Source organism: Tigriopus californicus, chromosome 6, assembly GCF_007210705.1.
Source record: "Tigriopus californicus strain San Diego chromosome 6, Tcal_SD_v2.1, whole genome shotgun sequence".
NCBI lineage: Eukaryota > Metazoa > Arthropoda > Copepoda > Harpacticoida > Harpacticidae > Tigriopus > Tigriopus californicus.
In genome coordinates, this window is record NC_081445.1 from 13,897,792 (window position 1) to 13,967,945 (window position 70,154).

A 70,154-nucleotide genomic window follows, 5' to 3' on the forward strand; every position below is an offset into this window, starting at 1 on the left:
CTCCTGATTCATTAGTTTACTGATTCATCTGCTGAAAATTTCTTACTTTAGTGCATCTTAATATGTCCATTCAAGAAAGGCTGCTTTCAATTGGCGAACTTCAGCCACAAACTAATTGGTCGAAACATTTTGGCTCCGTCGGAAATTGGCACGAGAGGCCTGATCCAACAAGCACATTTTGGTCGGCTCAATCAGAGTAAGTTCTCCGGAACATTTCTGTTCGGAATGAAGAGTCCTCTTGTTTGTGGCCTCTGAAGCCTTCGAATCAACAAAGATCTTAAGAGCCAATATTTGTTCTTTAAATTAAGAGGTCAACCAGTCATCGAGGACTTGAGGTCATCGCTCGGACGATATCTGTGTATCCAATACACAACTTCCAAACGATGGCCCTGGGTCGTTCCAATATCATCGTTACTGACAGGACAGAAGTCTTCACAGTTATTGACCTCGACTGAGTGAGTAAGGCGCCGAGTGCCTTACTTTCTCTCTCTTTTTCTTAATCACCGCACCAACCAACCGAGGCCTCCTCCAAGCATCGCATTATTCAAGGCATCCTCATCCTTACTTCCATCACGCCCCTGTTCCCCGCCCCCTTCTCTTGTCTGCCTTCGCTCCCTTGCCTCCTCGCTTGGCTTTAGCCTTCCCAATTGAATGGCCTCCTTCTTCCTCCTCCTCTTCCTCTTCCTCTTTCGCTTGACGCTCCCTCACGCACTTGGATCTTGGTGGTGCTCCATGGGATCTCGTCTCTTGAGCTCTGTTCCTTTTGGTACTGGTGGTGCACTGCTTTTGAGATACATAGAGAGTATGCTTGCGCAGCGAGATTTTCTGAACAGTAGTTGGACCGAAAGAAGCCTCATCATTGTCTTTTATGAGGGTGACTAAATGAGGATGAAATCTCTTGCGTTGGTCTTGGGCTGATGGTCTATTCACCATTTATGTGCACTTTCTTACCACTACTCGGAGTGGCATCTCCAAAAGATCAAGATAAGGTATATATTTAAGGTTACTTATATTCACTATCTGATCTGCCAATGAATCAGAGTTAGGGGATCTGGTTAGCCCTTGTATATAGATTGCTCTTGTATTTTAGTCAGAAACTGGTCCAAGACTGGCTGAAAATATGCTCCATATATACGCTCTACGACTATTTCTTGAAGCAAATTCAACAATGAAGTAGTCTAGTTGGTTTAAGTCTGAGCAAATGTTGCATTTTTTCACACCTTTTCCGGAATTGCTGATGAAATAGTTCTAACGAAAATTTTATCAGATATTTTCTTAAAAATGTGTCGAGATTGAAGGGCACGTGGAATGAAGCTTTTTATTCATAAGCAAAGATTTTTTGAAATGAACAGTTTCGTATAACTTTATGGGGAACATGCTTCAAAGTCATTTCCATTCTGACCTTAAAACGACTAAACCTTGTTTCGAATAAGATGAGTTTGGTCCGACATGGGTCTTCATTTTTAGACAAACTCACAAAACAGACTTTTTCATGGTAAAACATATCACAACTGTAGGAGTATTGAGAGACTGAAATGAGATTAAAATTGATTTTCAATCCGCTTTCCAACCAAGATGAATTACAAATGATTTCTTCTCTTTGCAAAAAGAAAAGTACGTGTAAGAGCAATGTAAATTGATACTTTAAAGACATAAAAGCCCTTGATATGCAAAATAGTTGATTGTGAGTAAACCAGGATAGTAAAATGCTGAGTAGAGCGGAAATTAGCGGAAATCTGATTCACTGAGGCTGAGTTTGCCCAATCCTAGGAAAGAGAACCTCTAATCCTCGGGCAATTCAACATACACTTATCATACGCAAAAGATGCCTTCAACCGTGCAAATAATCTCAAAACATCTGGCAAACAGTCTAAATAATTGAACCAGCGCCCGGTCACCCTGTGTTGACTTGGTGAATGGTTTTCATCGCTTGTGAAGGTCTCCAAAGATGTATGGCCAACTTGAAGAAGCTAGCAATGGGCAAAGGACGGAGACTCGAGCGAGTGCTGGCGGTGCTCTGTATCTATGGATGTGGATGGAAGGAACGAACCAAGCAAGACCCGCTAGCTCGTCGGACACTCTATGTAGTGTACTAGAATGTGTGTGGATATCAAAGTGCCTCTCATCTTCAAAGCCGACGATTGGCGGAGAAAGCCCGCCAGAGACTTCCTCGCTCGCTCAGAGGGAGTCGTGAATAGAAAAGAACAAGGAGAACCCGAAGCAAAAGGAAGGCGACATGAAGCGCTCTCTTCAATGGTTCGTTGGAAGTCCTCTCGAGCGAACGGGTCCAGCTAAGGCACAATATTTACTTACCTTCAGTGCTTGGGTGACATTTGCAAGGATTCTTTATGCCAGCAATAAGAAGTTGTCAATCGGGCAAGGTGTTGTTCAAGTGTTCTTCAGTGACTCTGTCTCCGTTCCAAATTAGGAACAATCATTCAGAACTAGCCATGAAGGTAAGCTTGACACTAGTCAAATTCAAGGTTATTCATCAAGACTCTGAAGTAGGGACAAGCGTGCTCCTTCTCCAGGTTTGTGGGAATAGTGATGCTAACATTGGTTAATCTCCATTCCTGCTTTTCCAAGTGCTTGGGAGGAGGGGGGGGAAGAATTGGGACCAACCAAAGTTGGAACCGCGAGGAGGAGGAGGAGGAGGAGGCTGAAGATCAGGATCCAATCTCAAGGCTGAAGAGGCGTGGGTGATCTATATTCAACGTCGGAAGAAGAACTTTGGCTCGCTTCAGTGCTTGTTCCGCTCCAGTAACGCGACAATTTTCGTGTGCTTGAACTTTAATTGAGATTGGATACCTTGGCATGCTAATGTAGAAAGAGACAGCACGAGAAGTCTCCACGGGAGTCTCTTTCCCATTTACACCTCATCCGGGAGGAGAAATAAAAGCCAATGCGATTCTACTTGTGGCTAGGGGTCATTGGGGGTCGACATTGAGAGCTTGAGAATCGACGAGAGAATGGTCAAGAGGGGATTTGATCGGCCGAGAGAATATCGAGCCGATCTCTGAGCTATTGAGAAGGAAATCGGGCATTTCCTGTGTCTAGATATCTCGCCATTCAAGGCATGTCCAAAGCGACAGAGCTTTTCATATCTTACTCGATGGTTTGAGATCCCAGGGCAACCTTTGACGTTGGGAATGATCAATCAGAACTGGGGAGTGACACCAACAAGGCCAAGTTGGAATTCCAATAACAACTCCCAAAGGCCACTTGGTATCACTTTCTTTGGGAACTGGCATCGCCCATGAAACTTATTTCCTAGTCCTACTTTTTGTGATGACTTATGAAAGTAAAAAAGAAGCTTCAGGCCTGAGAGAGATAAAGACGCGGAGCTGGCTCAGCATTTCCGTGCTCTAATTGCGAGACCAGTCGTCAGAAAGTCGAGTCATTCCCTCATCTCCCCAAACAATCGAACTGGATCCTCGTCAAAGAGTTCTCAGGCCATGTTCCGTCCTTTTACGATGGTTGTGATGACCAAGATTTGTGGTGCATTGCCCTTTTAAGGTCTTCCAATATTGATGAGCCTCAAGGCTCGCATTGCGTGTCGAGCAAATGATAATTGTTTTTAGGGCCTCTGCTCTCAATTTCCTCTTGGAGCGAAAACCCCTGGTTCCAGTGAAGGAAGGTGTTCCCCTTTTTTCTTTCCTTTGTGCCGGTAAATAAAGCAATCTGAAAAGTGGGAAAATGCTGGCGCACCATTATGGAGAGCCATCAATAAACCGACACTTTGGCTGGAATAATGCTAATGGTGAAGATGATGGAGATGAAGCATAATGACCAGAATAAATGTAGCTCAATGAAAAAAACAGAACATGCCATGGAAAGGAACTTCCCTTTAAAGACAGTTCCTTCAATTAGCATTAGAAGAACGCTTCAATATCGAGAAGACTGGCATGACATTTGTACGGAAGCCCCTGTTTCGGGACACGAACTTTTTTCCCATTTCGAGGCCTTTGTTTGCTTTTGGCCTTCATTCTTTATGCAGCAGCAAGGACATTGTGGAAAGTTTGAACGGGAAACTCGAAGGCCAAGAAATTCCATCAAAAAAGACTCAAAGAAGTACGTGAAAATTGACGTGGTCTAATCTTGGGAGAACCAACAGTACAAGTTGCGAACACCTGAGACAGGTAGTAATGAGCCTAAAAGTTCAGGTGTGCGTATCCATTATCATATTGTCCAATTGGGAGAGGAGAACGTTCCGACGAGCAGCCTTTGTTGTGCTCATGTGTGGCGGAAAGTCAAGGAATATGACTGAAATTGAAGCCTTTCAGTTCAAAACAGATGAAGCCCTGGTTTGCCTCGGTTTCTCCGCTGGGGCTTGGCTGGCTCTCCTTTTTAGTCTGGCTGTCTTTCCATCTCGCTTTCCTCCATCCTCTGTCTACACTACATGTGTTAGTGCTCTGAACAATTGAGAGGACCGAGGCTGAACAACTTCAGCAACGGAGGACAGCTGTCCTCTCACAAAATCCTCCCGCTCTCCCAAACACAACTTTTACACTGTACGTAGTAAACTAGTTCATGGTAAAAAAGGAACGAAATTTTAGTGTGCTACCTCTGTCATAGCCCTCTATGAGCTCTGAAAGTAGGAAATGTCCAAGTTGATGTGTCAGCTCTGTCAGCTGGTGCATTTTGTATTGATTGGCAGCCAAAAGCGCCGATAGGTTCTAAACCGGGATGATGTTGTGCGTACCGGGTTGGATGAAAGGCGATCAGAATGAATGCTTTTAGATTGTGGAGTAATGATTCCCATTTTGGAACCCCTATACCCACTGTGTTCCAGTGGATCCGAGGTCCCCTGGTCTACTTCAAAAAGGAAGGGAGCCTCCTCGTTTTATAGGGTTGGCTCAAAGGAAAGACGTCGACGGCCAGAAAGAGGCTGCAGCCTCTGGACGACGCTCACTTTACACGCTCAGTACATGGAGCCCTAGGAATAAATGTGAGTGTACGAAGCACGTCCCCTACCAAGGGAGGGTGGTAGAAGGTTGTGCAGCTGTTGAAGCCAGCTGAAGATCCTGAAGAGATCGCATTGAGTGCTTCGATGTCTGTCCAAGATTCCACAACCCGCGTTGTGTATGTAGCGTTGTTGGAAACCAATTAATAATCGGGCTGATCGTGGCCATGAAGTGCTTTGGGAACGGGTCCAGTGTGCCAGACCCACTCAAGTTCGAGACAGTGGCCAGGATTGATAAACATGGTGAGAAAACAGAGTGGTCAGTTTGGGCCCTTGGGTCAGAACAATGGAGCAATCCCCTCACTTGGGACATTAGAGATGCATAGCTTTCTGTGAGGGTCCTCTCTCATTATCTGATAGGCTCCCAAGCCAAGGTCCCTTGGTCCTCGAGCTAATGTAATCCGAGCTAAGTTGAAGCCAGCCTTGGAAGGCTCTTTTGGTCATGCTCTTGCAGTTTTGAATTATGATCTGCGGGAAGCTTTTACGCTCCATAGAACAACATTGACATATCCAGATGATTTTTTGTGTCAAAATCCTATTGGGGCTCTATCAAGTTTGATTTCGGATTGGTATGAGTGGTTTTTTTTTTCGTTTAGTTTTGGTCTATCTTTAAAAACAGGAGGGGGGAAGTAGCAGGGGCTGAAATAATGTAGGGTTAGGGTTAGTCAAATCAGCATGTTCCCCTCCCACAAAACCCTGGCAAATCTGCGATTAAACTTTAAAAGGAAAGATGAAGCAGACGGCTCTATGGAACGTCCCGGATAAGAAGCTCCTGGTGGGAGACTAAAAGGTTCCATTCGGAGTTAAGGTTTCAAAAAGTGGCTCAAAACAAATGGAACAGATCCCATAACCTCGACGGATTTCTTGCGGTCTCATAATCTTGCAAGCCCAGCATTTTGGTCTCTTATCACGAGAACTCCAGCCAAGAAAAGGAATAGGAACAGTTCCATTTTGTACCACAATTCGTGCTTGCCAAGCTAAATATTTTACCACTTTTTCTTTCCCGTGCACCACATTGAAGCACGAGAGATACGATAATGGTGATCTCTCTCGTTCCATTTGAAAGAAAACGCGGCTTGTTCCATCCCAAAAATTGATCCCTAGTCGCCCAAGGCACTCATTATTAAAGGGCAACTTCGCACCCCATTTCTCTTCGTTGGGCAAGTTTTTGGGTCTTTCTCCTTTCTTTCTACTTGGTTCCATCCACTGGTGGACGTCCCACGTCCCACGTCCCATCAAGTGGAAGATCTCACATGGAACTAGCTCTAAGGAGGGAAAGGCATTGTTTGTGGAACATGGGTAGTACAGCGGTGTAGCAGGAATCGTTTCGGGGTGGCTCTACCTACTATGTAGTATATCTGGAGGGGAGGCAAGGAGGCAGTAAATTCCCCAAGGGGGAATCTCACACGATGAGTTTCTTCAATTCCAACCTTTCGGGGATCTTCGTCCCATTATGAGGCTTAAAGCCCACACAGTTCACCAATGCTCCACTGTCTTGTTCATTTAGCTTTCAGCACAATTCCAACTGATCCGCGAAGTATTAGGGAAAAAAGTCAGACATCGAAAATCGACCCTAAAACGATCAAATTACGAGAATTTTTAGAGAAGTTCTGTCTGTGTGGTTGTTCGACTTCAATGGAACCATAGTCGGTGTTTTGAAATTAGGTTAACAAAAATGAAGGTAGTCCCTCGGCTGGGCTTACAATTCATTCCAAGAATTGTTTTGTAAAAATGCCGAAGATCCAACCTTTCCACAATATTAAACGGATCGAAGAGTTAGTTGAAGGTTCTACGGAAGAGTGTTTTGAATTTTCTCTTACTGTTAAGCTTTTTTTTCTTTCGTTCCTATGGCAGCTCTAAATCCCTTCTCACCGTCTGAGAAAGACCAAAGGTGGGATTTTCTCCAGATGAGCTTCTTCGCCTGTCGAAGGTTTCGGAACAAAAAGCCTCGGTTGGAAAGTTCTCCAACGACAGACTCGGATCGAAGCTTCACTGAACTTCTCCTCGCTTTTGTTCATCGCTCAAAGAGTGAAAAATTCTTTCACATCCCCTTGCAGATTGTCCAAAAAGTCCATAGTGTACTGAAGGTCCTCGCTTCGACAATTTGAGTGTGACTGTCTAGAGAAGTTAGGCTTGGCTGGAGAAGTGAGATTCAATTTGAGAGCGGTGTTTCGTGAAGATTCTTTCTACGGTACATACATAGGAAACGCGATGGAAAGTGGTAGAATGTTACACTGGATTTTGCGAGGAAAGGACGTTTTGGTGGCAATTATCTGCAGAGATCGTGTCATGGGGTTAGTTCTAAAAAGACCAGTATTGAAATGGCTAGGTTTTCATAATGGAAAAGGATTGTCAAGTGCCAAAAATCACTTTCAACTCGTTTCTACGCTTCAGTTTGCTCACATCGAATGATATTTTTCCAGGACCTGAATCAGGTTCCATTCGTTGGGGTGATTTAGGGAACCCTAGAAAGTGGTGTTCATCAACTCCAGTAATATTTTTTCTCACATGTCCTAAGCTTTATTAGCGCTAAACTGAAGGCAAAAGGACAAATCATTTATGACTTTCGGGAACGATCGTGATCCAACTTAATACTGAAGGTCACTCATAGATATTTGGAGTTTACCATGGAGTTTTTCTTTTTGTTCCACACCAATTTTAACTTTTCTGATCCAAAAATAATGATCCTTGGCTATCACAGTCGTTCCAAAAAGTGCATTTGACTTCTTCACCTGATACGGACAACTTTATTACTGCGTCACTTTCCCCAAATGCTCTTTCAAACGTGGCATGAAGTTCCATCAATTTCTTCCAAATCTCCCATGTTGCCATTTTGAAGATAGTTCCAAAACTCGGAAACCTAAACTTGGATAATGTGTGGCTAAGGGAATCCCCAAACGAGACATGGACCACTTGACCTGTCACAAGCAGACCTTGAATATACTTTATGATCCTCTACAGAGGGTTTCGTACAATGGATAGATACAGCTCTAAAGAGGTTAGCAGTAATCTCCTTTGCTTTGGTCCCTGACTTGTTCCGGGAATGCAAATGTTTCTGTTGAACCGAAGTCAAGTTAACGATAGGTACTCGCTCCATCTTCTAACTTCTAGAATAGACCCTCTTACATAGTTTCGACCCTATGGGCCAAAATAGGCACTGTGGAGGGAAAGTCATTCATCACGTTTTTTTGGGTCCCAACCATTCAGTTTCTTTGCCACTTGGGTTATATATTGGCTGTTTTGGGGGGGATACATGAGTGAGCCTTTGACAAGGAAAAACAAAATGAGGGTAGCTTTTCCAGCATGCCCCAGAATGTCAGTTGAGCTGATGTAGTAAAAAAAGAATCATTAGAAAAACCTAAGCGATCAACTTAGTTGTTTTGTGCATGATCATTTCGAAAAGGCTTTTTTAAAGAGTTAGTCATTAACTTATCCAGAAGAGGGCATTTGTTTCGGGCATGTCAAAAAGATTTACCTTAAAATTCCAAATCTGCTAAGAAAATTGATCTAGGTTTTGAAGCAATTACAAATGCTGGTTTATTTCTCTCATAAACGCAACAATCTGTTTGTGCATTCCTGTAATTATTTTACATGCCGCACTCATTTCATCAAGATCCCCGATAATAAAACCGTCCTTTGTGCATCAATGATCAATTTTCATTCAGGAACCAATGTCTCAGATCCCAATGGCTTCAATGTTTCCATAAGTCTAAAACGTTCCACTTGAACGCTCCCTGGCGCCTTTCAACCCATTAACGTAAAAAAAGAGCCTCCATCGCAGAATATTCTGCTTAAATAACCCTCTAAAACTACGAAATGGGTGGAAAACAGACAAAACATTAATTCGGTATTTAGAAAAAAATACGCTAACAATGTAATTAGTGTCTTAGAGTGAGAGAGGTCCTAGGCTCGATTCTTCTCCCCGACCTTCCTTCAAATCGATCCAAAAATGAAGTTCCGAATATTTCATGTTTGGCAAACTACCAAGGTTCAAATATTGACGAGTTTAGTTCTTTTCAATGGTTACAATAGACTTGCCGGTATTTCTGGCCACCCTGTGGAGAGAGCAATAAAAAGAGAGCACCCACTTACAGCATAACCTTAAAGTTTTGAGCCCTTACTATGTTAAATCATTCCTATTTTATATATAAACTAGAGGGGCACTGGTGATCAGAGGAATTTCGCAAATTGAGAGGAGAATAACCAATAATAATGAACGTGAATATCGATGTGCGTGAATGCCACAACCCCTTATTAGATGAATGTATAAATAAATGGTATTTCTTCTATGGGCTCGCAATTGTCCCATCATAGTGTAGTACGGTACTGATTCCATGAAAGAAACCAAGCCTCATCTCGTGTGTTACGATAAAGATAGACGGGAAGGAATTGGGTCACGCACTGGTTTCGCAATCCACGATCGATGGATGGAGCCAGGGATTCCAAATCAAGATGGAAGACTTCTCAGATCATAACGCGATCCCCTTTTCTTGGGAATGATTTGATGGCGTTGGGAAAACTCCTTGATGAACCAGAAATCTTAGGCATGCGAGGGAGCCAGTGAGGATCAATAATCACAGGGTTTGACACTCCCTTGTCCTAGAAGTTCCTACTGGTTGTATGTTTCTAATATTCTCGATCTGAATGGAGGGGAAAGTTGTTGAGTGCACACTTTCTGATTTACCCCTTTTCCCTCCAGGTTTCCCTCCCCTCCTTTTCTCAACAGAAAGTCACAAACTCCAGAGGGAAAAGATGTAGCGATGCATCTTCATCTATTTATTATTTGTAGTCTTTTTTTTATGTACGTGCACGTCCCATGAAGAAGGCCACAACTCCTTGATGGGACACGCAGATGTTAGGGAATGTGGTTTTGGGAGAACTAATCATTGTAAACGAGTTCTTGCTCCAAATAGATGGGATTCGAAGGAAGGGTCCGGAGACCAAACCTCGATTCATTGATATTCCTTGGGAAGCAATCAGACTGGAGACTTGATCCGCATTCAAATGAGGGGTTACGCTTGTCGGAAGATTTTGTTTGAGATTTTATTACTATTGAAAAATCTTTAACCTCGGGAGCGTCATGAACTTGAAGGAAAAACCAGCAATGCAAGTAGGGTGACTTTACACTAGGATGGAAAATCGAGATTGAATCCGGTTTCAGGATTGAAGTATAACTAGTGTTGGGGCGAGTTTTCGGTGTATGAGCTTTTTTGTTCGACTTGAGTACAGTGAAAGACTGGAGTCATCTGCTGGACTCGCCCCAACACTGCTCCAACTCCAACTTCAATCCTCAAACCGGATTCAATCTCGGTTTTCCATCCTAGTGTAAAGCCGCCATTAAATGCGAAGGAGGATCGGGTTGAAAATGAAATGTATAGTACCTGTTATATTCCCTGTTACAGCAAGAAGGACAGACTGATGCTGAAAATAGGCATTCTTATTTTTGATAGTGTGTTTAACAAGAACACGGAACCTGTTGTTAATAGATTGAAAAATCATTCTCCGTTTTTCTGACCTTTGAAGAGGACTATTGTTTTATGAATAGTTCGAATAAGTAAGTCATGTAACGAGCAAGACACAATGGTATTTCTTTCTCAGTTTTGTGTATCCTTGGATTTGTCATTTTGAAACTGAAATACTTTGTAAGCACATCAGCAGAAAGCATGTGGCCTTCTTTAATCCCATTCTAGGGTCGTCCATTGCTCTAAGGGCCCATTTCCGTGCTCTTTGATTGTAAAATGATAGCCCTTCTGACCAGATGGTCCAGTGGACAAACCAAGACAAAAAGGGTATTTGTACTAGGTCACTGATTCTTGGTTCCCGAGGGAACATTAAGGCCTCCACATCGTGCTTAATCGTGTTCAAAACGCTTAGATAGAGCCTTCCAAAGTGTTGTTGCTATTGACAGGACAAAGATGTTGCATGTCCTTCCATTAAGACAATTAGGGAAGGAACCTGGCGAACTTCTAAATGTAATAACAGCCTGATCCGTTTGTTCCGAAGAACAAATGGAGCCTTTTTTTGTAGCCTGGCCTCTTCAATAAAAGTGCACGGTCTTCGTTCCTTATTGGTATGGAAACGTTCCTTTTGAAATGGGCACCCAAGCCAAGGTGATGTCCCCTCAATGGGGGCAACATGTGGACGCATCATATTTTGTGCTTGGGAATATTATTGACACTAAAGGTTCCCCATCTTTTTTTCCATATAGAACTACCGTGTAAACCTGGATGTTTCCATCTTCTTTTGTGCTGGAAATGGATCTTGGTTCGTCAGTAGACATGCTAGATAAAGATCCATCGCTTGACAAAGCGAAAGGTGGAAAATCAGCTTATCTTCCAGCCTCATTGTACCGTTGATCCTGATCCCGTTTCCCATTTTGGTTAGTTGCTTAGTTGTTATTGCCACATGCCAACCATTTCGAACAATGGGTCGGAAGAGTAGGGAGGGGAACAAGGATCCAAGCGAGGGTTCCAATTTTATTGAGCAAGCCCATATAAAACTGCAAGCGTCATTCCTTTGTCAATTTCAGGTGGACTTCAAATAAATCTTCAACCCTCCTCATCGACTCCCCTAGAGCGGGACAGCTCTCAGGGAAAGACCCACGGACCCATTTCTAGCATGTGGACCCGAGTTCCCAGTCCTCCAGAGGCAAAGATTCCAACCTCTAGGAGCAAGCACGCTTCAATCCTTCACGGACAGTGTCTCTACCTTTTGGGAGGACGTAATGGGAACGTTCCATTGAAGGATTTTTGGCGATATAACATAGGTGAGACTGATTAATGGCTGGTAGATCTCTCTAAAGGGTAAGCAGGACTGATTACCTCATCTTGCCAACCCACTAGCCCATTTTCATTACATCTACCCCAAGCCGACGCCCAGGGAGACACTGGGGGTTGAGGGTAAATTTCCCTTGTGGATGGCAACAGCAATTAGTGGCCGTTTAGAGGAAGAGAAGGGGAGACTCGGGGAAAGTTGAACAAAGCCACCTTAAATGGCACAGGGAAATAAACGCAATGTCAGTTGTGGGCTGGGATATTAAACAAGGATTGTTTTCTTATCCCTTTCAAGTAACTGGCCAGTGACCGACAATTATTGTTGTAGAAATACTGGAATTAAGTAAAATATATTTTTTGTACAATAAAGAATCACAAAAATTCTTTTTTTTAAAGATAGTATGATAACTAGATTTCAGTAGCCATATGTAAGCATAATTTTTATGTCAATATTTTAGATTTTCATAATGACCTCCCAAAATATGATGTGAGGCCATTAGATAGCCCTTTGCTTGAGATGTCTGAAAACTTTTTATTGTAACATTTTTATCGAAACCTCAAGTATTGGGAAGATTTACACTTTTGATAAAGAAATCATCTTGGGCTTGATTTTATTTACGTACTCTGCAAAAATCAAAACGTCTTGTCGAGATCAATTATCGAGGGTTTGACGAAACCTGTCATTGCCTAACGGAACATTTGATCAGTGTCAATCTCCCATTTTGAAGTTGCCATCACTTCTAACCCAACTTCCACATTGATTTTTTGGTTTCAAAAACTTTTTTCTTCCAAATTTTAGCCAAGAACAGCTGGGACCAATTGGTTGGAGATGGCGATTCACCAGGTTGTCTTCAAGAACACACCATCGTTGGCTATCGAGAGACCCTCTACGTGTTCGGTGGCGAAGTTGGTTTCTCCAATGGTGTCGAAACCCCTTTATGGATGTATCACATTAAGGTGAGACGGGAACCCAACTTCTCTCTCTCCCGAGAGAGTCTTTTTGGAACGTGTTATGTTCCCCCTCATTTCCAAGTCAGAGAATCCCAGAGCTAATTGGCAATCCATGTTTGTCAAGCCTGAGTAATTGCACGGAGAGACGAGTCCATTTCGAGTAAAAGTCGATACAAAGAGGGGGAGGGAGCAGGTTTGGAAGGCTCACGAGAGGACGAGATGATGATATTTGATATTTCACGGAACCAGAAATGTTTGATGTCTGCTCAGATACGTAAATATAAATAATCCACTCCTATTCAAGAAATTATGGTGGATGGCATTGATCCGAAATATGAAGGCTTCCAATTTGGGGGAAATGGCAGATCTAGAACCAAGATATCAAAGGCTTATATGCTATTATTGTTTTCTGGACAGGGGCTTGGCTCAATCTAACCATGAAAGACAGACTGGTATCATTGTATCAGACGGATCAAAACGGTTGTGACGCGACCGTTTCATTGTACCTTGGTCTGGCCTCATCCATTTCATTTCTCCTCGTCAGGATAACAAGTGGCGGAAGTTTATTGCTCCCAAGGGCGTGGTCACTCCCAAAGGCCGACGATCCCACACTGCCACGGTGTTCCAGGATTCAATGTATATCTATGGAGGATACCAAGATCTCAGAGGTTCTACATCTGAGTTGTGGGCTTTTCATTTTGGTGAGCAAATCATGTCTTTAATGGTCCTCTTTCTATGGAAATGACGTCCTGTGAAAGAATCTGGACTCTCAAATGATTCTTGATGGAGTCTTGGTAGCATTCGTGTATTCAATGGTGTACTTGATGTCTTCTAGCAAGCGAAACGTGGCATTTGGTGTCCCAAGGGGGGGCTGTGGATGGAGCCCCACCCCGACATCGGCATTCGGCCATTCTCCATGATAACGCGGTCTGGATTTTCGGAGGCATGACCGACCTTCAGGAGAGGTCCGACTTTTGGCGCTTTGACTTTGGTGAGTCTTTCTTAAGGAAATAAATTCCAAATTGAGACTTTCTCCCTGGGGACAAATATGTGGCGAAGTCACCATAGCGCCAATTTGCTCTCAAACAGATCATAAAAGAAAGGCATGGGGGGGGGGGGGAAACTAACATGAAGAAAGTGGGAACATATCAAATTTGGAAAAGATCGACATGAAAGTGGATATTTGTTCAATTTCCTTCCTTTTTGGAAGCTCACATCCAGAAGCCTTCCTTTGCCATTAGAGAGCAAAGTTCAAGATCTTTGGCAACTACAAGGGGAGGGTGGGGCTTTCCTAATCGGATCTGACAAGCCACCAGTTTCTAAATAATTTCCAGTCTCTCGTCGATGGAGGCCCGTCAAGTCAAAGCCCGGCCCTGGTTGTATCCATAGTCATTGTGCTGTGAAATTCCTGAGCGTTATGATAGTATTTGGGGGTGAGCGGGATGGCCAAGTCCTGAACGAGATGTGGAGGTTCCACTTTGGTATGTATTCTTTTTACTGGCCAGTTCCGTTATCCCGGAGTTACCAAAACAGAAGTTATTTCTCTTTTAGCCACGGAGTTTTGGGAAAAGTTGACTTTTGCCTCCAACCAGCCTATGCCTCGGGCCCAAACCACGGCATTCATTTTCTCCCAGTTCCGGACCAGAGGCATGGTCCACTACATGGGGCTTCCAGAGCAAGACTATTTCGGTTCCAAGCCTGAGCCGGCTTACCAAACAACTACGGAAAAAGCTGCGGAACAAGCTGCCAAAAATACCCTCAAAACCTCAACGGACGCGGGCGGAGGTCGAAAATATGTTTTCGCCACGCCGGATTCTTGTGTCGACGACACCACATCCTTGAGCGGCAGGATTGAGCAAGTCAAGGAGCTCCTGCCCAGTATGGGCCGAAAACCATCATCCCAGTTCCAGAGATTTGACAATGCTCGCAACGGCGCACCAGCCAATTTGATGAAAGACTTTGCCAAAATGTCTAACATGAATATTTCAAGACTGTCCAACTACTGCAGTTACTCGATGTTCAGCAATGACTCCACAGAGTCCTTGAACACTGCCAGTTCCACTGCCAGTCCCTGCAGCGTACGGCTCGCCAAGTCGCGAAGCAGCCAGCAACTCCTGAACTTGACCCTTCAAGAACCAGATACATCGCCTCAAAAGTCTTTGTTGGGAAGTCTTCCCCGAGATCCCATGTCTGTGCCAAACTTCAGAAACCTTCAAAAGTCAAATTCCCTGGACTCCGAGGACGGTCCGGAACCAGTTCGGCTCCTCGTTCAAGCCGCTAATGTGCTCAGTGTCAAAGAATTACCCGACCATGAAGACTCAAATTCACACGGAAGGCATGTACCTTTAGAGTCTATGGGTTCGTCTAATGGTTTCATTACCGATATCGACGGGGATTCACTCCGTGCCCCTTGCAGAAGTGATAGCGATTATACCTTTCAAAGTTACGACTGTAGCTCAAGGTCGAGCACGTTGTCCAGTCAGCATTCGTCAGTCAACATTCCCAAATCGTCCTCTATCAACCGGGGCTTCTTTAGCGGAGAGTCTAAACTTGTGGACCTTGAGGAAGAGGAGGCTGCCACATTTTATTCCAGTGACGAGTTTTCCTCCCTATCAGGGTACGAGTCGATCGAGGCTGTGAACAGAGAGGATTGCGAGTCCCGGATGAGCTTTGCCAACCCTCACTATTTGGGCCCAGACGTCCAAGCCATCATTGATCGAAAGCGCATGATTCGTACCAACTGTCTCCTGCGTGATGATTCACATCAGAGCTTCGCCCAAGCTCTCAATAGTCCGGCAGATAGCCTCTATTCGGATTACCAGGACTTTCACGCCCGATTGAACCAAGACTTTGTCGAGATGAACCATATGCCTAGTTACAAAACTGGACCCCTTCAGAATGGGGCCAACGCTGCCAAACCGGCTAGGGTGATCTCAACCTTCAGTCGGAATAACTCCCAGTTTTCTATTGCTTCCAAGAACGCTCTCAACGAGAAACAAAGTGGCGTAACTGCCCCAAGTAGTCGAAGGCCATCCCGCCCAATGTCCGCGGAAATTGTTGGAGCAAACAAGGTCAGCCCATTGAGGACCTTACCATCGTATTCAACTGAACCCGAAGGAGTAGAAAATCAGCTGATGCTTTTAATGTATATCCTAGGGGGGCGTGAGGTTGGCCAGGTTACGGTCTTCAAGCGACCAATCTCGGTTTGGAAACTGGACCTTACCAAGACATTTTAGGCAAACCTATTCCATGTCTCTTTGAAGTCAGTCGTCAATAACTTTAAGTAAGAAATAATAATCCAGGAATGGAACTTCTTATTAGAACATGATCTAACTTGTCCTGAATGGGAAATCTGTTAGAAAAACGCGTAATTGTGATCCTCCCTCTTATTCACATTTAACGAGCCGAATACAACCTAGTGAGAAAACAAACTGTCAGTGGTTGCTTTTAATTTCTGGAACTGAGATGAATGACTTACATGGAGTGTAATGCAAGCCCAAAACTGAGTCACATCTGTGAGGAGATACGTACACCGTTACACCCTGTTTACCGAACATCTGCCGAATTGAAATAGCAATGTAAAAAGGTGACCCGATCGGATAACATTCTGTCACAGAAGTCTTGAATTACCTGGTGCATCAGTTTTTATGCTCATAATTCTGTAGTGCCTAGCAAAAGAGGCCAGAAGAAGTTTCTGCTTATATTGTGTTTGTAATTTAATATCACCTCTAGGCATGATCCCCCTAAACTATGCGTGGTAAAAGTCAACAATAACTTATCATTAGGGGTCGGAAAGATGTTTTTTAGGTTAAATTAAATTTTCAACTATTTTGGTCATATTTGGGAAAAAAAACTTTCTCGCAAATTTTGACCATAAAATAACCTAAAACCGAGGATTTTCGGGGAAATTCAAGGAATTTGGCCCTTTTTAGTGGAAATTTAGGCGAAATATAGGAAGGAAGTGTAGGTCTACCTTGGGTGACAATGTTTGTTTCAGCTCAATGATTCGTTTGACATTGATCCCCCAAGCTTTCATTGAGAGATACTGTTGAGCACATAGGAACATATTACGAGTGATCTAACTAGATATAAAAAGGGATAGTCAGTCCTCTACGTCTAACTTCTATTGTCTAGTGGCGATTGGTTACCCTCCCATCGTTTGTCGCCAAAATAATGTTCGGAAATGTACATAAGCGTTATCTTGAGCTCAGAACCAAAACAAAGGGCAAAGGGCCTGATGAAGACTGATAAGAGGCTGAGGGAGGTGGGTGAGTCCTTCGGTGTCCAACCTCAAACCATTGATGAGTGGAGTATTTCATGCAAAAACAGCAGACCTTTTAACGGCAGACCAGACCAAGGGCGAAGGAAGATCTGGGATCACAAGAGTAGGAGTTAGTCTTCAGATGTCAAAAATGCAGAGGGTTACCAATCTCCATTAGACTAAAACTGGATCATTCACTGTATGGTGTAAGGTTTTTCAATGGACCCCTCTCACAAAAAATTGAGACTCAAAATGATCAAGCAATTCCTTGAGAGCGGGGACGGATTTTCAGGGTTTCATATTCAAAACGAGCTAAAATACCAAGGGAACTGAGAAGGCCTTTCGGTGTCCATCATCAAACCATTGAAGAGTAGAGAACTTTATGCATCCCTTTCCTAGAGACCAGACCAAAGGCAAAGGCAAACTACCTAAGATGTAAAACTGAGATCGAATCCGATTGACTAGTGGTGGGGCGAGTTTGTGGTGGTGCATGAGTCTTTTTGTTCAACTTGAGTACAGTGGAAGACTGGAGAACTAGACTGGAAAGTCTTTTGCAGAGCTCGCCCCCACCACTACTCCAACTTCAATCCTCAAACCGGATTCAATCTCGCTTTTCCATCCTAGTGTAAAGGTGCCCTCGGTCTTTAGATGGTCAAAAGTCAAGAGTTTTTTTTGGCTCTCTCGCGGTTGCCTTATGTGTACGATGGGGATCGGTTTAGAACACATTTTGTTACGGGATTCTCAAAATCATGTTCCGAATTCAGTGATCAAGTGAGTTGATGGCTCGTTCGTCTGCTGTGGTTGAAACTGAGTAACGCAAGAGAAGTAGATCAGGCCGACACCCTGCTGCCCAACTACCAAAACGTATTCAAAGCCAAGTCTCAGGTGGCTTGGTTGGAGTGACTCTTCTCTGACTCCACCGAATTTGGAACCGCGTTATTTTTTGAAGCATAACGGCGAGGATAAAGTACCGCCGTTTTAGCAAAATAACGGTAGCGGTGTAAGTTTTTTTCAGTAATGTTTCAAGGCCTGCTTGGTTGTCTTTGGCTCAAAAATGAAAAAAAAAGAAACCAATCACAACCCCAATTAAACCCATCAAGTAGAAAACACGTCCCACCCGCTCATTTACCCATTTGCCAAACCTGACTAAAAGGCCTATGACTTGTGGTTTTATTGATTATCATCGAAATTCAAAGATCCAGATCCTAATAATAATAAAAATTTGCGAAAACTTGGACTTCTTTGGTTGTAATATATTGTCAGATTTTTTCTTTGTTAATAATATGAACGCTGGTGATTGTCATTAGCTTTGAAGCTCTTCGGACAGAAGCGGTGTGATATTCGATGAATATAAAGGCAGGAGAGAGATTATGCGTTAGGCTTTGGAGGGCTTTCTATGTAGCAAATAGAAGTAGTAGTTTGGTAAATATGCATCAACATTAGTAAATAAGGACGGGGGACTCGAGTATTGACTCTCTCAAAGATTGGGATCGTCCTCAGGGCCATTCTTCATTAGACTTTTCCGAGGTGGGGGAGGATCCCATTTGGGCACATTGCCAATGCCCGTAACGTATTTTCCACAACAACGCAACCTCATGTGGCCATCGTCAGCCACGTGGATGAACCTGGAGCAACCACACATGTACGAACAGGACAAGATCATGATGCCTGGGGAAAATCAGAGGATGGTCGCAATTGCATTCAAGGTTCCACCCAAGTTCTTTGTACTCGTGTTATACACTCACCGAATGGTATGGTCACAAACATGATGAGAAGTACCAACGTGTGGTCGGGATCAAAGTTGACCACGACAAAGTTGGAATCGAAGGGATCGTAGAAACAAGGGTAGACGGCTCGAGCCGTGTAATTACGACCATCTTTCCCATAATTATGGTGAAATGCCATGCATTCCTTGGCAAGCGTGTTCACACATCCTTCAATATTAATCTTCATTCTGTAATGGAAAAATGGGGACCATGATGCCAAGGGTTCTCTCTGCTACCTACTAACTAGGCTGACATACTTGGAGCTGTTATAAATAGTGATGTCCTCCTCGTAAGATATCCCGTCGACCTTGTTCTCGTCCAGTTCTCTCATTTCTGAGTAGGCTTCAGTAAGATATGAGTAGTTGGTGCTGCCGCCATTGAAGTTGTCCTCAAACCATGTTCCATTCACGCAATCTTGACTGATCATGGTCCTGGCTTCTCGGTCTATGGTCACATTGGTACAAGCAATCATCAACGTCTCGGATCGTGTATCCCCTGCGGACCCCCAAAACAATCCACATTAACAGGACATAATCACACCCATCAATGAGGCAAAGTTCCAAATATTACCTTCATCCAATGAAGAAACATTGACCGTGGAACGCTTGGAACACTCAGCCATGATGACCCGCTCTCCTATGAAGAGCATGGAGTTCTTCAACAAAGTTGAGAACATCCTCGAGTCACAACGCCGCTCGCAAACTAGGTCATAAATCTCGGAACAGTAACCGTTGCGGCATTCGTAGTAAACCAGGACAGAGTTCCCGTACTCGTCGGTCCCAATGATGGTTGGATCTTTGCGACTATCCATGTCAAAACATTCCTCGCGTTCATGGCAAATGTCTCGGCAATTGAAGCAGCCCACTTTTGAGCACATTTTCTTCATGGTATCATTTAGCCGATCCGCATCTGGGCCATAGCAAAGGGCCACTTCGGGTAAGCATTCACCAGGATATTTGGCCTTGGTGACGTTGGGACCAAAATGCTTGTTGTTGCACATGGCACAATTACAGTATCCTCGGCCATCATTTTGCTCTATGAGTTCGTCCAATTTGGACGTGTAAGTGCAATCGTAGACCAAGGATACGTTCTTGCAAATGCCAGACATGCAGGATATCACATTATCATTGAATTGGATGCATTTGTCTTTCAAGCCTGGGTTGCCCTCTGAATCTAAAACATCCATGAAAAAGGTGTTATCGACAGTTTCGCTTCTGGAAACAATTATTCAATGGAAAAAGAAGAAGAAAAAGAAACTGACTCACGCAACCTCTTTAGCTTGGCAGGTTGCTAATTTTGAACTTTGTTTGCATGAGTTTACATTGAAGATGTAATCACTAATTAGTGCAATGTTTCATCAAATCTAGTGTTGGAACAAGATCAGAAAGTCCCGGAGAGTACCCAATCACTAAATTACCTTTTTCATAACCATACAGTTTACAGTTCATGGGCTTAATGTCTTCCAGAGTATTACAGACGTGGTCGATGAATCCATCTCCAGTTTCATTGAAGTTGCAACCATCCCAATAGACAGTGGTTCCCAGCTCTCGGACGGCAGCTTTAACATGGCTACAACTTTTGCCAGACTGGAAAAAAAACGAACAAAAACGGCTGTGAAAAAAGGAAGATCAAGTCCATTTGCTTGAATAACCGTTCCACGAAGGGACCAGCCATCTTTGCCTTGGACGTGATCTTTGCCAAATCTCTCTTGATAAAGGGGAAAGACACACATCCACACACTCCTTTATGGTTGATGTTAGAACACTGCACCAAAAATTGAGGTCACGGCCTTTGGCTGTTGAAGCTGAACTCAGTTTACGTACTTAGATGCGCGTGAAACAAGGGTTTCTTTCAAACAGTGACTTTCCCTCAACGGAGGAAGTGGGACTGGAGAGTAATCTTGACTTGATTTATTTCTCATGGAAGCCCACTCAAGTTTGCGGGTCTCTACTCTCTCGAATACCGAAAAGATCTCATGGTTTCAAGTTGTGGAGTGACCAGGTATACATCTCCCTGTTCCATGTTCCAAGAAAACATCAAACAGTCGGAGGTTCATTAACACCACTCCTCCTCCTCTCAAGGACACTCTTTTTCATCTTTGTGCTTGTACTTTTTTCCTTTCAGAGGATGTCTTTCGACCAATGAATGTGTTTCTTTCAAGTATTGTTGCAAACCCGTTCCATTAGCCTTTTAGTGGGAACACTGACCTCTTTTTGGACCCAGGAAAAGCCCCCGGGATTCATGACTGTTGGCTATTGCCTCGGGTGTCAATATCCATCATAGTGGGAGAATGATAATAATGCGAGAAACATACGGTATTAATGACGATGCCTCATAGTTCTGCTCGTTTTGGGAACCTTCGTTTGTTTCAAAGTGGATGGAGCTCTTGCGCTCCAGAGGATTTCCGTTTCAAGGCACAAAGTTGGCAATTGGATTAGAGCAGCCTCACAAGAAAAGTAAGGAAACTTGTGCATGAAGCGGAAATTTCCCATTTAGCAAACGAATCTGTAAGCGGCATCTCATTCGCTGGCTTTTTCCATTTTTTTGATGTCGCAAATATCAATATTTCGTATGCGGCAAAAAGAAAGAATAGCAGCTCTGCAAGGTATTATTCATTTGAACCATGAAATTGAGCGCAAAATTAAATGGTCTCGTTTTTGGGGTTGGAAAAGCCAATTGCCAATGATTTTTGCAAAATCATTTCGCCATTGGAAGCAATGTTGATAACTTTCTTTTGTTTTTACCATATCGAAACTTACAACAGCATTTTTCCAATCTTCTCGTCAAACATACGCGTACATGAATCGGAGCGACTGATTTGGTTTTGAATAATGATATAACGCTGTTTGAAAAGTGCCACCAAAGTTGTGCTGTTGATTTTCAACGATGCCTATGTTGGACATCTAGGAAATATTTGATTAAGGAACGTTACTGTGGAGCATTTACTTTGAAAATGATTGGGGAAAACACTCCTTTCTTATTAAAAAATGGATTTACCTTGATCAAACGAAACTTACAAAAGGAACAAGTCTTGCAGCATTGTGAATTGTGGAAGAGAATGTTAAGAGAACATTAAATCAAATTTATGTCTCAAATATGAAGAATTTTTTTTGCCCTAGCAATTAAAGGGACCCATACCATCAGCTGACTTAACGCAACCTTTCTTGACAGATGCATTGTAGCAAGTAAGAAAAGGAGTGTTGCACTTTTACTGGCTTTAGGGTAACTTTTGATAAAGATTATCAAGCAATTATTGTGGGTTAAATTGAAAAAAAAAAGAATGGCATCATAACAACTCTCCCTATTCCACAAAGCTTCAAATTTTTATAATCTTAGGTACATACCTTGTGGTAAGTAAGTCCCGAGAGACAAATTTCATATTGACATTACTTTGAGAGGAACCAGTTGTGTCATTTTACTGTATGTTGTAAAACAGGAAGCTCAATCAGCGTTTCACGAATCAAAAATGGAAAGGAAATTGTATAGTCCAATGAATAGACAACAATACCGTTGTATGTGGCCTGCCAGAGCAAGCCTTTGGTATTATTTACTATTACCCGTAGGTGCGACTTGAAGAATAGTTGTCAGATATACCTATATGGCCGACGTAAAATCATCTTTGTGATGCTTGTTAACACACAACTGAAATCCATAAGAAATTGGAAGAATAGCAAGCCGCAAAATATGCCATGGATCCTGAAGTGGTTACGCATAATTTGAAATGACTTGCACAACATTGGTTAAGAAATCATTTTCAAGTACATAAACCGCTAGAAGTGTATTGCATGCAACAAAGAATTTGTCTTTTAAGTTTTATCACTTGACTCTGACAAAATATGTTGTTGTCACGTGGCACGTCAAGGAGAAATTGCAGAAGTTTGACGTTGCAGATGTGCAAACGAGCACAACAGAGGCATTGGGAAGAAAACCGGTTAGTGTTACCTTCTCAAATTTCTGCCCGACATACGANTTTCTGCTCGACATACGAGCAATATCACACTTTCTAAAAAAAACCTTCGGGCACTGCAGCACCAAAAACCGAGGTGTTTCCTTCTACCGTATCTGCCATCCCTCAGCAACTCCATCCCCCAAAATCTCCATGATTGACAAAAACAAAGACCAGCTGACCTTGCTAAGGCACCACTCTTCACAAGACCACCATCCATCGCATTCCTCATCGCCACTGAGGTTGCCCTTCAGTTCCAGGGTGGTGCACATTTTGGGGCCCTGAAGGGTTGATCCCAACACATCCAAGGAAGGAATATACACAATCACAATCGAGTAGATGATGGCCACGGCCGAGAGCACGGACAACATCATCGTGCAGAACAGGGTGAGACATAATCGTTTTTCTCCACCCTGCGGCGGATATTGGAGCTTCGCCATGACTGAGCTGACGGAACGTGGAGAAACAAAACGTTCACGTGAAGTGAAGCCAGGTATTCAGGGACACGAGATTACTTTTGAGAGGGAGTAGGAACTAGTATGAAGCAGAACCCCAGGGGATGGGGAGGGTCAACCTACATGATTTGTTTCGGGTTGGAAGTCCCAACCCCAAGGACGGAGGGATCAAGGGAAATGATTTGCTGGAACGGGTCCGTAGTAGGGCGAGGGTGAGTATGTGAATTCTGCTGCTCTGTGGTGTGTACTTAGTGCCATGTGAAGTCCGGTGGCTGGATGTTGGTGGCCTTCGGTTCTAGTTCGTTCCTACTCCAATCGACGCTCACAGCCTTCTGTCGGCCTTTCCAGTCTCGTTCCTCGTTATTATCTCAAGTCTGGGGTTACTACTGCCAGTTGTGAAAGCCTTCTTTAGCTTTGCAGCCTTTTTCGTCCCCGAGCAAACGAAAAGAGAAGGCATGTCTTCAGGGCAGGTACTTGAGTGGCACACTGTCAAATGTCAAAACCAAGGAGGGCAAGGAACATGCTACGCATGTAAGACTCTTTTCAGAACCAAACAGTTTTTTAATGACAACTAAACGTTGGCAATTTAGAGTTAAAGACCAACAGGTGTTGGTTCGCTAACATAATTTAAAAGTCAGGAAGTCGGTCAAATTTGTACAAGGAATTGTTTTAGCTTTGTAAGAGATTGACATAAATACATTTGGCTTGATTATGCTAAAAACAATCCAGGGACCCATAAAGATAAATAGGGTGCCAGTTTGAGTAATATGGTTTATTATTATTCGTGCTCAAGGCACATGAATTGCTTACGCAAATTTTCGATAATATTTTTTTTTTCTAATTTATTATTCTGGAAAGACAACATTTAAATTAGATTGATTTTGCAAAGGCATCTTGATGCCATTTTGTAAGCACAGCATTTCATTGAAGTATTGTTATTTTAAACCTTTTCACCACCACTAGGATTGTTATCTTAAGCAAATACAAAAATATTATAAAAATATTGAACCCACGTCACACAAGGAGACCTTTCATGGCATGTTCACTCTTCTTCCTAGACCAAAAGGCTGCACCAACTCCGGTATTTCCATTATCTGTTCCTGAAACCCGAGTTATCCAAGGTCCCTCTCCTTCTTCGAGGCTCGCTCAGAGGTCCCGCAAGGCAAGTTCCACAGTCCCTTTTCCCCTCTCTTTCTTTCTTTCTTTCCTACTCGCTCCGTGGTTCGTTCGTTCGTTCCTCCGTCCGTCCGTCCGTTGTAGAGGCTTGTCGTTAGTCCATCACTCGAGGCCATCGTGGATCGGTCCTAGTAGTGCAATAGTCTACGAGCACCCACCAAAGAAGAAGCTGACGACCTCGGTAGAGAACACTAGAAGAGGGCAGGGAAAAGCTTGCCACATCTATGTGTGTGGTGTGCGTCGGGGAGTGTATCTCACTCACATTGGTCGCCCGGGCAAAGACTTTACTTTGCGTTGTGTTTCCGAGGCCCCGGTTTTATGCTGGTCCTCGTTTTTTGGCAGTCGTGCTAATGCCTACATTCACGAGCTGAGCGCGTCCCAGGGATTGTGGGTATCCAGCCGACAGGAACAGGATCCCAGGCCAATCTTGGGACCGACCGTAATTGGACCAGATTCGTCACCACAATGAGAATGCATCTTGACAGGCATCCCGAGGAACCTGTCCCTTTCTCTATGAAATCAATCACATCTCCCGAGGGTGGTTCTTGGATTGGAAAAGTGGGTGATCGGCAAGCACGAGGAACTCGGTAATTTATTTAAGAGCGTTGAAAAGTCGGGCAATTACAAAAAGTCGAAAGATTGACATTCCTTAAAACAGAGAGGGTCGAATGATCCAGTCTTGATGATTACGTCTCAACCTGGGATTCAGATTCTGAAGCAGAGTCCGTGTCGACTTCCGATTCCATTTCGAACTCGTCGGGTTCAAAATCAGAGTCCTCCTCATCCTTGTACGATTCCTCTTTGAATGAGCTGTAATACAACGGAATGAAAACGGTTACATTCTCACAACCTTTGGACTGGCAACCATAGTTCCTTGCATAGAAGAAGAGATTACGGGAAAAGGATAAAAAACCTGGCATTTTACTTTTCTTTGGGCTATTTTGGGATAACCTAACTGAAACATCAGTTGGGAAAAAGGTCTTTGGTGTACTTTTACTATTTCAATCTTAATTTCTCACAAAAGCAACCCACAGGGTGCAGTACTTAACGTTCACCCATTTTTTAGGGTGACAACATTTCAGTTCCACACGATGATCTCAAAAATTAGCCAGGCAGCCGAATTGCTCAAGCCACTAAAACGCACTTCTTCAAGTCCTTTTCATTCTAATGACATAGGGTATCACAAAATTCCAAAATTCGAAAGACATCAATTTATTTCTTATTGATAATGTTTTTCTAGTTTTCAATTATCCAAGACCGTTGTTTCACGATAATCTTGGACACGCTATAACTGAAAAAGCTTTTAAATAATTATTGATTACTGCTTAAAAGGAAATTAACAAATTATTCAACAAGAGTGATTCCCGGAAGCAGGCTCGATTAGAAAAATGACCATAATTGTACCCACCCCAAAACCCATTTTTTTAGGGTTAAGCCATGCTTTGGTTTTTTACGCTTTCTTTGGCTGAAACTATACTCCGAAAAAGTTGAGATACAATAGAAGAGTCCTAATAGACTCCTTCCCTGAACTTTTCTGGATAATTGGGAGTTGGGAGTTATAATTTCATTACCGTTTAAATTATCTATTAAGTGACAACGATGGTTTTCACGCTTTAAAAACGTGAATTAAACGTGCATTTTGTGCCATTCTAACAATATCAGTCTTCGGGATTGGAATTGGTACGTAATCTCCAAAACAACCAAATACAGCTTTCTCTTCTTTTCAAACAAATAAACAGCAAAGAAACCCCGAGACTTACAAGATGGATTCGGCCAGTTTGTAGTGTTCGTAGACCACAGCTCCCTCGGGCACCTCTTCAGCAGGAACATCCATTCCTTGGGGATCTTCTTTACCGGGACTCTTCTCCACAACAAACACAGACGCACCTTCGTCAGCATTTACCTCAACCATCTCATCTTCATTCTGAACCCGAATTCAAATATAAAAAAAAAACACTTTCACACTACCAACACATGCAACTCACCTGGTTTAACTTTAAGTGGGCAATCATATCCGCGATATCCTCTTCACGAGCCGTGTCATATTCTTCATCTTCGGATGAGGACGAAGCGTCAAAGTCTTCTTCCACTAATTCAAAGTCGGGGTCCGAATCCGTGTGATGACTAGCATTTTCATCGACATCACTTGAATAATTAACCAACCTTTGATTATGTAATAATTTGATTTCACGAGAGTTCAGACTCACGCCAATTTCGATTTGGTTCGCCACAAGAAAGGAAATCTTAGGGCAGCTTCGTTCCGCATAACCAATGGCACTTCGACATCCTTCAAGCATTCAGAAACTTCTTCCGCATCCACGACGTCCAGTTCCTCATCAGAAGAAGAGGAGTCACTTGGTGTGGCAAAACCCTCGGGCAGGAACGGTTCTAGAGGATCTTGGCCCATGTCGTCCACGAATCCTGGATCCCCTTGGCCGATTTCCTGACCGAAGCCGGCCTTGGCGCTAACCACGTAGTCATCATCGTTCTCGTCGGAACTGAAGAGATCCACTGATGGGACCGGGGCTCGAGAACGGGTCTTGATGCCGGTCTCTCCCCTGTCGAAGCAAGCAAAGCTATACTTACATTTCAAATTCTCCACATAGTGTCATGGCCAGCTTTTAAGGAAATAGATAAAGCCAATGGTCTTTGGTCCTCAACCTTCAAAAGCGTCATGTGATATAATTCTGGTAAGTACTGATGGGATCAAATTAATGTTTCCGGGAGGTTGTGGCTAAGAATGCCAATTTACATTTTCAATGGCATAAGACAGTACTGATGGTATGTCGGAAACCCGTTAGTTGGCATCAAAGTCATCATGATTTTTCTTACGTCAAACCAAGGTTGCCTTTAAGACTAAAAGTTACTTCATCTTAACGTTGGAATCGGCTCATGCTTTATTTCCCAAGTTTTCTGGCACACTTTATTTTGAAAATTTATTTGATCCTATCTGGTAGGATCTAAATTAGATCGATTCTGCTTGCATGCAAGTTACACAATAGAATTAGACGATATCATAAGAGTACAGAAAAAAGCATATTACAAATTAAAAAAAATCCATCTTTTTCACGATGTTTCACTTCGGAGGACTTGTTTGACAACACCTGAACAAGCCCGAAGGTTAATCCCTTCATCCAAGGAAAAAAGAAAATCCCATGGCATATAACTACAACATGCTATTGCAACCGATTTAAAAAGAACACCAATAGGTTTCGGTCTCATGTAGCGGACCAGTATTCTTTAACAGTTCCTGATCATATAACTCACGGTGTTACCAGAAATATATGTGGTATCTTTATGCTTTGAGACGGGTTTAGGTTTGATAAACGTTATTCTCCACCGATTTGTTGGCGGTGCTCATTTTTAAATTTGTGGCCCAATGTTAAAAGGTTTAGATAGAGACTTTAAGGTTTATTAATATCGTGCTAGGTTAGATTAGGTCAGGTTAAGATTAAAAAAAAAAGGTAGCACCGCCAACTAATCGGTGGAGAATGACGCTGATCACTACTCACCCTTCCAATGGAGGCGTGTCCGATGATGGCTTACTACGTCCTCCCCGGGATTTGCCCGAAGATAAGAGAGTGCGGAATTGGTGGTACAAGCCGTCCTCCCTCAGAATGGCTAATTCGTCTTCCAACTCCAGACTCTCATGTTCGTCCGAGGAAACACTGGAGGTGGCCGACAATGTTTCGTCACTCAAGGTGGAATTCGGCCGAAGGGACGTGTCCGATGACAACCCCGTGGTTTCCGCTGGAACGTTCATTTTCATACAGATGGAGGGTTAGCGATAGAAGGCGAATGGTGGCTATGGAACCGCTAGAACGATTGAATACGAAATTGCGCCAAATCTGATTCATACGATGCATGTAGGACTGCCAGGCCAAGAATGCAAAAAAGGTCAGGAGTGATTTTTTTAATTTTCAATTACGAATATCGAGATTAAAACTCTTTTACTCGTTTACATGAACTTTCCAAATCAAATAAGAAAAATAGCATTTGATAAGCAGGAATTATTGATACAAAAGCTGGAGCATTTTTTTTCTCGCTTGACCTTAGATGGACAACCATTGAATGAAATTCGCTCACTATATTTTGCAAAAGAAAAGTCTTACAAGTTAGCTCAATCAACTCAATTATGAAAATAGCAATTGCAAAACCTGGGACTTTCAATCTCAAGGCTCGAGAAATGATTTGTCTCTGCTTTCATTCTTCGCTTTAGAATGAATTAACTAGTCTCTGTGGATGTTCGCGGGAGAAGTTAACGGCATCAGTAACCAGCTTTGGTTAGATTTATGAATTATTTAATTACACTATCAATTCCCGTTTATGGTATTTAATGTAATTGGTACACCCATTCTCATGGTGGCTTATTCTTGTCATATGGCAGCAAATCACTAATGGCAACACTGTTCAAAATCGATGGAAAGTTTGTGAGCAACGCAAATGAAGAGGATGCAATTTGCTCGTTGGTTTTTTAGAGGTCTTCGTCTTCGTGAAATTAGGGAATTGGGATTCTTCAGCTGGAATCAATGGCTTGGAATCGCTCTATCCTAGTGTACTTAATACAAAAGACTTGTGGCGGCTCCTTGTGAGTCCGTCCTCTCTATGAGCTTATTTTGAGGTAAGACAGTGGAATGAAACCAACCAGATGGCAAAAATATGTCTTATGGGACAATGTGCCCAGTCACACGTTTGTTAGGTGGCAGTCGGCCAAGACTAGTGGCAGTCAAAGGCTGGTTACATTTAGCGGTGTAATTAATTCTTACGAATAGACCTCGAAAGAAGAAGTAGCCTCATAACTCATAAGCAGGGATCGGAAAAAGAAAATCTTTTTGAGGGCCAAATCATCGCCAAAAAAATGTTTTGAAAGCACTAAAAAGTTCATTTGAACACGAAAAAAAAATTCCCAAACGCAAAGATATAACCCTGGTTAAAAGCAAAAAAGCCACTTAAAAAGACGTCTTTAAATAATTTTGCAAAAGTTTTAAGCATATACCAAAGGTTTCAATATGTCATTATTTCAAAATCTTTGAAATCAAAAGGTCTTAAGATTGTCGCCTTAACTTGGGCCCCAAAATTTGATACCTTAAATCATGCAGGTTTCTAGATCGAATTTGACTCCTCTGGGTGCTTCATTTTAGCTATCTCTCAGGGTGAAAAGACTTGGGCTAAAATGCAACCGTTTTTGTATTTGCCCTTTTGTGTGTATTGAGTATTGAGGTTCTATTTGCTTTTTTTGGCAAAGCTTGAGCTTTGGCCAAAATGGTAAGCAGGAATATTGTGAGAATTAGAAAAAACTACTGTATTGCAACAAACCAAGAAGATTGGGACAGTGCAGTATGCAGTATTCAAAGGAGGTATAAAAGGTACCTTTTACAATACATCTTCAAAACTATCCAGGAGCTTTTTCCGCAACCAGAATTCAGAATCAACTGTAGTGAATGTCAAGGTTTACACTTTGGAGCCCTCCAGTCTAGAGGGCTACTCCAATCCATTTGCCCTTCCCCCCTCAAACACATAAACATGTTTTTCTCTTCAAAAATAGAGGTTCTGAGAAAAAAATTGACTGACAAAAAACCTCTAAAAAATTAAGATTAATTTAATTGAAAAAAATCGAGCTCTGCTCATAAGACAGAAGACCGAAAGAAGTCCAGTTTTTAAATTGATACGAACCGGCTCAATAATAACAGACATTAAAAGATGAATCAAGAAATGACCAAAATTGACAAACAAAGCTAACAAAACTAAATGTGACTATGCATGACAAAACACCGTTACGAGCACCCCTTCGTCCCCTGTGGCCAATATTTGTGAGATCTCTGATTTCTCGGTTTAATTTTCTTATCCCTGACCGATAGTCCATGCGCCTGCGTTGCGCCGAGTGGCCACACTTATATATTTTATTGGTAACTATTAAAGGTCTTAAAATGATAATATAGCTTAACTGCAGTTCCCTGTTTTGCTGATTTTTCCAAACAGTGAGTGGAATTTGATTATAAAAATTGTTTGTAGACCAAATTTTATTTGAAGTTCAAGATGATTAGACAAATCAATTTTTTTTTATTTTAATCGAACCGGGGATCACATCCTTTCAGCTTATTGCTGAATGCTGCACAGAAGTGTTTGGAGAAGTCTACAACAAGAGATGACTATATGATAAGAAGGGAATCAAATTCTCTTTTTTCAGGCCCCTTCATTGTTCAATTTGCTCCTCTCAAACATTCATGGGCAGTGAATAACAGTTTATCCAGTAGCGTCGTTTAAACTACTTAAAATTCCTGATCACCCCTCTATTCAAGGGGATGGCCATATCTGCCAACTCCTATTCGTTTCTTAAATCCTCATACCTGGAACAACTATTGACGAGTCGTTGAATTGTAATTGCTGAAATGCATGTGCATCTAATCAAATAAGTTAAGGATAAAAAAAAATGTTATGTAACATGACGTCGTTTTCCATGCCATATGATAGCATTTTGCTCAAATTCGGCCTAACTTTTTGTCTCGTCGCATGTTTTTTGTCGACTTTTTCCGCCAATCATCATTTGGCAGTTAAGGCTTCCCTCGAAATTCAACGGAAACCAGAAAGTTGGAGTTGAATCAACCTCTCAATTATTTCTTCTTTTATTTCGACATAGACAAGAGCATTATTCTGGTGCGTAAGTGAAAACGTAGACTTCGCCCGCAGAGTAGCCAGCCGCAATGATTTCGACAAATCCGTCATTATCCAGATCAACCACGGCCATGGTGCCGGAAGTTGCTTTACCTAGAATTCAGACCAGTGTTGTAGCTTTCGCAATTGTTGAGCTCAGAGACATTGTCTATTTAGGATTAATTACCTGTTTCAACAATCAAATGTCGCTCATAGGTCCAATCGTCCCTGTCCTCTGAGGCAGGATAAACTACATAGTGATTGCCATCGTCATCTCCGGATAACAGGATCCAAGGCTTCATGGGTCCAAATTCGGTGGTTTGCTCCGAGTACTCTCTGCATGAATGAAAGAAGGACATGTGAAAGTTTACCCTTTTGATATTAACCAATTCAAATCCCGAAAAGACCCTACTGAGATGGGTAGAACATCCTTTGTTTGCCTGGGGTCATGCGGTTGCCCACAATGGGCAAAGTGGCTACAAATGGCGCAGAGATGACTTTCAATTCCCAGTTGGGGGTCCTGAAGTCGTCCGGTTGCATGTAGGCCAAAAGTCGACCTCCGGCAGCGTCTTCCACAGACTCATCAATGGCAGAAGCCAGGATTTCAAGTTTCCCTGTGAAAGAAAACATACAAAGTTGGAAATTTGTACCTTCTAGTCTTGTGGGCATTCAGTCAACCTAAGTCAACCCAACTCTAGAGTTTGAATGGGAACGGCTTTTGAATTGGTCCTCACCGTCATTGTTCAAGTCATAGAAGTGAGCCTCAAATGGAACCCCGGGTTTTTCGTCAATAATCACGCTCTGAATATTGGCCGGATCACTCCAAGCTCCGGGGGCGTCTTCTACGTAGTACAACATGATTCTTTCGGTCCACAGTTCTCCTGCAAAGCCAGAAAGGGTCGATTAGATTGATAGCCATACCAATGTCAAGAGGGGTAAAGGCACGAACCAGTGACAAAAGTGTCATAAACGATCCCGTCAGCTTCCAACTTCTCGAATTGCAGGTAAACATCGGGTCCCTCGTTGATGAGGACATTTTGCTCCCAGTTATCCCAGTTAGAGCCATCGGCTCCCAAATTGCCCGGATTTTTCATCCAAACCAATTGGCTTTCCGTGTTTCCAGTTAAACCGCTGTGGAATCTGTTTAACGTAAGGAAGGTAGAAATGATTGTTTTGGGTGTTGCGGCAGTTTCATTTGCCCTGAATTCAAATGTTACCTGGCAACCATGGCGTCCAGGAGACCATCACCATCCACATCCTTCCACACAACCCAATGATAAGAGTAGTCCTTGGGGTCGGCACTAGCAATGTTCCAAGGTCCTGGAGCAAAATTGGAAGAATGATGTCAGTTGCAGGAAAGTCTCTTTACTTGGTTGATCTTGAGCTTTTGCTAGCATAGATATGTGGACTTCAGAGGTATCCAGCACCTTCATAACGATCTCGATAAAATGATAAAATGAAAGAACAACGTAGTCAAGCTTAGAAAAAAATTCGTGTGTGACAAAATGTAGAGGAACTAGACCTTAATATTCCCAAATTTTCTAGTCTCTCCCAATATGAGAGCTCTCTCAATCCTGAGATATTTCTAGTGAAACGTCTTGGGACTTGTTCGACCTTTTACAAACCTGCTGAACTCATTGGAGCCCAAATGGGTGAAGCATATTCAAGATGTGGTTGAACAATCAACTTGTACATAAAGTTAGTATCGTGATGCTAACTCTGGACTCAAACGTGCGATATATCCAACCACAAATTTGAAAAGCTTTACCCACCTTCAACTGGATATGCCCATCGAACTTTCCATCCTTTTGGAGGACTACACCTAAATCTTTCATTAATGAGACTGGCTCAATATCTTTACCTCCATTATTTATGAGTGGAGTGCTCAAAGGCGTTGACCAACAGGTGACTCAATTATAGTGGTAGCGCAAAGGCTTAACGTGCGTTCTGAGAGCCCCTTCAAGCCCTCGAGAATCAAGGCTAGTTAAAACAATGAAGTCCAACTCTCTTCTTTCTCGGGTCTCTTCATTGTTCAATTTGCTGCCTTCAAATATTCATAGGGAATATGTAGGCTGTTTTGATCCGGTTGCATCTTTCAAGTCAGACTTGGACAAATTTTGGGCTAAAATTCCCGATCAACCTAATTTTCAAGGGTTAGCCATATCTGCCAACTCTAATTCGTTGGTCGATCAAATGATACATGAAAATAGGAGTTAAGTAAAAATAATTAAACATTTCGCCTTGAACTACTGGAGTTGGAATCCCAATAGCGGTAAGGAAGCGGCAAAAACTAAATTATTGTAACTAGTACCATCCATTCTTTATCAAACACGTCAAACTCAATTCATTGACCATAATCAAATCAAATTGGAAGGCTTCCCTATCGAGTCATGCTCCACTCATGACAGCAAACTATTCATAGAGTATAAGTGGGACCCCAAGGATCTCAAATGTCTTTCCTTTACCACAATTTTGACTAAATCTATTTGCATACTTGACCGTAAACGTGTTTCTGAATTCGATATCATCATAAGTTGAAGCCCAAACTCTGGTTTAGAGAATCGGGGAGAGGTAATTAAAGTTATCTAGTAGTTTAATTGTCGACTTTTTCCTGAAGTCCAAGCCCACTCTGAGGTGGTTATTTTGTCAATGAATAGACTTGAAAAACGTACGAAAAGCAAGTTACGACAGTTTCAATGTTTATGTGCTGTTTTGCCCTGCCTCTTTGCAAGGAATTTGTCCGACTTATTATTGTTTGCCACTTTTATTCTCCTGTTTGCATTAACCATCATTGCCAAATGTGTCATGAGTAGTGATGCGTTTTATTTTTGCGAAATATTTGCATTCAACTTTTTTACCTTTGTATTTCTTTTACTTCAGAACTAGTTGAAAAATGAAAACGGACAAGGCTTTTGCAGAAGAAAGGAATTTGATACCAAATACTTTTCAATTACTCGTCATTACTCGCATCGTGTAGTGTAAGTAGAAAATCGCTGCCATTGACTGAAGGACATATCAAGAAAGGGAACAGATGAGAGAAACTGTCTTCAGCTTTTGAGATTATTCTCTGGATTTGGGCCACTCTTCTGAAAAGAAGCTCCCATCAAAGTTTTGAGAATAGGACAAGCATTTGAAAAAAGTTTTCCCCAAACTCGAGGGATCAAATCAACTATGTATGGATATGAGGAAGGGATATGGGGCCCATCTAAACGGAAGGGAGAGTATATTGGGCACAATGGTTTGATAGGGCCTTTGATGGCACAATGTGGACCACATGATATCAACTTCTTACTATGTAGTGGCCGAATTATGAATGATGTTTGGCCAAGCCAAGCGTTCCATCGTCCGATGGTTTTTTGTTATTTTCTGCCAAACAATTGCATAATATGTCATTTTTAATGTGGATTAACGGGCTCATTCAGTTTTACTACAATCTTGGCTGTTTGTTGCCAAATGGCATTTTACTGATTGCGGCTTCAAAACTTGATAGGGCAATCAGCCCTGGGGCCAAACAACATTTGTTTTTGGTTGACAAAAGTACTGTCCATGATGATGTTAACTTGTGGCCATGCTTGTAAATATATCGTTTCAGACGTCAAATTGGACTATTTACGTATTTTGTCCAAATAAAGGTGAGCAATTCGCCATTTCTTTACCTTACTTCTTCTCAAAATTAGCCGCTAGATTAGTTGGCGTTTTTGTCAACAATGCCCATCATTGCTATTTTAGTCAAGCTGAGTTGAGTGCAAAATTGTATTGCAAAATTAGGTTCTTAGTTTATACTTCAAATTCTTGCCCTATGAATATGAAGTGAATATGTCAATGAAAGATCAAAACTTTATCACTTACTTATAAACTCGAGTTACAAAAATAAGTATTTGAAAAGAAGTGCTGAGGATTTGTTTGCGTTCAAGCTCTTTCTGATCTTATAAAAATGATTTTTAGCTTCAAAGCTTTTTTTTTTAAATGCCCTTTTGACGTCCATACTTGTCATATTTCTACGAAGATTTTAATAATTGATAATCCAAATCAACGGAAGAAAAAGTCGCATTGACCATCTTCAAATTTAAAAGTAAAAAAACAATGATGATCAATCATACTTGTTCATGTTGTAATTCAAAGTGTCAGAATTGCCAAAAATGCTTCGTACATGGCCAAAGTATGATTCTGAGAGTATTTTTCGCTCACATTTCCTTTTACTGGAATCGGGCTTGAGTTCTCTCACACTCAACCTGAAAGCTCGTTTGACCAATAGCATTCATTTGGCCGTGTAATCTCTGTAGTCTGTAAATGGGAAATGTTCCTGTTTTTGTACATACTGTGTGGAACTAAAGTATGGGATATAGACCGGGCCCGTACTGGTCTTCAAGCAAAGCTCCAGATTAGAGTCTGAGAATTGATGATGTCTCTAGGGGCTTGAAAGTGCCTTCTGTTCCATTCTTTGAGTGGATGCCCAATTCATTCATGGAGGGACAATGTAGTCCAATAACATCACTCTTTCCCGTCCAACACATTCACATTATAGGGACTACACAGTTGCCTGAGCTCTTTCGGTGGAATCTGATTGGGAACCCGAGCAGTACAAGGCCCCAGACTTTTCCACGTTGTTTATGAAAGCTCAATGGCCCATAAGGTTGATCCACTCACCTGACCGAGTTTCTTCATTGTAGATCTCTAGTTGACCACGCGTTTTGCCGGGGGGAATGAAACCACTGGTTTGCAAAATCCCATCAAAGCCGGCCATCTGAAAAATGTGGGGAAAAAATCGGACGGTATTTCATTGGACAGCTTTGATTCGGAGCTGGTTAAGCTGACAAGCATTTCATCTCATTTCGGTGAAATATTTCCACGATATTCAGGACGACCAATAATAAGCAACTACGAACTGCGTCATGTTGCATGGTTGGATATCTATTGAGTAATGGTGTTGGTAGAAATAGATGTAGACTATGGAGAGCATTAAGTGAAGGTTGAGTAAGTAAACGGGAATGGATATGGTTAGGAATAAGATTACAAGAACATGCAACTGTTTGAAACTTAAATTGCAGTTATGAGGTCCCTGTTATTACATCCTGTCATTTTTTGGTGCAAAAAAAAAAGATTGGAATAATATGACGGTGGAGGATAAAAATCAGCTGAAGGCCATGCTCCGAACAAGGTCGTTTTGGCCTACTTCGCACTGCCTTTTCTGCCATAAAAATCAATAATTGATTTGAAGAGGACTCAAAGCCTGGAAGAATGGGCAGGATGCAAATCTTCATGACAATGCAGTGATTTAGCCAGTCACTTTGAAACAAGTTTTTTTAACTTGCATATTTTTACGCATTTTGTGATTATGCGAGAAGCGCAATTACTAGTACTAATACTGGAATAAATGGGTATGTTATTTTCAAATTGATGAAATATTTGACTCAACAACATACCTCTACGTTTTCCTTCAAAATGAGGCAACACCTATTCTGTAAAAGCACTAAGCCTTCGAAATATCTAAATTTATATCAATCATTGGTCACCCTGCACATAACAATAAATATTCCTGAATTCTGTAGATAAGGTCGTTTCATTTCAACTAAGGATTATTGATGATAAAGAAATTAAATGATTTATAAAGAAAAAAAGAATCTCCTCTTCTCTGGTTAGGCAATTTTTCTCCCGGTCCCGTAATTCTTATTGGCAGAGGGTTTTCGAGGGGCTGCCGTTGTCTATAGTTCCCCCCCCCCTATTTGAGTTCTATTTGATTAGAAGGAAGCAAATTAAACAATGAAGGAGCCCGAGAAGGAAGAGATGTGGAGAAAAGTTGGAGCTCACTCGTTTAACACTGACATTGAAAATACAATGTAGCCTATTCAACCGTCAATGAATTATCTGGGATAAATTGACTCTATTTACGTCGGGTTTAGCTCCAAAATGCACCCTGTACATGTGAGTTCAAGCGCTCAGACAATTACTACTGATTTTCAATGTCACAAACGTCTCCATCCGTTGTTGTGATAAGAGAAACCTAAGCGGATCATCACAGAATCAATATGTGAGAGGCAAGAGGTTACGTGAATCATTTTGCACTTTCCCCACTTTGGGCATTTTAAACGGATTACACTTGATGGCAAGATGGTAAAAACAGAATTTTTATGAGTTAAGCCACACGTAGTTGAAGATTCATCACTCTAAGATGGCTGGTAAATATCCACTTTTGGAACAATTAGTAGTGTGACGGCAAGTAGCAAAAGGAGCAATACGAATTGTAACCATTACAAATTCAGGCCGCGATGACCAGATTTTCTCCTTAATAATTGCAAACTACCAACAAATCCAACAATTAAGACATCCTTGTCTTAGGATACAAAGACTCAAGTGGATGTCGACTGGCCAATCACTTTGTCGGCAAAGGAGTTCAATGAAAGGACTTTCAATAATTCGATAAACGTTATTCTCCACAGATTAGTTGGCGGTGCTCATTCATAAATTTGTGGCAAAATGTTAAAAGGCTTGAAGTCTTATTTTAACGGCTCAAGGGTTATTAATGTCGTGTTAGGTTAGGTTGGGTTAGGTAAGGTCAGGTTAGGTTAAGTTTCAAAAATTAGTACCGCCAACTAATCGGTGAAGAATAACATTTACCCAATCATTTTCTTTGAGAATCGAAGGGAAAACAGGCAGCTGATGTCACTCTATGGGGCAAGACTAAAGACATGCCCAACCAGACTGCGCCGTGCATATCTTTGATTTGCCATTTATTCCAATTTGCCGATCTTTTGAAGTGAACAGTGAATTTGAACATGAGCGTTCGTGTTTTTTGGAGCTTTTGAAAATGATTGTGTAACTATACTATGATACAAAGATTCATCGCATCACATTTTCAATCAAAGAAGGGTGTAAACTGGATCCTTGACATCAAGCTTGATCAAGACCCATTGAAGTCAGATTGCTTATTATTTGTCTTGTAAACAACAATTCTTACACTGGACTCAAAAGAGTTATGATAGTGGTTACAAAAATGGAACCAATAATCTTCAATGAAATTCTATGAATCTAATCTTAAAGTCACGAAAATGGCTCTAAAAGCCATAACTCGAGGCCTGAGCACTTTTACGTCAGGAATGATTCTTTCAATTGTAAATTACATCGTTCTTTCTAGTTTCTTCCTTTTCCTTCTGTTTCTTCTACTCGTCACTCTTTTTTACGTTCTCCTTGTAAAAGTGTACGACAGTGAAGTCAGCGCACCATGGCGGCGGAAATCTGAACCTTCAATTCCGTTCCAAACAATGAGTTTACATGGGTCCCAGATCCAAATCAAACACATTTTTGTAAATATTTGTGCTGTAAAGGTTAGTTCTAAGGCTTAGGTCACTCTTCAGGCATCATTAACTGCAATAGCAACAACGCCAGATTTAAAATGTGTATTTTTCAACAGAAATTCAACCCGTTTTTGCTTTGAACTTAAAAGGCAGGAAGAGTGACAGAAGTTTGTTGTTGTTGCTGTTTACCACAACTAATTATGTGATCGGTAATTGCGCCATCTACAATGGTAAAACAAGGTTCAAACAGCCTTTGAATTTTTACCCATGAGGTGTATAGATTATGTTCAAAGATGCTTAAAATAGACGGGATATTTCTGATATTTGACGACACAATAAATAACTTGAGTTCATCGTGGAGATGAGGTTTCGACCCACCAACCCTACTCTATGTTGCAGATGAGTTTCGTTTCGGTCTATTGTTCAGTCTGTCTCTCCTGAAACCATTCATAACATGCCTTTGATGTCACTATTTTAGAGCCCGCACCGTTTCATTGAACAACCATCCAATTCCTAAACTATACTACTTTACACGAAAGTTTGCCAAGCAATCAAAATCAAGCCTTCAGAGGGATTTTGGGATTTTCAAGCGTCACTTGGGAACTCCACAACTCACCTCTTTAGGAAGTCTGACCGGGTAATTGGGCCAGAGGGCGGTGCTGGCATCTTCTCCGCCCATTTGCTGCATGATCTCATTCCATTGGTCGATAAAGTCCATAAATTTGCCTGGAGCATGGAGTTTAAACACGGGGTCCTCAATGAAAAGCGCAGCTGAAATCAGACGAGAGTTTGACAATGTAGATTTCCATTCGTATCTTGGGATCTGATTTCCGGCTCCTTCACAAAACCCATTCATCCACACAGAACCACATCATCGCCTAACTTGGATCCTAGATGAGACCCTTGATTGTCTACCCGATAGTAGAAGGTTCCTTCTGATTCGGAGAATGTTTTAGGCAAATGGAGGGGTTTGGCTTTTCTAATATTGAAAAAATGTCATTGGTTGTGTTTGCCTTATAAAAAACTAGATCAAATGTGGAAGATTTTATTGCTCCCAACTTCAACCGAAACAGGTGTTTTTTATGGCAAGAGTTTGCATCACCAGATTTGCGTTATTCCTCAAAATGAAGCCTTAGTTATTAACAAATTGTATTATTGAGGCTATCATAGAGTCTAAGGTCATGTTTTGTTTCTTGAAATGACTCTGTTTCGCCATGTTGTTAAGTGAGTATTTATGAATTATGCCCTAACAGTAATTAATCGTCTCAAATTCCACGGTTAACTTGTTTGGAACTTCCGAACTTATGAAATGACCGATTACACTAATTTTGATACGATTTCTTTCCTTCAAGACAGATTTGGATCAATGTCTAAGAAAAAAGACCATTTTTGTGTTGCTTTTCATACCGTACGGAAGCTTTAAAAGGCTTGATGAAGTCATGATAATTTTTCAGAGCGCTGATGGGCAAAAGTGAAATCTTTGACATTTCTCCCAATATAGAAAATATCATCCCCACTCAAAAGAACTTTGATGACAATCATTAATTATGAAATTTTCGTGCTCAAAATGATTCATTTTGATTTTAATTGTGTTACAAAGTCACAATTTAGGGTGTCTCTCTTCGATGGTAAGCTCTTTTAACCGAAATAACCAATCCATACTTGAGTCAATGTTAAGAACCCCAAGATAGTTTGGCGACTCATCTACCCACCATCCATGCTCAAAGACATCCTTTTAAAAATGTCAAATAATGGTCACTGTTCAGAAAGGGCTTTTTCCAATATCGGCCAAAACAAAATGGCTTCTCCCGTCCCAAATATTGTTGCTCTATTCCAAAAAGGAGGGAGCTCAAGAGCATATATATTACATTTGGGAACGACTTAATGCCCTCATATTTTGCACTGAAGTCCCATGTGAGCTTTCGTCCAATAAGCCGAGTGCCTCATGAAAGAGTGCATCAATGAAGTTATGCATTCTTTTCTCAGCTCTAAAGTTCGTAAATTGGAGGCCAGCTTGTCGCCTTTGAATACCCAGAGCTTCATCTTCCTCCAAGAAAGACTTGGGAATATTCAACTTCTTTCAAGTCTTGCTCGAGTCGCGAGATTGAACAGATTTGACTTTTTGATTATTGATTATGAAAAGTCAGCTGCTTTCGAGTGAAAAGTTACGCATGCTATATCTGCAAGCACCAATCCAGAGATGATTTCTTATTCTAATTCCATTTGCAAAACTAGCAACTTCCCACGGAAAAGTGCTCTTTTCAATCAAAGTAGTGTGAGCTTTGAGCATCTTTGTCACACATGTCTCTTATTAATCATTACACTTTTATATTTGCATTTGCTGATAACGTTTCGCAAACCTCTTAACATTATTCATTTCCTTCGAGGCAAAAGCCGTAGATTTACTTCTTGACCATAAACTTCAAGACAACTCCGATTTCTTGGCACCTGTTTTGCAGCCGCAATTTTGTCGAGGGTGAGCGTTAAAAAGAGTCTACTTGTATCTATACAGAGATTAGACCCAAGGCTTTGGCCAATGTTTTCAAATTGGAATAGTATTCTGACCCATTTGTCTTTCACACAGACGAATCCGATGGCCACAAATTTATTTCGCAATTGTTACAGCACACCCAGTTATGTAACAAACGACGATCTCATGAAAATCATTAGAGTCTCAAAGATGCAATTTTATTCAGTTTCAACAGATTATGCAAAAAATATCTATGAGTTTGTTTGTTATATGCTGTCTTCAGAATTCTACTGATAGCATAACTAAGGGTAATCTTAATATTTGCTACAAAAAAATTCAAAAACCTGTCTGTAAATTCTCAAAAAGCGTTTATGTTTGAAATAATGACTTGTAGCAATTTGAGCTGATTTGAACTTGCCCAATAAAGAATAAAAATAATCTGACTTCTTACAAATCAATGGCGGCTTAACTATTTCATACGTCAATGTCTGTGCAAACAGTAACTAACTTTTCTCGTAGTTCCCATTGATCGCATTTCCCAAAAAGTTAGTTTTTAGATTAGTTTAAAGAATACGAATCAACTCTTTTTGAAAAAGAAGCAAAACATGCAAAAAAACACTGCAGTAGTTTCAATCAAGTTTTCCACACCACCATCAGTCATGTTTAAGTTTAGAGAATAAGATCATCATAATCAAAAATGCTCATGAATTCAAGTCTTGTAAGGAAATCTTCTATCACACGATTTCCGGTTTTCTTTTTCGTTTCTGTTACTTTAATCTACTCCTCATTTGCTAGCCATTGTAACAAGTAGCAACATACGTCACTTCTCTCCTTAGAGCTCTAGTCTCTGCGCAGTGTTCCTCAGGTAGACTTGGCCATTCTTTTGCGAGCGAATTCCTGACGTTCAATTCCTGACGGCAATAAATGACAGTTTCAAACCTGCATTGAAGGTCGAGATATAAAGGGTGAGTCTGTCCATGTAGTCGCCCTCCTCGTCGGAATTCTGGTACACCTCCACAAATCCAGCATGTGGCAGTTTAAATCTGCCCAATTCTCTCGGAAGCCATGGGTCATCTTGACAGTGAACAGAGGCCACACTCGCCAACAGGGTGACGACTAAAATCGTAGAAGCCGGCAGCATTTTGCCGTATCTAAAAAGAAATGTACAAATACAGCTTTTGGAGGAGACGTGGTGTAGTGGTTAGCGCAGTTTCTTTATGAGAGAGAGGTCCCCGGTTCGACTCTCCTCTGACTTTTTCAAGGAAACTTTTAGACGCTAACCCTGCCCACAGACGGAGAACCAAACTGATACGGACACGACACTGCCTATCGGAAAAAAGTATAAGGACGATGTGATGGCTGGCTTCGCTGGCCGGGCGAGGCTCATCCCTCAGACCCTAGCACCCAAATGCAAGACAACTGTTCGTTCCACAGAGCTTTTAAGGCCTTTTTTGGGGGTGGGGAAGGGGGGCATGGTTCACAAGTGGTGGTGAAGTGATCAATCAAGTGAGTGTAAAAAGTGCACGTGACACATGAAAGAACTTGCCTCGTTGCACTCAATTTCGTGGCGATGAAAGAGGCAAAGAACGGGTGGATATATGGGAATTGCTTTTCCAATGATTGTTCAACTTACCGAGAGGTCTTGGCTGTCACGCTTCGAATTCTCTGGGAAGACAAATGAGCATTGGGCTGTTGTTATATCATTGGAGTAATCTTAAGCGAATAAACAATGCGTGAATATACAAATGACGTGGTTGGCTTGCTTAGACTCGATTGATAGAAAGATTACGAGACCCCCTAGCAAAGCACAGTCGCCATGTTAACTCATAGTACTCTTGATCATCCCTCTCTAACGTCTAATTGATCGATGAGCCCTATGTAACCAGGGCACAGGCCACGACTTTTTTTAAACTAGTTTTATTGTTGTAGACATTGGCCATCAACCAAAGGGAGTTCTTGGCCTTGGGAGAAGATCCTCGAGTTCTCATGGCCACATGTGAGTCATTCATTTGCATATTGGAGAAGAGGCAATGTCATTTAGGACAACTCGTAGTCCTCAGACAGACGCCATTAGGCCCTCCGACAAGTGGGGAATTAACCAATGTGCCTCAACATACGCTGAGTACAGGGTAGTCTAAGATTACCGTGTCAGAAATTTATATGGCATGGAACAAAACTGTATTTGGAAAGTAGAGCAAGTGACAAGACTCTAGAGAGCACTAAAAGCTTCATAACCGATTTATCACTTTGTATGAAACTTTTTCAATATCTTCTCATGTTTTCAAAACACTTTCTTTTTTATGATATTGTTGGTAAGCGTGTTCGTTAGGAACAATGTATTGTTTAGCGTCGAGCATTATCATGGACAGCACTGTGATTTCAGACTTAAAGTAAGATGGGGTAATAATGTCGAAGCTGTTATGAATCAGGAGTATGCTACTATTTCAGTTGTGCAGCATAGTAATATTAAGGATATTCTGAGTCATGAATGGGGTTTTGCCTTTTTAAGTGCCAATCACCATCATCAGATCTTTGACAACTAATCATTAGTTGGCCTACGTGTTATACGTTATCAAGATGGACATACTGATAATTGCAATAAGCCTTGTAATCTTCGTTTTGCCAACAACGGCATCAATTAGAAATGAGATGTTTGATTTATTCCCGGTGCTTGCTTTTTCCATTTAACTCAAAATGCCTCCAATGTGTCCCATTGGCAAAAAGTATATTTTAACTTGGAAATTGAGTCCAAGAGATGCAGAAGTTATTCTTGTCTGCTTCGGAACAATCGGATAATGCTCACGCAACCTAGCATTGTTTATTCCCTCAAACTTAACGACTTCGTAAATGAAAGGTTCTTAACATTGCTTTTCACATTAAATGTTAGATATGTTAGCGCCGTAAGCACAGAGCTCAATGTTTGACAATCTGGATTTGAGGGTATCGTTTGTACTTGTAATTGTGCAATGCATCTAAACCGCACCACCAAGTTCAAATGAGGAACTTTTGCAAAGTTCCCCAGGCGTATTCTGGCGGGCGTAGTATGTATTAAAGCACGATTTATTGGCGGTCTTGACGAAATGAGTTGGATGTTATTGCATGAACTTTCGCACAGCCAAGGATAGACGAGCTTGAGCTCAGTTAGAGCGGCCTTGATGACAGACCATAAAACTTGTTAAGGTCCTCTGCAAGTCATTTCTAATCTGATTGCACCGAATAAACTCCACAGTCCCAATTTTGTAGCAATTGTCAACTTCGAGTCTGGTGAGATTAAAAAAAATACAATTAGGTTCCTTGATGACGTTCCTTTGGACTAAAAGGAAAGATACAGTTGTTTGAAATCCTAAACATCTTAGACACCTATCTTCTGGTTAGGTAGTGCATCATAGTTTAAACAACTTTGTTTGTTACAGATCCAGATGACAGCTCTTTCGTTCGGTCTGTTATCTGATAATGAGCGTTCCATTGAAGAGACATTTCTGCCTCCTCATCACAACCCATATTTATGCTACCTTACCCTCGGGGGTCAGCTGCAAGTTCGCCATTTTAAGCTCATTCTTTAGTGTGTATACTACAAAAAGCTAGAGCTTAGCCAGACCGAAATGGAATATATTTCTATATGTCTACAGATGTGGACTTTCAACCGAGGAGAAAATTACGTATCGCCTGAATTATACACCTTAACCAAAATTAACGCATTTTATTAACAAAGATCTGACCTAGTTTCAGCTCAAAATCTGCGTCTGTGAACTCGGTGTATAGGTAGAGAAAAAATGTATGCTTGGATACGGTCCTCTCATCACGTCTCCTCTCCCCTTATCAAGTTTCGAGAGAATTATTTGAAAGCATCTTTCAAAGCAGTTTTCATCTCGCAAAATCATAAGGAACACTTTTGATCTTATTGCTTTAAGAAATTATGGCTCAGTTTAGATGAACATCTAGATGTCTGAGAACTACCAAGATCAGTTTGGATATTTCCGTCTACACTTAATGTCATTTCGACCATCTTGTTTTATTATTTGTTTGTTACGAAGTCAGATGGCAGCTCTCTCGGTCAGCCTGCCATCTGTTTGATGGGTGTCGTTGCAATGGAGGGATCTTCCCGCTTCGTCGTCACAGCCAATATTATTTATCACCTCACTCTCGGGAATGACCGCAGTTCTGCTCATTTAAGCTGTTAAAGCAGCAACTCATGTTGTAATTTAAATACTGCAAAGAAGCTTGGATTTGGGAAGCCTGGGATAGAACCAGGATTCGCATATAGAAAAGCGGTTGCTCTACCAATACCTTCCCCAGCAAGCCTATTCGACCAACTTATCGATCGTGCAACAAACATATATGCCAGGATTGATGAAATAAAATAATATTTCAGCCAACATAACTACGCCAAAAACAATGGACAAAAGCAAAATTAGTCACCCTTGGAAAATGTTCGAAGCTGCGAAGCCCCTACACGTTACTTGGTCTAGATTTTAAGTTGAACCATCATTTTCCTTAATGAAAAAGCTTTGAATTGTCAAATCTTGGACTGATGTTCAATTAATTATTTCAAAGGTTTTCCTTCTTTAGCCATTTGGTATTGGTAATGATTGAATTAAAGTCCTGCCGTTATCTTACTAAACATGAAGGCCAAAAAGGTTTTATCCTATTTTAGAACATGGGAAACAAGGAAAAGAACATTCATTTGATGGTTGAGTCGGATTTTGATTTGAGTCGCCTTAATTCATATTCGAAACACTTAAAAAACGGGGTAAATCGTCCCTCAATCGTGTCAGACAGATTAATTTTACTTATTGTCATACAAAATGATCTGCAGTTTTGAAATGAAGTGCTCAATTTGAGATCGATTGGGTTTTAGTTGGACAGACTGTAGACAGATTTAACAAGTGCACAGTCAACATGCCCTGACTGCTTTATCAAGGATCATGAAGGCTCGTCATTTTTTGGTCGGAGTAGAGTCGGATACACCGTAAGTTTCAGGGGCAGGCAGTATTACTACAGATCCCGAAAAGTAGGACTCTAACAGATAAGTTAATAATTCAATCAATCATCAATTCTCGAATTTTATATCTATGTAATTAATGTTGAAATGGCATTGATTGTTTTCATCAAAAATGCATGTGCCTTTTTTGGTTTGGTTTGGTTTTTTCACGGTTTTATCTAACCGCTACAGGGAATGCAATCCCCAGTACTATTAAAATGAAAGGTTATAATTCGTCTATTTATTACCTTTCAATCTTTGAATGATATTTGGTCTACCAACGAACTTGAGTTGGCAGACAGAGCTAATCCCGCTTGGTATTCCAAAAAGAGCATTGTTTACTTCATTCTTTGTTGGGGCACGATTTATTGTGTGATGAGAAAAAAACAAGAAGTTTTGGAGCCGATTTCTAGCTTTATTATATCCCACCTTTTATTCATCCCATAAACGGGTTCAATTCTGAGCAAACTAAGTCCAAGGTTTTGGAGGGCTGTTCATTTGAATCTTGATTTTCAAAATTCATCTCATTGGCCATTATAGTTATCATTCAAATCAAAGGTCTTATTGCCTTTATATGTCTATGCTATATATATAGAAATACAAGAATATGATTGTAGTTGATTCCGTTGGAGTACTCATTCATAAAAGAAGCTGCTGAATTGCAACTATGGTCGTTTGCGAGGATGAGGTAAGAATTGACTATGAAACCTTCATATCCTTTGTCTTAGTTGTCGAGCTTTCATCATCAGAAAATGGGCTCAAAATTAGAGAACTGCCTCTCTAATGGGGAAATAAAGCATCTCGTTTGACATCTGAAGGAGGGTTTAAAGATTCCATATTTAAAAAAAGATATTAAAGAAATAATGGTTATCATTTTTTCAAAGTTTTTCAAAGGATTTTTTACATTTGACTTGTATGATTCGGTATACATGCATTCAAACCAAAGCAATCTTCTTTATTGACTTAAGCAACTGTCTCACACCACGTACTAGCTATCGTTGACCAATACTTTTTAAAAATGATTGAATGTCTTGGACTCTCTTCAAAGAAGTAGATTTAGTTGCTTTCCCTTTTGTCGCGGCCACAAACTTGTGTTCTTAACTTTTAAAAGAAGGGTAACCTTTCCATTTTTGTGAATTGAAGTCATGAGCCAGCGCCAACCAATTTGTTTTTTTCCAACGTAGGTATACATATCTTTACGCGATTTCACGCAATTGATTGTCTTAAACAGCTTGAAGTATTTGTAAGTTTTGTCTGATTCTTCATTTTATGCGACCTTCTTCATAGTCATCAATGAAACAAAATTTGATTTTCATCCGGACTGCCATTCTTCGATATTTTGGGTAAAGGCAAAATTCTTAAAAAAAAAGCACAATTTTTTTTCACAATATCTCACCTTGGTATACCCTATGCGGCATATTTAACTATACACTTGTTTTTAATCTCAAAAAATCATCAAGAACTAGTTCAGGGACAACTTAACACAAATGCTTATTAAATAGGAATTCGTTAGCTGTTTCGAAATGACTTTGTCATTCAATATGGCCGCCTTCGGCCTTGATGACGGCCTCCAACCTCATCCGGAAGCTGTTGAACACGGTACGGATGTAGTTCTCATCCAAGTTGTCCCACGCGACTTTGACGGCGGACTTAAGTGAGGTAGTTGACCCATGGGGCTTGTGACAGGCCTCTCTCTCGACTTGTGCCTAGATGGAGAAGTCCAACGGGTTCAAGTCGGGAGAGCTAGGAGGCCAAAGCTCCTTGGCCCAGAAAGACTTCAAGTTGGCCTTCAAGAACGTCTGTGTTTTCTTGCTCGTGTGGCAAGGCGCGCCGTCTTGCTGGAATATATACGGGGTGTCCCTATACTCCTTGTTTATCCATGGGATCACCTGGTCCCCCAAGAGCTGGATGTAGACCTCGGAGTTGACTTTGTCTCCCTCTGGGATGAATATGGGGGGGACATCTCTTCCCGTCTGAGCCGAACACCCCAAGCACCATCACGGAGGCCGCGTGCTTGGTCTTAAAAGTGAATTTGACGTTTTCGGCAACTTCATCCACGGCTAAGGTTGAAATGTATCGGTCAAATCGGCTGTTGCTCACGCGATCGACCCGGAACAGCTTTTCATCCGAGAAGAGAATGACTGGCGGCTTGTGCTTGAGGCAGTTGAGAAGTAACTTCGACCGGAGCAATCTCTTCCCTCTCGTGGTATTGTTGATCAAGTGTTTTTTTTCCTCCGAGCCCTTGACTTGGCTCCAAGGTCTTCTTTGACTGCCCTTCGGACTGTCCTCTCACTCATGTTCAATTCCTTGGCCATCATCCTCATCGTCCGAATAGGAGTTCTGTCAATCCGACTTTTAATGGCTCTGACCTTGGCTTTTGTCCGGATTGTTCGTTTTCGCCCTTGTCCTTTCTTCCTAGCCACTGATCCCGTAGAATTCCAACGCTTATTGATGTCATAGACGGCCTTCCGCGTGATTCCAAGGGCCTTCTAGGTCTCGGTTGGCGTAGTCAGGCGCGACGTCATTTCGACAACCGATTTTCTTTTGCCATCCATTTTTAGGACAAAAAAATTGAAGGGATAAGTCGACGACAAATCGCAAGGATCACACAGCCTCATTTTTGAGATATTTTGTTGATTGGTTTAAAAGTTATGACCTATTTTTTACGTGTATAGTTAAATATGCCGCGTAGGGTATGTATCTAAAAGTCTTGAGAAAGGTCATTGTTAAAGGAGTGCAAGAAATATTAAAAAGTCTTGGCCATGATTTGGCATCAAATGTCTCAATGTTTCTTTTGAAGTTGATCTTTGAAAAACCATTGTATATAGATACTTTGCTACTATTCCGGATGATTTCCAGTTTAAGATATTCCGCATCAGTTCTTGAAAACAACAACAAAAAAAACAAATTTCTTGCAACTTAAAATTGCAAAAAGTGATCATCCTCCATTAAAAGAAATGCCTTCTTACTATATCATTTGAGTCATTTTTCAATGGCTGTTCAATTTCTGAAAACAAAAATCATAAAGTTCAGAAGTAATTCAAAAAAATATATGAAACGTCCTCAATGCAAACGGTTTCTTTTTAAGATAACAAAAACCTCCAACGGAAAAATACAAAAATCATACAATATCATTATATGCATCTAATGTAATAATAATTTAATAATAATATAATATATGCATATATATGATATACATCATACAATATCATACAATCATACAAAAATACAAATATATATAAAAAAAAAAGTCCGATCATAATAAGCCATCAAAAGCACAAATCGTTACGAAAGAGGGGAATTTGAATTCTGGAATCTGATAGATTTAAATGAAAATAGTTATTGGGACACGAACCACTCAATCATTTTTTTTTGAGGTTATAACTGCATATGTTGGATGAAAACAGCTTCTCGTTGTTTACTATTGTCTTGATTAAGTTGAAGTTGCCCCTTTAAAACATTTTCAAAAGCTGATTTGTCAACCAACCCCTTTCGTTGAGACGGGGTTGTTTGTTCAAATCGTTGTATTCAGTACGTGCAATATTTGCCCATTATTTCAAGAGCCGGGTGTCCGATGATCAGAGTTTTTAAAGGGCCGCCAACAGCTCAAAATTTTTCTGCAAAGTAAAATGTTAGTTAGATTTTGTCCTTCGACACTGAAAATGATGCCACCTCTAACGCGATTCGAAGCAATATATGCCGAGATGCGTATCAAAGATATAGAAAAACAGTGAGTGTTTATTCAGCCGTCGGCTCTAGTAGTCAAGATTTCTATTGGCAGCTGAATATTCCTACCCAACAAACTTTTTGTATGTTAATGAATTTTAATTTGCGGACTGAGAATGTGATATCCAATAGTTGGAAATGGAATAACACGGTTGTCACTTATCGATATTGATGTCATTCAGACACTCCCCTCCCCTCCCCCCCCCAAAAAAACACACTCACACACACACACACAACAGGAATTGACATATCCGGCTTAACCTTGGAACGATTACCTTGTCGAAATTGGATCACGTACTTTTTTGCAAATGTGGTCATTTTATTATTTTCATATATTTCATATCAAGCCAAACTTTGCTTGAGATGGTCGAATTCAGTGCTCTCCCAAAAATGAGCTTTTCCTGATAAAGCAAATATCATTTGTTATTTGTTAATCGTTAATTTTATATATTGATGATTTGCTCTGTTTTGGTCTTTTGACTCGTTAACAAATCTAATAACTTTCGGAAGACAGGACAAACATCGGGCAAATTGTAATTATTTGTTGAGTGCAAAATCATTTCTATGATGGTTTGTCTGGCAGTATTAAAGCTGTATACAAGTTTTAAAAAGTTTGAATCAAGACGTTGTTTCTAGTTTTCAGGAAATCCTGTAAGGTTACTCAGAAACAGATTGAGCGGCATTTTTTTATAATGGGTTCAACTTTTTAGACAGAAAAATGCAGTGTCCCCAAATTGTCCCTCAAAGAAGGCGCTAAAGGTGTTTTTGTAGTATTTTTCTTTGTGTGATGATGTCAATGGAAAACCAAATATTTGATACACAAAAATATAGTGATATTGTAGTTTATTGTGAAGACCATTCTAACGTCAACATGAATGAAATAAACTATTGATGTTAGAGAAGGAAGCGGAAAAAGAGCTGAAACTGATTGAGCAAAACGAGAAGAATCCATTGAATATGGTAATGTGTTTTAGCAGCTGAAACGCGTTTTAGCTCCAATGATCGCCATCATGTACAATTCCTCAATCAAGTCAAGTCAAAATGAAAAAAATATTATGAACCACCACCTTTTCCAACAATGTGTACAACTTAGGGTGGACTTGAGACCAAATGTTCCCCAAAGTAATAAAACAACTGGAACTGTCCAAAATTTCCACCGCCCTTCTCTGGAGATTACACAACCAAATCAATGGGGAGCAGGATGAAGCTGTTGACGGAAGACCCTCAAGAGTAGCCCCGACCTTTTACGCGCGTAGCTCCCCAACTCTTCAACTCTCATCCGAGAATAGGCCCAGGAAACCCCGGGCCTGGAAAAACGAACGTAGGAGCCGTCGGAGAAAGAAAGAGAGACAGAGCCAGAGAAAGGAGGCTCGTTTCATGGACATGCGAGCATGTGAGTCGGCTTCAGTATCCCGGGGTGTTCTCCACATTGTACACGCCATTCCTTATCTAGTCATACAAACTCCGTGTTTTGTACTGTAGTGACTACTTTGACTCCAAGAAATAGAGGAAAAAGTTGCTCCGGTGAGTGGTGCTTTTAAGTGCTAAATGTGAGAACACCGAAACCGAAACTCATCCTACGAAATCCTCCAAGGAACATGGCATTGAAGGTGAGTGACATTGAAACAGAGAGAAAGGAGAGCTGCGAAATACATAAGCTGTTGTAAATGGCATTATTGCTTTCTGGTCCGGACTTCCGTTGGACACAACCAAGCGGTTTCCATTCATTGTTTTTCTTGGGGAATGCGTAGTTTGCTCACCACTTGGCAATTGTAGGAAATAGAAAAAAATCTAAAACGCATCTGATTAGCATTTTTGTCTTGATGAAATACGTTTCTCGGTCAGCCTTTCAAAAGTCAAAAATGTTGCTTGCCGTTTGATGAGTCTCGATTCTACATGTCATGTTGTCGTAGATAAAGTATGAATTCAAACGATCTCCGAGGCTAATCCAATCAAAAGCCAGTTGATTGTAAGTCGTCAATTCTGATTCTGCCCTAAATGGCATTGTTACGACACAATCCTCGCCTTTTGTGGGGGACAGTAATCGTCGAACCGTTTATGTGTGAGTTGCAAATTCAATTCCTAACTAAAAAGGCTGGTCTAGTCCATTACACGAATGAGATGCATTCTTAAAAAGACGAGGAAGACAAGTCTCCCCAATCGTCCAAAACTGGAATGAGTATAGTACAAGATGCAATACGCTCAAATAGTTCAATGTCGTGTAAACAAAGATCCGAAGCTTAATCTCATGATCTGTCATCAGAAGTGACCAGTTGTTCCTTATCCATCGGCGAAGCTAACGGAAAATATCGAGCTAAAACTCATTACCTTAACCGTGCTTGACTCTAAAACAGAACAGATCATTCCAGATGCCCTATTTTCGAGAAATTTCACGTCCAAAACAAAAGTTGTCGGGAAAGATGAGTGATCTTGGAAAAAAAGTCCACAAACCATTTGTGTGGCATGACGTCACGCTTTGTTGTGGGGGATTATGGACCAAAATAATTTCCGAGTATCGATTGACGCCAAAGAGAGACGGACGCATCTCTAATTAACTCATTTAGTTACCATATGATCACGAAATTCCATTATAACTTAGGCAAGGAAAAGTAATTTGTCGTGACAATAGGTGACACAAAAGTCTTTGAATGGTTGGTTCCTTTTTACTCCCAATACTATTAATTCCTATGGAGGTGGTGAACACTGGCTTCTCTTTCCTTATCTTAAAAGTGATATTCGTTTCCTAATCACTACATAAAATTCGAATTTTTGGCCTGCTCTTGGTCAGCTACATAACCTTTTGACATCATACCTTTGAAACAAGGCATTTTAGAAGTAGAAAATTTAAAAATGACTTGCCCTTCAATAATAAATGAATATTTCTATTTTGTTTTTTTTTTTATACCTTTTTGGGGAAAAGTGGCTAAGGGTTGCTAGGAGCAAGAGCAAGCCGATTTGGTGGAGAGCTGGTTCACAGTCCACATTTCAAGAAGTTCGTGATTTAGATCATGAAGATACATGAAAAAATGCCGTTTTCATAACTAAAAGGCTAAAAGAACGTTAATCACTGAAGGATTGATTTGATATTAAGCAAGTAATGACACTTAACTGCAACAGAATGCAAGGGATAATGCCTAGAATTTGGGGACATTTTCGAAACATGAATTGAGAGTAATTGTCTAATTCATTTTCGATAGGATGGTTTTCTTCTTAACCATGAAAGTGGGAAATAAAATGCCACTTTGGCGTGAGCTTATCGCTTTTGAGTGAGTCAAGGTGGACAATTAGATCAAATATCTACCGGATTAGAATAAGTTCAGGGAATGACAATTGACATTGTCTGTGGGAAAGTCAGTCTGAAGTACCTGGAATTATGTCTGGAAGAGATTCTGAGATATAGGCTTTTTTTGTCTCGGGGAAACGTGCCGTGGTGCGTTTCAATCTTTTATTGACATGAAAATTGAGTTTTCTTTCTCAGTTACGCAACAAATTTTGAAATCTTTACTTTTTGCTCGTTTATTAGAGAATTATGGAGTGTGTAGACAAAAGAGCACAATATTGTCTTTGTTTGTAATTCCAACTTCTCATCTTGATCAGGTTTAGGTACGAGTACGTGCATGAGATTCCTGATTTTATTAGTTCCTTCCTCTATACCAGATCAGATCCTGGTTGTCCATTAGACTAAAAATCGTACAACCCTAAGTGGCTCAACAAACAACCTTTAACGCTCCGTTATGATTTGATCCTTTTCTTGACGACAGAGGGCGCTTTTCTAGCTCTGCCCTGCTCAGATTGGGAATTTCTGAAGTACTTGCATCTCTTTTGAAGTAATATTTCAACATTTGATGAATATTTTGCGCACAAACTTTTTCAAATGAATACAATTTGCAATTCAGAAACAAAACCCTTGCAAAATGGGAGGGTTAGTAAATGACAGGTGTGACGTAGCAAGCGATCCTCTTCATGTAAATTTATGAGCAAGAGATCGAGGATCAAGGAGTGGCTCAAAACGAAATGCTAAGATTAAGTACCACGTAAACTGACCATACGCGTAGCAGACCCCAAAAATACGTACGTTTTTGCAACTTACTAACTTCCAAACCAAAACATCATCCCATAAGTTACCTTGAGAAAAGATAAAACCCATTTTGAATTAACATCTTATGCTTATAAGTTGTAGTGCTAGAGCGAGAATAGAGCAAGCATCGTGCGAAGATCCAAGAACTTCACATCCACTCCTTTTCTTGTTCATTAATAGAAGTGTTGATCATGGGTGTTTACTGACGTCAAAGGCTAATTTTGAAAGCTTGCCATAATTCGGGATTCACTTGATCCATAAAACAGATAACATTCAAATTCTACTGAAATTAACCCAAAAAGTAACTACGCTACCATACGTTTCCCACAACTAATAATCTGACCACAATCAAGATATTAAAGAAATTACTTTAACCAAAGAAGCATTATTTGATTTCAGTGTGATCAGATGTTCAGAAATTTTTGATTCTTCTAAAAAAAATCATGATTTGACTTTGATCCTCCTTTACTCCTTTACTGAAGATCAAATGAAGCCAGTCCTTCATCCTTGATTCCAACGCACACACACACAGGCCCCTGTGTGATTACGGGGATTGACATCCTAATTAAGTTTGAAGTTTGGAATTTACCGCAAGACTTGGCAAATGAGCTTCTTCATGCGGAAAATTGGTCATTTTTGGTGCAACATCATCCCAAGTTGTTTCCCCTGGAATTCGTCATTCCCTCGTTCCTTGAAGAGCCATTACAAACTTCGTTTCCAGCCTCGTCATTGCGTTTCAGACAGCAACTGAGCTTCTCCCGTCACGATTTGGATCTTTTGACACTCACCCTTCGAATGACCCGACCATAAATCTCGTTCACATTGACTTTTAAGCCGTTACTTTTTTTTTCAGACCAACACTCTATAGTGGCAATTTTGTAGAGGAAGGGCTCTTCTCAAAGACCATGTATGCCAATCGACCTGGTTGGGATTTCACAGATGTCAACGATTGTCGGGCTTACCATGCAGCCAATCACTCATTCCCAGGTAAGAAAAAAAAGATCCCTAGTGCTCTTCCAAAGAGAATGACTCGAAAGGAGCTTTTGGCATTGGAAATCGTAACCAACCTTGGAAATCAAATCAAGGTCGGGATTGGGGAGAGCGATTTATGGAACGCGTACTTTCATCACGTTTGACGGGATAACAAATGAAGCTCAATTGGAAGCTCCCTCTCCCTCTCTGTCATCGATGCCATAGAATGGAAGAATAGGTCACGATCCTCTTATCTACTTCCAGGACACTGTAACTCCACTTGGGATGGGTTCCTATGCTGGCCATTAACCCGACCAGGCACTGAAGCCAGCCAACCTTGCCCGGCCAACGTCAAAGGAATTCTTAAAGAAAGTAAGAAAATCATCAATAAGTAATACGAGAATGTGTCTTGCGTGGTATAGGAAGACTCACCTCTGACGTCAGAGGGGTCCCGCTGTTGAAACTAGTGACGGGTGAATAGTATATTATTGATGAATTCGTCATTTTGGGACGCGTCAAGAACGAGAGGTGTGTAGAAGAAAATTAAATACAGACAAGATTTTGAGAGGGTTGACCAAGTTTAGGTCAAAGACTTGTAACATTGATCTGCCCAATCTGCCTTCCTCTTGTATGAGGCTGGTTCACCGTAACAGTTATTCACTACTAGAATTTGTTAACCTCTGTGCCAAGAGGTTTGACTGAGATTAGTACATATGCATTTCCCGAGGATTTTTATAATGTTTCAGTAGGATTATAAGATAGTCTCTTTCCGTCTCCCACTTGTTTACCTATCTATTAGCAGTTTTTACAATAAATACTAAATGAAAATGCCTACCCTGGCGGTGAGAAGGTGTTTCAATATTTGTGTAACGCAGGAGGGTCTATAGGGAATTTTTGGAAAGCAGCCGCGGCAAATTGGCTGCCATCTGGTATGTAGAGGCTGGTTTTAACCGCGTTCCAACTACTTGTCTGAGTGAATTAGTCTGCCAAGCCAAAAGGGAGAAATCGTGGAACGAGGTGCTGACGTCCAAGTTGATGTTCCTCGGTTAATTGAGTATTCCATTCACGCCAACGAGAAGTCTCTGGTACAACTGTGTGTATGCGCGGCTCTCTGATAGGACGAGAAGTGGAACATCGGTTTGGAAGTGAGGGATAATGAAGAGAACCAAAGAGCTTGCAAAGGCCCTGAACAGTTAATCACGTGTCCTTGTTCCATTTGTGCATCACTCTCTTGGCTTTCTTGGGGGTGAAACAAAAAAGAATAGGAAGGAGAGTATCAACTATCTACGCATTTACAGAGCTTGACTTGACTCGGGATGCATTTTGTAACACTTGGCTAATCGCTTCGTTGTTGAAAATGCACGTTACTCTTTTCGGGTGTTCATGGGATACTCGTGAAATAAACGTGCTTAAAGCGGAGAGATCCTCTGTTTGCCCCGTCTGCATTATCCTGTGACAAGTATTAGTCATAATTAGTACCAATTATTTTGTTTGAAGTGTAGTTATGATAACCGATATTCAAACGAGTTCAGCAATCCAAAAGGGAATTAAAATCATTACATTGTCTTTTGAAGTACGTAGACCACGAACTTCTAGAGATATGGACTGTGAATGAGCTTCCCACCAAATCGGCTTGCTCTTGGTCAAAGCGACTCTGAGTCACTTTTCGAATTAAACTAATCAAATAAGAAATGTAGATATCTTCAATAAAAGAGAGGTCGTTTGCATATCATTTACTTGTAAAGTGGTTCGGTGCAAAGTTAACTGTCAAAACCTTACAGAGCTGACCTAAAGCCGGCTGAAAGGTTTCAGTAGTGTTAAATGTTAAATTTTAATGTGAATTTTTTTTGTAGTGTTTGCTACTTAACTTTGTACATATTTCCTCAGTTCCCTAAGCATAATATTGGGCTTAAACTTGGGCTCTATTCAACAAAATCTTGAGGTCGCAGCTTGTGCTTATTTGGAATAAAGTGAACGGTTTAAAAGATAAGAAATTTTAAGATAAGATTTCTTAAGATAAGAAAAAATGCTTCCGTTCGCAGTCCACATCTTTAGAAGTCCGTAGATTTGGCCTGATCGTGAGACTTTAACAATATAAGTATAGATGAAGAGTTCCCAATAAGGACCTTTATTGGGGCGCAGGACCACGAAAGGCACCGCTCTAGAAAGTATCTTGTGGTAATGCACTTAGAAGACAGAATGGAACTTGAAACACTTGCACAGATACACTTTTTTTTAACTTGCTCCTTCTCCAAATAACAATTTGTCCCGCCAATCCAGTTCCTTTCTTCTCGTTCTTCGTCGACTGGTATTGGCAATGGAACAAGGCATTCCTCTCAATCTGGCCCGAGACCCTCGAGTTCTCTTGGTTTGTTCTGATATTGGAATCCAATGTTTTGGAGTCCATTTGTTACCTCGATAACTCGAATGAACGTCAAGAAAATAGCTTGTTGTTTTGAATAATTGAAGACGACCCACTTAAGGGCCTTTGCTCGTGCTATTACAATTCCATTTGAGGTGTCTCAAAGGTTCTGTGCTGTCTATTGATTACTAGTTACCCATTTCTCCGAACCAATTCCCATAGTCCCGTTTGAGATCGTAAAAAAATACTGCGCAAGGTCATCAACCTTCTAATGGGAAATGACGATGGCGCGTGTTTAACTTTGGGACCACGTTCATTTGAGGGAGATCTGTAGCTGAAATGAGATATTGGCCTTGAACACAATAAAGAGCTACTATCGTTCTAAATTTGGGGATGAGTGGTCATTCCAGAGGAAGAAAAAAAAAGTAAGCCCTTCGGCCCAAATCGTCATGAAACCTTGACGTCAAATTCAATTTTACTTTCAATACGGACACGGAGAGAAGGCATTACAGTTGCATCCGACGCAATGTTTATTTGCTTTGGGCATTCCCCACGGCCAAACCAACATGGGAAGGTTACTTTTTCTTTTTCCACCATTTGGACAAGGAGTTCTCAGATATATCCTGGTCTTGATCCCCATGTAGGGTATGTTGGGATATCAAGCCTCGAGCAATATTCCGGTAATACTCGGAATGCCGGCCTTGAGATCGAGTTTGATTTCGAGGACCCATTCCATAGTTGTTCACAATTGACCCAGGGTGATGGTTCGTCACTTGTGGTCCCACCACATGGCTCAAGGCCACGTACATTGGTTTGCTTCCAATCAATTGGACGTTACCAAAGGAAGCGTGCTGAGAAGGACTGGGCTTCCACCAAGGGTTATTTGTAGTACTCGAAGGGGTCCACCAAGGGTTACTGGTAGTACTTGAAGGGGTCCACCAAGGATTGGTTGTGGTGGCGGTTGTGGTAGTAGACGGGGTCCACCAGGGGTTGGAAGTAGTGGAGGACGGAGTCCACCAAGGCTTACTAGTAGTCGTTGAAGGCGTCCACCAGGGGTTGACAGCGGTTGTAGATGGTGTCCACCAGTGATTGGCCGTAGTCGTGGATGGAGTGCTGGTGGCCCACCATGGAACGGTTGTCGTTGCCGTCGAAGAAGTCGTACTTGGGGTGGTGCTCCAGGTTTGATGGAACACGACACACCTTTTCTGACTCGGACTGGGACACGGTTTTTGGTACCCAAAGAGCTGCCAGTGTTCGGATTGCGCTCCAAAGACGACCTTGCACAAATATGCTTCCACACAAGGCAGCTGATAACTAGGCTTGGAAGTGGTGGGTGAGGTTGTAGTGGTCACTGGGACTGGTGTAGTGCTGGGATTAGCGTTGCCATCCGTGATACAAAGAGTGACCCCGTCCAATGACAGACAGTTGTATTGCTCCGGGCTCACGTAACCATATTGGGTGAAATGCTCCGGTGAGCTTCCATACATGGTTTGACACATCTGGGCTGGAACGCAAGTGATATCACGCAACCCCCGGTACTGGAAAAGCTTCTCATTGGCAGCATTGGCCACTTGGATGGTTCGAAACGGGTTATTCCAATGACGGTTGTAGTTTGATCCATGGCTTTGGTATTGCGACAAGTACCTCTTTCCTCGGGTTGAGCCTGACGACCTTGATCGGCCTTGGCCAAATCTTCTGGCTTCCACTGCAAGACCAGACACAATCAGGAGGAGACATAGTCCCAAAGGGAACGAAGAAAACACTCGAACCTGGAAAAAAGGGACACAAATAAATCTTAGTCAAGGAAAAAAACAAGAACTCTTGTGTACGGCGTTCCGACTTTTACCGGCGGAAACTAGCTTCGATTTGCTTTAATATTTAATGTCGAAGGAGCTTCTTTGGAGATGCTCTTGTCTCAGCGATTCGAGAATATAAGAAAATAGCTTCAGTTGAGTCGGTCTGATTTTTTCCCCATTACTTTCGTCAACGCAAACGGCACTTAGTTTCCTCCCGAAACATTACTCTTGGAGCAAAGTATCAAATATTCATCCGCCTTACCAATTTTTTTCCTTGTACGGAACAGATGAAAAGACAAAAAATGAAACGAGTCCAGATCCCTCGTTTTCTAATTGGCAGGAACAAAAAGTAATGCCTTATTAGAGAAATGGCCCAAGAGAGGCAGATCAATCAAACATTTGGTTTTGGCTTCGTGGAAGTCAACACATCTGGAAACCTGTTGTCATTCGAGGGTGTGACCTTCCATGAAAATGCGATGGGAAAAGGCCATGGGTTTTTATTCGCCTCAAAGTTCAGTTTGATACGTTCCAAGGGAAAAAAGTTGTCGAAAGAAACGTCTCCTGAGAAAGGGAAATGGGAAGAAAATCCTGTCATTTTTCCCCGTGAGCAAACTGTCACCTTCTAAACTTCTCTGTGACTGGCCATCTTCGTACATAAGGTATATGCTTCTGAATTGAGTGAGCCGTACGAGATAAGGCCGATCAATCATGATATGAAGGCCGCGTCTTTGGCGACTCTGGAAGCAACTTTTGCGGCCAACAAACCAAAGGAAATGGAAGCTCATGATAAGGCCATAAGAAGGAAAACGCTGGATGGATAGTTTAAAGTACATGCCTATTATCCAAGTACACTTGTCCCTTTTCAGATTGTGGAATAGAGTTTGCGACAACTATCAAGCATTAAAGAATTACTGTTTTTATTAAAGCGTTTTGACGCCAAGTAATATTATCAAAAGCAAACCTCTCCATTCAGAATATCTTGGAGCACTTGTCTAGCTTTTGTGTCTCAATGTAAAACCGAAACCGAAATTGAATAACAGCCGATTAGTTTGCGTACCATTGATAACTTCGCAACCGTTTTAAAACACATTTGACAGACAGCAACAAGAGCATGAGTCCCCAAAATGTTTTGCATTATCATAACAACAGGACCCAAATTACTAAAATTAAAATTTATAAAAGCAATGTCAAAATTGGTCGCGCTTGGAATTGGTGTCAGTGAATATTAAATGACTAACTTTGCTCATGACAAAAATCTATGCTATGATATTGCTAAAATTACAAACACACCCTGATGTTGCACAACTTTTTTTCTGCTTGATCAAACACAGATGATAATTTTTGCCACTCCAGTACATATTAGAGATTTATTGGCAATCGAGGCAGTACATACATCTATACAGTTACTTTTTGAGCATGCAAGAATAACAAAGCTCTCGACCAAAAAAGAATGTTTCAATTAAGTACGGCAAATTAATTCGGTCCCAAATTCACGCTTAAGGCATGACATTCCCAATAATTCGCGGCAAAAAGCCGGCCTCAAAATAGATTATAGAATTTCAAATCTAGAAAGCTCGACTCCAAAACGAAAGACCTTACGTCACAGAGTGTTGATAAAGCATAACCTCTCTAAGTTTCATTATGAAAAGACCCAAAGCCCAACCTTCGTCATTCATTTTACCTAAAAAGACAGGGTGGATGTAGAGTAAAGGTCAACAATTGCCCTTCAGGCTATGAACCTGTCGCAAATCTTCATTTACCACGTTATTAATGAGGGCATCCATGCTCTTGACATTTCTGCGTCTCAAGTGAAGTGTTGACTTTCGCTAAAATTGCCATTGATCAACACAAGAAAATTGGAGAAAGTATGAAAGAAAATAAGTAAAAGCCATCCTTACCTGGTACTTCATCACACTTGTCGGTACGGATTCTCTTTGGCAATTGCGAGACTTACGCTCTTTAGACCATCAACCCATGATTGAACTCCGGATATTTGGATAGTACTTTATTACCTTTCTGCGGACTCTGCACCTTTCATTAAGGATGAAAATGTCACCCTTTTGGAACATTTGTCCCTTTGACTTGAGGAAAATGAATGCAAGAATAATGCCTGCAAGATGGCAAACTTTCCCATACATAAATGATCTAGATATCCACTCTACAAATTATGAGGGATTAGCTCATTGATTAGGTCAAACACCTCCCGTTCTGTTTGTCTCCTAATAAGATGTCCGTTCGATTCTCAGCAGTTCGTCTGTCAATCAAAATGAGCTGGTCTATTTAGATCGATTTTCGGGTCAAACTCGGCGAGCAAGAGTTTTCATATCATTAAATGTGCTTTGCAATGAATGAATGCAGCTTTAGTTGTCAAGATGATTGACTTCGAAATACCCATGTAGAGCCGTACACTTAAGTAGAGGCGCAAAAATGAGCTGATGAGGGAGTGCCAAAACTGCTTTCATATATTGTCACTTTTTTCTTCTTTTTTGGTCCGTGGCCGTCTGGTTTATTTTTAACGACATTACTCGCCTAATATTTCTGGGTTTATCAAATGGTTTATTATACATTCATTAACGATTCATCACTCGGATAAAAGTATCATTTATTGAGAAAATATACTATGTGTCTGGTCTGACTATTGGCTAATTGATGAGCTGATGTTGTACAGCTCTTCCTTTTAAGGTATTCTCTCTCAGAAATACTAGGGTTTGATCAACCCAAGAACCACTAGATTATAAACAGGGACGACAGTCTCAAAAAGTAACATCATTTTGTTTTCCTTCAGATGAGACTAAATGCAGGGGGATAAAGTCAACTGGTTTAATTTTCAGCCCGAACCAACCACTGGATCAAAAGTGCAGTTCATAACAATAGAATGAATAACTTAGCCCTATTCTAAGTAATTCACTTCCGCAAGAGGGCTAGCTCATTCCGCCCATATAGAGAGGGATGGCGTACTCTCAAAAAAGTGTCTCGAACTTTTTATTCTTATGGCTTTATGTTAGCACTTGATAGTTTCCCGACTTGCCATGTCATTACCCCATGGAGGAAAAAATGTCCGATGAAAACGCTCCAGCCAGTGTTATTGTACGGTGTTGTCTGGTAATGGGGAACTTTTTTTGGGAAATGAATATTTGGAGACACTGAATGAGTTCCCATAATGGTAGTTTACGCAGCGATTGTGGCGCAGCCCAGCTAGCCTGCGCAAGCGAAAATTCGAGCCAGTACTCTACACGTTTTGATCCAGTTTTTTGATCCATTTGATGATTAAAATACTGTACATCATCATAGCTACCTGTGGGCAGTCTCATTGGAAGAGGAACGCAATGCGTGCACTTGATTCTGAAAAGTCAATTCTCGACCCTAGCCTCCCGGTCCATATTCCAGTAGTTCAGGGTCAAACGAACCTCAAAGGGAAGAGAGTTGGTCGGGCTTCAAGGGTTCATATTTGGAGACCTCTACTCAACCTGAAGAGCGTTCATTCAACCAAAAGCAAAATGATTGCCTGTGGTGACTTCGTCTTGGTTGAGCTTTGTACTCCAACAAAAGCCGCCTGTCGCTACCAGGGAAACAGTAGTGGTCATTTTGGATGATGTCAAATATTCTCAATTCAAATTCAAAACTGTTATATTACATCCAGCTGAACTTAAAAAATCCAATATATGAACCTGTATAGGACAGGGTGGTCGCCTTTTGAATTGCCTAGATCGTCACCACCGGATGGAATCCCTTCGAGCACAGGCAAATACGCACATTCCTCGTTTTATATGATTTTAATTCGGATTTCACTCAGGGCTCAACCCTTAACCACGTGTGAATTTTCAAAGTTGCGCAATTTCCGCTAGGATACACGAAACCCAGGCAATCATAAAGTCGAAATCTCAAGAAGGTTAACGAACTATTACAAATGATCGGCCGCAACAGACGGGATACGATGATAGGCCGTTTTAAAACCTTCTTCCTCCAAAAGCAAATGGCCTTCATTCTGAAGTTCAGTTTGAGTAAATTGAGCTTTTTCGAGCGAGCCTTCAACTAATTTAGTGCCGACTGTTCCATATTGATTGATAATGTGTTTTAGTTGTGCTTGGCAAAATATTTTAAGTCTCATATTTAGTTGAAGCCAGCGATAATATTTTAGGCTTATCCTTTTTTTCTCCCAAGTACAAAAAAAAATTAAGTAATCTTGCCTGACAGATCTGACGCTAGAAATAAATTTTCATCTGCGATGGAAATGAAATTTGACTCATTGACTCAGTCCTTTCTTTTCTTGGAAGTCTAGTTCATATTATTTCAGCTAAAAGTGGGCTGTACCAGAATCAAAATCCTTTTTGCTCACACGTTCATACAATCAATACTTAATCATTGATTTCTGATGAAAATCTGGTATTTTTGGACATGACGCAACCTTCAAAGGATGATTATCGCTTTAACACAAATGGTACGGAGAATGGCAATCTGCAAATTAGTCACAGCTGTGGACCACTGGAATTGTTTCTTTTCGAATCTGAACAAAACTTGGGGCTTTTAGGGATGAAAAATAACAATTGATTCACGCTTTGACTTTTGATCGGTTCTACGTATGTGTCAAATCAAAAAATGGGATCTTTTCGAAAAGCTCTGGCAAACGCATCTGTTTGCTGATAACTATTTTAGTGATAAAAAATTGCCTCCTCAGATAAGTCAAATAGATTTGCAAAGCTGACCAAAGCTTTCCAAAACGTGTGAATGTCAGCTAATGGCCACTTTGATGCTTGGTTGCTCAAATGAAAATATTGATTTGATTGGAACTTCAAGAGGCAGCACGATTTTTTTTTCGTTTAAACCTTTGTATAATTTTGTAGGGAGCAAAATATAGTTTCATGCTCATGTGCTTTGCGCATACAATCTTTCATAATGCTTTTAAAAAGTGACTTTTAAAACTATATGAAGTCCCACACGATATCTGGTCACGCCTCAATAAAGCAAGCAAAGTTGGAGACAGAAAAAGAAAGTGCTCCAATTTAAGACTCAGCATGTACCTTTTTATCTGGCTCCAAGAATAAAAGTACTAAAGAAATGCAAATACGATGGTTCTGAAGTGAACCAAAGAAGTGTGATTTTTTTTTCTTAAAGATAGATTCTACTCTTTTGTTGAGACGTCCTTGGCTGCCTCCCAAAAACTCGACAAAAGCCCAAAAGTCCGTTATAAGGCGAACCATTTCATTTCTACTTCCGGGATCGTGGCTTCTGAATGATTTGAAGATGCTTTCTAGTCCAGATTCCAAAAAGAGACGTGCATCACCAAATTCAAATTCTGGCGGAAATTTTCGAGCCTTGCTAGATCCTCTTAGTGTGCGGAAAGTGGAACTAAAACTCGAATTATGATCTTCAAATGAGAAGCGAACAATCCCCTTCAATATCGCATTTGGCATTCGCAATGTCTTTCTCGATCTATCTAGTTACTGCAATGAGATCATTTTCAACGATAGCATTTGTGGTTAATTACTTGTTAAACAAACGGAAAATATAACACCTCACAAAAATCTAGGAATCAAATGCAACTCACTAAAACCCAAAAATCTTACAGTGACATATATGGCTCCTTAAATGATTAGCACCAATGAATTCAAATATCTGAAGAGCAAAGCGAAAGAATAAGAATTCTCATCGATTTGTACTGATCCACCAACGAATCATTCATTGTTTATCTATTGGAAGGAAGAATGGGACCCTCATGATTTTCCCTCAACGATTGTTGTGCTCTTGTTTCTCAGTACTTGGGCCTCCATAGAGCATCCTTTCGCTAGGAAACACGTTCTTCATCTTTTATTAATGCCTGTTCCACAAGACCCGAACTCAGTTAACCGGAACCTGCTCGCCCTGGCCAAGATTCCCAAGAGAGGTGATGCTGTAGCAAACTGAAGATTCTCCAACTTTCCTAAGCAAGCAAAAACTCGTCAAATGAAAAGGATAATTAACTCCCCCCCACTCTGCACTTCTGTGCTTCAATCTTGTTCGGTTTCTTTTCCTTTTTGAAAGATTTTTCAAAAGGTGTTTTGGGAAGCCTTGATTTGGAACAACATTCGCTAATTCAATGAATAGGAGGGCTTATTCCCAACCTCAGATATGTCAGACAGACAAAACTAATGTTAAAATAAACTTCTTTTGACATGCCATGGCCGAAAAAAAAGATTAGTTTGTAGTGTTACTGGAGACACTATTCATAAAGCATGGTTTGAAAAGTTTCGTTCTTAACACTTGAGCTCATTAGAAAACAAATATTGAGCAATTGGCCCTGTGGAACCGAATATTTGTTGGGGGCTAGATAAGAAAGCGCAATTTGACGAGCGGAACGTAAACCAGTTTTCGTGAAGCATTGGATTTCATTTCATTGCCAATGATCTTCGCACTTCTGGGCCTTTATAGATCCTCAGAGTGGAACGAAAGGGAAATGCATTTCCTTTGTCCTTGCTTGTCTATTCAATGACAAATGGGACTCAAAAAAGTCTGCAATCATTCACACCCACACTCCTTGATGTGCAATACCAATTGTCTTTTCCAGAATTGGCACACCGAAAGTGCTCTGACAATGGGTTCTGGTTGGATGGTGAAGGTCTGGAGTCTTTGGATCCATCTTGGACGGATTTCACCGGCTGCTTCACCCCCGAGCTCACCAAGGTCATCGAAGGCTTTTATGCCAATATTTCGGGTAAGGACGCTCATCCTGAGAAGATTGAGTGGTTGTTTGGATTGTAAGTGAGAGAGTAAATAATCAACATTGACGGGTTTGGATCTTTACAGAGACGGAGGCCGAACAAAAAGCTAGTATTCTATACAATGCCAGATTGTTCGAGATGGTCGGCTACAGCGTGTCATTTCTCTCCATTCTGGCCTCACTCGTCATTCTGGCTTCATTTCGGTGAGTCATTGATGCGAGACGCTAAGCCGACAAACATCGGAATATTAGGTCAATAAAAAAAACAGTAAAAAATGCGTCTTCACGAGGAACGTCTTTGTTTGACAATTCGTTGGAAAGTTTTCTTGTTATAGAAAAAGTGACTTTTCACTATAGGTTTGTCATGTCGCGTTCTCTGGCGGACAATATGTCTAGAAAAGTGAAATATGATATTCAGTATTTTTGAAGTTGTCATAAAGTTCGGTTTTGGTGGTGGTTCGAACAAAATGGATACTTAATAAAGTCATTTGTTCTAGATTGGTGCTTCAATCTATCCGCCTTGGCCGTACAGTAAAGTTCGGTTTTGGTGGTGGTTCGAACAAAATGGATACTTAATAAAGTCATTTGTTCTAGATTGGTGCTTCAATCTACAAAAAAAAAGAAATTCCAAAGATGGTAAAAGTTGTGCATTTTGAAATGAAACCTATTGGAATTCTTTTGTTAAAAGCACTAGCATAAAGCTCTACTTTGCGGATTAAAATTAAACACGGCAAAATATCATTTGTATCCCATGGCGTACCAAACAATGTACAAGTTTTAGAATTTTTGTTTGTCTTCACATCATTCTAGGGAATAGACAAGTTATATCAATTTCTGGTGTTTCAATGTTTGACCTTCAAATCCGGCCTCTGTTGCGAAGATAAGAATCCGACGAAATGAATAAGCGTATTCCAAGTCTACGCCACGAAACGAGACACCCGTCAAGCGAATAAAGTATCAAGAGTAAAAAAAAATGTATTACATAAAAACAAAGAAGGAAGCATCCACTTATAACTTGACAAGTTTATATCCGATTTGATCACGCATCTGAACTTGGCCCAACGCCAATTTAAGGTACGCATATTTCGGAACAAATAAGCCTTTTATTTTCTTTGGCCATCCAGGCACAGGTGTGGCTCTTAAAATTTTATCGCTCTACTCTTGTTCCACATGTTTGCGAAAGTCAGTAAAAACAATATGAAATATAAAAAAAGCGATGAAAATCTGGCCCTCTTTTGCTTCGAAACAGCTGCTCAAGAGACTGGATGAGTGGTTATTAAATTTGGAATTTAGAGCCACTTGATCCTTTTGCGTTTCATTTTAAAACCGAAATCTCGGAAGATAGATGATCTAAGAAACGCTATTTCACAATTTGAGGGACGAGAAAAACTCTCATTTTTGCATTGCGGATTTGTGTGATCGATTAAAAAAATAGCATTCAACGTAAAACTTACCATGCCTAACAAAATTGAATGTGTCATAGTTCTCTCACAAGATCTCTAGCCTGAATAAGAGGTTACCTTTGACAACGTCACCACCTACACGTTTTTTTTTTGAGTCTCGAATCAGAATTGGCAAAGGTGGCCAAGCACTCAAGAAAGGCGTTGATCTGCTCAATCTGTTGAATGGATTGTGAAATGACCCACCCGATCTAGTACGTGACAAGGGATTTATATCTCCCATTGTCTTTGAATATGAATAACGTTGAACAGACATTGGGAATTGGGCTAGAGCCCATGTTATCCGACGGCATATATCGAAGAATGCGATATAGGTGATCCACATTGTGGCTGAGGCAACTCTTGAGCAATAGTTATCTGCTGAATAAGAGCAAAGAACCTGACCCTAGAACAATCTTTCAGTTTTGCAGTTTCATTGATGATCGAGTAATGAGCGTTTCATATCGCCATAAAACATCGATCGATCCTCTGACGTTTTCAAAAGTCATGTTTGGGTGCTGTCAGAGCTACATGTCAGCACCCTTTTTTGCTATAAGCGACTTGTAAAGCCATTTGCCATATTCATGTTTTCAACACCTCCTCCATCAAAGGGTTTACATTTGAGTGCTTGAGTGGAAGCTCCTTTTCCCATTTCCGAGAGAGCGTTTCACGTTTCGTTTCAAAGACCTCCTTTGAAGTGTTATCCACCCTCTTCTCCTACTTCTGGGGCATCTTGGGAATCGAGGGATTGGAAGTGAAAATGAAACGGAATAAGGTAGATAGATGTCTGTTGCTTTGACCTCATTGCTCCACTTTCTACCCTTTATCCTCTTCGACGGCTCAAGAATGTATTGATGATAGAATCTTTTGAAAAACCATCGCTGGGAAAGGCAGATCTATATCGTGTGGTTGTTGTTCTTCCCCAGAAGTCTGCGCACCAAGGAGAAACGAATTCATCGACACCTGTACTGGGCCATGTTAATCCAGGTGGTGATTCGGCTAATCTTGTACACCGACCAATTTGTGTCACGTCAAAGTGGAGCCATGAGCGACCATCAGCAAACCGTCATCTTGGCCAATCGAAATTCCTCCAGAAACGGGACTCAAGCTGTGGTGCCATCGGCTTTGGGCAGCAGTTTACCCGTTCAAGGGATTGACAACACGGTAGGATAGCGATTTTTTTTTTCTAACATGAAAATTGTGGTGGTACTGAATATACCGTACATTAATGCCCGCCTAAATCTGAGGGGCAAATAGAAATGGACAAAGGAGCACTCAAAGCCGTTCAGTCCACTATGAATTGGTTCTGGTTTTGACCAACTCAGAAATGTTGAACAATTGGGTAGATTTTTTGCCCTGGAAACTGGATCCCAAAAGTTATTGAATCAACTGTTATACAGAGTTATTTTTTTTCATTGTTTTGTAGTCTCGAACAAGATAAACACGATTTCTCAAACTGGAGTGCTTGAGATTAGTCATATCTATTTTGCCTTTTTAAGAATGATGCCGAACGATTGTTTTAATTTGCAACAATATTTTGTACTGACTATCAAAGGCAAATCTATCATCAGTTGCACCAAATTTGAGATATGTGGAATTAACGTGATTTGCCTCTCAGTCCCCTATGAGTTGGTTCTCGTTTTGACCAACTCATAAAAGTTCAAAAAAGTAAAAAAAAATGGCTTTGAATTAGGGAATTTTTTTCTCATACAAGATATTTCTGTGACGAAAGTGAGTACTTCAATATCCCAAATATTATATTATCCCAAATATTTAAAAGTATATATTTTACTGAGAAATGTGATTCAACATTATTTCTTCATATTTCTGATGGGACAAAAACGAATGAAAGAATGAATCAAACAAATTAAATGCTGAAAAACCTTGTCCCTTTAACAGCGTTAGACAGGAGATTTTTCAGGCAAAAGACCAAAAAACAAGTTGTTTTTTTTGTCACAACTCTACGGAATTATTATGAAGTATGACATAGTTAGCTGCTTCATTCCAAACTGTAGTACTTTGAGGGTTCAAGAAACCCCAGATGTGCTCAGGTCATGCATGAATTGCCATGATGAACTTGTGATTGACTCGAAATATTCTTTGAATGACTGCGTCCATTTGCTCTTTCCCAAGGATGCGTTGAAACATTGATTAATCGTCTCCTGGAACAGGGAGTGAAAAACGACTCATTAGAAATACCCCAAATGAGGAGGTGTCTTTCATAATTGAGTTGGCAAAAAGTCGACACTTTATTTGCTCATTTGCATGTACCTGAATGGATGCCAAAGCCAGGATGTCAACATCTGTTTTTGATTTCGACATCCAATTCAGACATGTTCATGCACAGAGACTGTCTTTTTGCTTCATGTTCATTTTGACAAAAGTCGCTGTTGTTGTTATGCCGCAATTGCCAGCCACAAATCAGTTACAATAAAGGCGTTATTCAACAAAAACGGGTTAGATGGGATATACGCATTCGAGTTAATCAGACTTTTCCTTTCTGTTTCGGTGAAGTGTTTCCATCACCTAGATGAAGATTATAGTCCCAGCCCTGTTGCAACCGCAAGAACGTTCTGTTCTTGCACATCTCAAAGAACTGGCTTGTGTCTGGCCCAGACGCTTTTGCTAATTTAGCCTTTGGAAGGACTGGTTTGGGTAGATTGTAAAATATTTCGTTTGACCCACCCAAAGGCTAGACCAAATGCTAGACCCAAAAAAAGCTTGCTCAAACCCCTCTCATGTAATGTGCCAGAAGAAAGCCTTTGCATGGCATTTTACATTTGGGGTCTCTTTCCAGAATTTGGAGGAACTATCAACGGCTCAAATGTGCACCAGACATACTTTTATGATTATTATTATTCTTTATTGCGACAGATTTGTCATTGGACTATTGGTAGATTTGCAGGTTTACGTGATGACATTTTTTCCCTACTACGGTGTCTTCTCTATGAAATTTTAGGGCTGGCTAGTTTTGGGTATCAGGATTATCTCAACATCGTATTGAGTTTTGTGACATTTTCGATACATTACCTAGGTTTTTTTACAGTATTTTTCAAATTAAAGCCATAAAAAGTAAAGTTCATCTAAAAACAACAACTAGAATTCCCAAACCCAACGCCGATTTTTTTTGCCTTTTTTGATTCAAGTATAGTTTTATAGGGTATATTTACAGATGAAGAAACTTCATGCTAACAACCTCGTCATTGGTCTTCATTTACTGGATCTAGATATTCATTTAAGGGTCCTGGCTAGTTTCAAGGTTAAGTGTTTTAAAGAATTGAAAAAGCATTTTGTCATTGGTTCAAAATTGGTGACATTTTATTTTTTCACATACCTTTTTGTTATCTTAAACCTAACTGACTTAGTGCTAAAGATATTTTGCATGTTAAAAATGTGCTGCTC

The 70,154-nt window shown here is 40.9% G+C and overlaps 5 protein-coding genes across 7 annotated transcripts in view; 2 read left to right on the forward strand and 3 right to left on the reverse strand.

The window, feature by feature from the left end:
• The first annotated feature begins 1,915 nt into the window (after positions 1-1,915).
• LOC131882428 (uncharacterized) lies at positions 1,916-16,455 on the forward strand. Of its 2 annotated transcripts, none has more exons than XM_059229568.1 (7): positions 1,916-2,456; positions 11,493-11,729; positions 12,536-12,693; positions 13,232-13,388; positions 13,523-13,678; positions 14,022-14,168; positions 14,239-16,452. In XM_059229568.1, exons 2-7 carry the CDS (start codon positions 11,582-11,584, stop codon positions 15,921-15,923), a joined length of 2,451 nt encoding a protein of 816 aa, XP_059085551.1. In that variant the 5' UTR covers positions 1,916-2,456; positions 11,493-11,581; the 3' UTR covers positions 15,924-16,452. The 2 variants fall into 2 exon arrangements, with proteins under 2 accessions (XP_059085551.1, XP_059085550.1); XM_059229567.1 differs by lacking the exon at positions 1,916-2,456 and adding an exon at positions 5,046-5,206 and having other exon boundaries at positions 14,239-16,455.
• Positions 16,456-18,180: 1,725 nt separating this feature from the next.
• LOC131882433 (uncharacterized) lies at positions 18,181-23,589 on the reverse strand. The gene is made up of 6 exons (XM_059229575.1): positions 22,843-23,589; positions 20,132-20,300; positions 19,285-19,887; positions 18,972-19,209; positions 18,694-18,902; positions 18,181-18,616 (listed from the first exon to the last, which is right to left on the reverse strand). Exons 1-6 carry the CDS (start codon positions 23,098-23,100, stop codon positions 18,426-18,428), a joined length of 1,668 nt encoding a protein of 555 aa, XP_059085558.1. The 5' UTR covers positions 23,101-23,589; the 3' UTR covers positions 18,181-18,425.
• Positions 23,590-24,865: 1,276 nt separating this feature from the next.
• LOC131882436 (uncharacterized) lies at positions 24,866-28,148 on the reverse strand. The gene is made up of 5 exons (XM_059229581.1): positions 27,804-28,148; positions 26,499-26,849; positions 26,277-26,436; positions 26,052-26,215; positions 24,866-25,101 (listed from the first exon to the last, which is right to left on the reverse strand). The coding sequence occupies exons 1-5, from the start codon at positions 28,058-28,060 to the stop codon at positions 24,978-24,980; spliced, it is 1,056 nt and encodes a 351-aa protein (XP_059085564.1). The 5' UTR covers positions 28,061-28,148; the 3' UTR covers positions 24,866-24,977.
• A 2,750-nt stretch (positions 28,149-30,898) lies between these two features.
• Positions 30,899-42,490, reverse strand: LOC131882301 (uncharacterized). The gene is made up of 10 exons (XM_059229404.1): positions 42,338-42,490; positions 41,644-41,855; positions 38,851-39,005; positions 35,590-35,686; positions 32,160-32,262; positions 31,892-32,082; positions 31,677-31,823; positions 31,355-31,556; positions 31,130-31,278; positions 30,899-31,056 (listed from the first exon to the last, which is right to left on the reverse strand). Exons 2-10 carry the CDS (start codon positions 41,843-41,845, stop codon positions 30,938-30,940), a joined length of 1,365 nt encoding a protein of 454 aa, XP_059085387.1. The 5' UTR covers positions 41,846-41,855; positions 42,338-42,490; the 3' UTR covers positions 30,899-30,937.
• Positions 42,491-50,780: 8,290 nt separating this feature from the next.
• The window catches only part of LOC131882311 (PDF receptor-like), a 25,028-nt gene continuing 5,654 nt past the window's right edge, over positions 50,781-70,154 (forward strand). The window contains exons 1-6 of one of the 2 annotated variants that reach the window (XM_059229415.1): positions 50,781-51,021; positions 54,343-54,476; positions 54,726-54,833; positions 65,161-65,307; positions 65,400-65,517; positions 67,679-67,916. In XM_059229415.1, coding sequence (XP_059085398.1) covers positions 54,395-54,476; positions 54,726-54,833; positions 65,161-65,307; positions 65,400-65,517; positions 67,679-67,916 — 693 coding nt within the window. In that variant the 5' untranslated portion in view covers positions 50,781-51,021; positions 54,343-54,394. The remainder of the gene's footprint in view (positions 51,022-54,342; positions 54,477-54,725; positions 54,834-65,160; positions 65,308-65,399; positions 65,518-67,678; positions 67,917-70,154) is intronic. The other variant, XM_059229416.1, reaches the window with a different exon arrangement.

What these genes read in the sequence shown, in the direction of transcription:
- LOC131882428 (XM_059229567.1), top strand. Translation starts at nt 5,131, where the DNA reads ATGAAGTGCTTTGGGAACGGGTCCAGTGTGCCAGACCCACTCAAGTTC. An exon ending in TATGGATGTATCACATTAAG is followed by an intron (nt 12,694 to 13,231) that starts GTGAGACGGGAA and finishes TCTCCTCGTCAG; the next exon opens with GATAACAAGTGGCGGAAGTT. An exon ending in GATGTGGAGGTTCCACTTTG is followed by an intron (nt 14,169 to 14,238) that starts GTATGTATTCTT and finishes TTTCTCTTTTAG; the next exon opens with CCACGGAGTTTTGGGAAAAG.
- LOC131882433 (XM_059229575.1), bottom strand. Translation starts at nt 23,100, where the DNA reads ATGGCGAAGCTCCAATATCCGCCGCAGGGTGGAGAAAAACGATTATGT. An exon ending in TGTTTCTTCATTGGATGAAG is followed by an intron (nt 19,210 to 19,284) that starts GTAATATTTGGA and finishes GGGGGTCCGCAG; the next exon opens with GGGATACACGATCCGAGACG. An exon ending in GTTTGTGACCATACCATTCG is followed by an intron (nt 18,617 to 18,693) that starts GTGAGTGTATAA and finishes GATTTTCCCCAG; the next exon opens with GCATCATGATCTTGTCCTGT.
- LOC131882436 (XM_059229581.1), bottom strand. Translation starts at nt 28,060, where the DNA reads ATGAAAATGAACGTTCCAGCGGAAACCACGGGGTTGTCATCGGACACG. An exon ending in GACACGCCTCCATTGGAAGG is followed by an intron (nt 26,850 to 27,803) that starts GTGAGTAGTGAT and finishes TTGCTTCGACAG; the next exon opens with GGGAGAGACCGGCATCAAGA. An exon ending in CGAACCAAATCGAAATTGGC is followed by an intron (nt 26,437 to 26,498) that starts GTGAGTCTGAAC and finishes TAATTATTCAAG; the next exon opens with TGATGTCGATGAAAATGCTA.
- LOC131882301 (XM_059229404.1), bottom strand. Translation starts at nt 41,845, where the DNA reads ATGCTGCCGGCTTCTACGATTTTAGTCGTCACCCTGTTGGCGAGTGTG. An exon ending in CGGTCAGACTTCCTAAAGAG is followed by an intron (nt 35,687 to 38,850) that starts GTGAGTTGTGGA and finishes CACATTTTTCAG; the next exon opens with ATGGCCGGCTTTGATGGGAT. An exon ending in ACATTTGATTGTTGAAACAG is followed by an intron (nt 31,057 to 31,129) that starts GTAATTAATCCT and finishes TCTGAATTCTAG; the next exon opens with GTAAAGCAACTTCCGGCACC.